We start from the raw sequence: 63,217 nt of genomic DNA on the forward strand, positions 1-63,217 counted from the left end.
GAAACATGTCATAGTATAGTAAGGAACAGAAATGTCAGAAAACGTCATAGTATAGTAAGCCATAAAATTTCAAAACATGTCATAGTATAGTATGGAATAGTAGTAAGGAATAATGTCAAAAAACATCATAGTATAATAAGGCATAAAAATTTCATAGATCTATTAAGCTAATGTCCTTTTCTTTGCATTGCAGGAGTATCCCTAGAAAACCCATGGGGGGAACATGTAAACTCCACACAGAAAGGCCCCATACCCCAGATTTGAACCCACAATCTTCTCATTTTGAGGTATCAGTTCTAACCACTGTACCACTGTGCTACCCCACAACAAAACCCTAGTAGAGTAAAGTATGAAAACATCATGGTATAGTATGACATACAGAGTGTCATAGTATAGTGAGGCATAAAAATGTCAAAAAACGTCATGCTATGATATGGCATAAAAAAGTAAAATATCTATTATCCTAATGTCCATATTTTTAGATTAAAAGAGTTAGCCGGAGTAACCAGAGAAAACCCATGCAGGCATAGGGATAACATGTAACCTCCATACAGAAAAAAAATGTCATAGTATAGTATGGCATGAAAATGTAAAAAAAATGTCATAGTATCGCAAGACATAAAAATATCATAGCATAGTAAAGTATAAAATGTCAAAACATGTCATAGGATAGCAAGGCATAAAAATGACAAAACATTCATATATGTATAATAATGGGAGAACATGTAAACCCCACACAGAAAGGCCCCTTACCCAGGATTTGAACCCACAACCTTCTCAGTGTGTGGGATCAATTCTATCCACTGCTCCACTGTGAGGCATAAAACCTTCATAGTGTAGTGAGTCATAAAAAAGTCATAGTATAGTGAGGCATAAAAACATGTCATAGTATAGTAAGGTATAAAGTCATAGTACAGTGTAGCCATAAAAAGTAATAGTATAGTAAGATGACAGAATCCAAGGTGGACAAACTCCACCATTGATAAACCTTTCTCATCTTTTTATTTATTGATTTTGTATATTATTATATCATGACTTAATCTGCAAAGATGATAAGCCTATACATGGAAGAATGTGTTGCAAATAAAGCATGGAACTGGAGACTTGCCACAGTGAAGGAAAAGTTTACTTTCATAATTAACTTACAGGGATGAACATTACTTTTTATTACAAAGAAAAATGTACAGTGCTTCTCCAACTCTGAGCTGAAGTGTCACAGAAGCTGGTATACTGCCCCCTGTTGTGTGAGTCTGGTAGTTAGGCTACACAGTAGACAGGAGGTGTGGTCAGGCTTTCACTGAGGTCAGTGAGGTCATTTCACTGATGGTTGGTTCCCTGCTTCAATATCCACTTACAACAGAACAAAAACTTGTATCCATGTTGAGAACTTGTAACTTGTGCACTGGGGTGAGGAGGTCTGCTCAACTTACTGACATGTTATTAAATGAAACAGATCATATTTCTCAGGCAGTTCATCCTCATTCTCCTTTTCTGTCTTCCCTTATAAACTATCCAACATCATTGGAAACTATTAAAACCAACAACAACTTTGCTTCCTGGCTCCACATTGTAATCCATTTTTCTTTTTCTTTTTTCTTTTTGTTATATGCTATTTGGTGTTTTTCTGATTTAGTTGGTTCATGTTTTTGAACAAACTCCATCAAGTTCCTTCAGTGGCTGTATTCCTCCTCCACAAATCACTCCCACCCAATCCTTTAGTTGCCTAAACTTTGTTCTGGAGATGTGCGTAAGCAGTGGCTTGCTATTTTCAGCTGAATGAAAAGAGTGTTGGCACTTGGACTTGCAATGAAATTGGTTTTGTTCTGGTGAATTTGACTTTCACCACATGCACAGCATCTACATGAAACAGAGTCATAGTATTCAGTTTCATGGTGTCCTGCAGTAAAACCACAACCACTTGACTGAGAAACATTTGACTGTTAAATGATCTGTTTGCTGTCTGTCATGCCTAAAGAACCTGTTTTCCTTAGCAACATAAATACAAAACATGTACTATGTTTTGGCCGATAGAAATTGTTTGTAAGATTTTTCTGTGTAGGAGAAATAGTAATAGTAGTCATTTTGATGTAACAGGTTGATTGAGTGACTGTTGATATACTCCCCCACACCAAGCAGCCACTGCCTCAACTATGAATCATACAGCAGTCTTAAATGTTTTATTGGGAAGACCTTTAGACATTTAATCCAAGGACTCTGTTCAAGGTCACTTTGAACTTTCAGCTGCACTCAACAATTCCTGTTTTGTAATTAAGTCTGGAATTCAGTGACAACGTCTTTGAGATTTTAACCCTAAACTGTACAGACATTTGCTGATGAAAATAGTGATATTGAGTATAGATGCATAATATTCACACCACTCTCACAAGTGCATGCACCCAGGGAGAGGTGAGGTCAGTATCACCTGCCTGGTGGATTTGCTGTCCCTTTGCTCTTTTCATTAACTGCTGAATTCACTGGCTTTCAATAGGCTCTTTCAGCGTGTCATGCTACACCGCCACTGAGCTACAGCCACGTTGCCACCCATCTTTCTTAATGGGGACTGGAGACTGTGGAGCTGCCTTGTTGCCATGGCAGCAAGCGCTTTCACATTCCCCCCACATAGCGTGGAGTGTGCATGTTGTTCCCTCCAAACTGGAGCGCGCCACAGCAGAGGCAGGTCTGCTCTCTCAGACAGGACCAAGCCAGGGTTATTTACCTCCCGCTCTGATGCCAGATGCCCTCTTAATCCCACCACCCACACTCCACTTTCCATTCTCTTTATTACTAATGCATAGTGTTTCCCAGTGGCTGCTCCCACATACTGAACTTTGCTCTCACACCTACTTTTTTTTAAATATTTCTTCAATCTTTGTTGGGGCAGCTGTGGTGCAGGAGGTAGACTTGGTTGTCCACCAATCACAGAGTTGGTGGTTCAATATCCACCTGCACCTGTCAAAATATCCTTGGACAAGACTCTGAACCCCATATTACTGCCAGTGGTCTGGTAGCTTGATGCCATTGGTGTGTGTGTGTGTGTGTGTGTGTGTGTGTGGATGGGTAAATAAGAGTCAGATTGGACACATGAAGACATAGCTCAGTTTTGGTTGATTGTGTATCATCAATGAATGACAATGTTTAGTATGCAAATGTTTGGGTACACCAGGCAAATTACATATTTCGTTGATTTTTGAAATGATAATAAGTAAATACAACCTCTGCAGTAAACATTAGACAATTAGGGTTTAGTTCAAATGTTGTTTCTTTTTATTTCATGAACGTAAAAATTAGGAAAGAAAGAAAAAAGTCAGTGTGGCCTGTACATAAGTATGGACACCTTTCTACTTGTTGAGCACTCAGAGCTTCATTAACTCATTAGACCTTAACTGACTGTTTAGAACTTGTAAGGCAGGTCAGGTATTGTCAGCTGATGACATTTCCAGAGCTGATAAAGTCTCTGACTCTTCAAACCTTGTGGTAACACTAAATAGCTACTGGCTCCTCTAAACTAACTGGCTGTGGTTCTGAAAATGAAGCTAATTGATGCCTACAAAGCAGGAGAAGCTATAACTGGTACCAAATGTCCGAAATGTCATTCAGAAAAGTCAGTTAAGTGGAAATGTACAAGACAAAATCTGGAAAACCAAGAATACTTTCAGAAAATAAAACTGCATCTGCTGGGCAGAAAGTAAAAAAAACCCACATAACCTGCAGAAAGGTTTAGTTGACACAGGAGTAGCTTGTGCACTCTTCCTCTGTGCAGCGCTGATGCACAAACAGGGTCTAGATGGAAGAGTCATCAGAGAGGAACCTTACCTCTGAACTCATCACAAAAGTCAGCATCTGAAGTAAAAGCAACATCTGGATAAACCCAAGTCGTTTTGGGAATGAGTGCTGTGTAGAGATGAAGTTAAAATGGCCACAATCACCAGAGGTGAGTCTGGAGAAATAAAGTAGCAGCACTTGATGAAAAGAACACCTTGCCAGATAAGGATGTGGAAATATTCTGCTTTGAGATTGTGTGGTAGCCAGTGACACAGGAAACATTGCACAGATAGAGGGAAGAATAAATATCAGCAAATTCTGGATGAAAATGTCCTGTAGTCAGTCAAGAAACTGAAACTGGGAAAATGAAGCAGAGTCTGAGAATTCCTGAATGAAGAATTTAAAGTGTTTGCAAGCCAAGGGGTGGGGGCCGGGGGACCGGAAGGTGTTCAAAAGCAACACTGCATTTGAACAAAGACTATTAATGTGTATTTGCTGTTACAGGGCTTGTATTTACATTTTTCACTTCAAAAATCAACAAAATATGTATTTGGCCCAGGGGTGTTGGCAGGGTTTTCTCTCTCTTGAAGGTACCATAAGTAGTGTCTTGTAAATCCATGGGAGCTGGGCACCTTTAAGCATATGACAATTGAGTAAAATCATTAATTCACTCAGTCACCTATTATTGTTGAGTACAGAGTTGGATGGACTTTTTAAAAAATTCTTAGAACCACATTGGAGCCTCTGTAGGGGCTAGCGTCCCCCCTCTGAAAGGGGCAAATGGTTTAGTCCACTTGGGATAAAAATAGTTAGTCGTCGATCACTTATGCTGATGCTGAGGACTTCAGGTAACTTTAGTAACATGTATGTCATTTAAATTATGTCATTTAAAAAGAAAAGTACAGTAAAGACAAGAAAGGCAGAGTGAGACAGTAAACAATCAAAGAGAAAGTGTTCAACACCACTTGTTTCAGAGTGGTTTAATATTGGTATTGCTAACAAGCTAATATTATAACTGCTTACAAGTTAAGCAGCATTGCTTTCTAGCTCAGAGTAAGCCACTGAGAGTGGATCAGCTTTGGGGGATCAGTTTTCTGTTATTATTGGGCTGCTATCAACAACATTTATTAATAATCTGCTGATTATTTTATTGAATTGATTAATGGTTTGGTGTTTGAAATGTCAAAAAATATGTAGTGAGAAGCTATAGTTACTCACCACTTTAATTTTACTTACAAAACAAGTGATAAACTTGTTATGATACATTATTATAGATGAAAGAACCAGCACACAGATGTGTGCGATTATGTAATGAATACTTTCACTTTTTATAGTTTAATTACATGATACTACTTTTGTGCTTTTAATCAAGCACTATTTGAAGTATTAGACTTTTACTAAACACGGTACTTTTACATTGTGGTATTGCCACTTCAGAGAAGGATCTGACTGCATCTTACACCCCTGTCGTAGTATATGGAAGTAGTATGTGTAGAAAACTCTTTGAACCGGTGTTCCAGGAAATGTTTGAAGAAATGATGAATTAGCTCATTAACACAGTGGTAAAGAGCTTACTATTTCCTATTTGTGACTGTTTGCATCATACATGCTTCCCTCTTCTGTGTGTGTGAGGATCAGTGCTACATGTCTGGACATGTCTGCTGCATTAGAGGAGGCTCACTTAGCCACAGTGTGAGTGTATGGTGAGGATACAGAACAGAATGCGGATAATGATGCTTGGATAATTTGTTTGCCGGACACAGAACAGTTTCAAGGTAATATGATTCATCTCTACAGAATTGAGCTCTGTGAGGTCATTGTTGAAAAAGTTCCCGCAAGAACTTAAATTGGAACTTGTGTTTCCCTGCGCAGAAAAGGTCATACAGTGTTACAACCTGCAGCAACTGGTGCCCACTTGAGTTTTTGTGGTGTTTTCTGCTGAAGGCTACTGTCTGTGAGTGTATGAGTAAGAGAGAGCACTGAGAGACAGTGTGCACAGACATCTGTGTGTTTAAAAATGGAGGAATGTGGGCATAATGCATTGTTGATTTGTTGAGACGGTGAAGTAGAGAGCTACTGCTGCACGTCCTCTTACCATTACTATTGGTATTTCCCTACTAGTATTCACACTTCCACCACCAGGCTACTACTGCACTGCTGTTAGTCAGACACTCATCTGCTTCCGGTAGTTAATGTTTGTAAGACGACATATGTTGTTAGGGTTTGGAGCCCTCCCTCTCATTATGTGTGCAACACACTGAGGAATGTTACACTTGTAGCACAGCCCACAGTTGTGTGTGTGCTCAGAATAAAAGGACACATGCAACTAGGCCAGCAAAACCCCCGTTGTCAAGTTGGAACACAATAATCAGCATCCAGTCGTATTCTGTATAACTGTCAACAAAGATTAAATATTCCTGATCGGTGTTGAAAACTCTTCCTGCAGAGAGATGCAGGGGAAGTCTTTGATTGAAGCACAAACAGCAAGACAGATTTGACAGATCTGTCTTCATGCTGTCTCATTCTTGATCTACTCAGAGCAGTGAGCATTTATTTTTTTCTCCATGCAACTCGAGCTGGATTTGTGAATTCTCACAGGAAAGCTTATTTCAGCTCACTTGGCTGACATTAATTCTGACCTTCAATTTACAGTGAACCATTTCAAGGCAAGGAAACCGCAATCACTTGTAGATGCCCTTATGTTTCACAATGGGATTCTGTCATGTTGCTATCCATTCCCTTGCCTGCGGGATTGTGTTGTGCCTGAGGTTTACATTGGCTTGGTATAGCCTCTTTGAAGAAATATGAGTCACAGTAGTAAGATGAGGCTGTAGCCCCTTGGCAGGAAAGACACACAGCACATGTGTTCTCAGGTTCAACAGCTGGGGAAACACATCTTAGCACTTGTGTGGTTCAGTGTGTGTGTGTGTGTGTGTGTGTGTGTGTGTGTGTGTGTGTGTGTGTGTGTGTGTGTGTGTGTGTGTTATCTACTGTAGATCACATGTGCACTAGATCTATGTCTTCCAGCTTGCTGCAGTTAACAGCAAACAGCGGCTATACAGAAGCTCAAGAAATATATACCTACCGTACAAAACATGTTCCCTGGGTTTGACAGCACGGTTTTCATACTGTAACAGATTGGTTGGGCTCAAAAGAGATCCAGTTGGATTGAGGAATGAAGAAAATATTCTCTAAATAATACTTTTATTGTTTATAATTTCAGGAATAATTAAGTAATCCCAACTTTTTTCTGTCTGATTTATTCACAACTGCACAAGATTCCCTTTAGGTATGCACATGAAAACTCTTCTAGGATGCAGCAGTGAGAATGTATAATCCCCACCCAAGAGGCTTTGCAGGTGTGATACTCTTCACTAAAGGCTTGTCGTAGCGTGTGATTTGATGTATTCTCTGTGTTTCCACCCAGTCTGCAGTCTATAGGGTGGAGGGGACACCCAGCTTGTCTCGCCTGCATGGGGACAGATAGCTGGCTGGCCTGGTGATGAGGTGCCTGCCTGCAGCCTGGCTCTCTCTGCCGCGTGCCGTCCAGGATAAGGAGGAGGCTTTCGGGTGAGGAGGGCCCCAGTGCCAGGAAGGGGGGGGGGGGTAGAGGGGAGGTGGGAGGGGGGTTATCAGCACTGCCGGACTGCACTGAGGGGGAGGCCTGGAGAAACCTTGGGGGGGTGGTGGCAGGTTACTCCGTGTCACTTTGCAGCTGAATAGAGGCTGAGACTCTGTAATTGTAGGGCAGCTCACAGGGCAGATTAGGAGGAGATTTGTCTCTGCAGGGAAAATGCATATGAAAATGAACAAGAACAAGGCAGTGCATTAAAACAGCTTTGACGTGCTAACACACTGAACAATTTAATCCTCTGTCAGTTTGTGTGCGTGCATATGTGTTAGTATCTACACATGGTTGTGCCAATGTGAGTATCCCACAGTTATTCACATTCATGCAGTATGTCTGTCTGAGCAAACCCTCTCTGAATCTCCAGCTCTCTCTTTCTCTCTCTCTCTCTCTCTCTCTCTCTCTCTCTCTCTCTCCCTCTCTCCCTCCCTCACCCTCAGTCTGTTGCTCCCTCCCCCTCCTTCCCTCTCTGTGTGAGCGTAGTCTGGGCGCTGAGCCAAGTAGAGTGTGTTTTTTTGAATGAATACCTGATGCGGCTGATGAGGCTGGCTGGGGGAGGAGCTGTGTCAGTGGAGTACTGAGAGAGAGAAAGAAAGAGGAGGGAGGGAGGGAGGTAGAGAGGGAAAGAGAGAGAGGCAGAAATACAGAGAGCAAGAGAGAGAGAGAGAGTGAGAGAGAGAGACAGAGAGAGAGAGAGAGAGAAGCAGCCAGGCGGAGAGGGAGCTGGCGGTCTGGTGGCCTTGCATAACACACGTTGAAGCAGCCTTGCACGCAGGACTTGCTGTGAGCTTCAGCAGTGGGGAACTTCCTTTACCGTCAACCCGCAGGGGCAGCGTAGCTTCCAAACCGGAGAGTCCAGAGAGGAAGGCAGAGCTGGAGCAGCTACAGCACAGGCTCCAGGAGAGGAGAGCGGCACAAAGGAGAGATTCAGGAAGAGGAGTCCTAGGAAACACGTCTTCAGCACATATACACACAAACACACACACACACGCACACACATACACACTCTGAGAGGCAGGAAGAATCCTTGGACATGCTCTGCAAGCAGTGGCTGTGGAGAGACTGGTGAGCTATTCTTAGTACTCTAACCAGAGGAGGGGAGGAGGGTGGGTTGTCTCTTTTCTTCTTGATTTGTGGCATAGTAGTATTTTCTGCCCTGATACTACACTCATGCGCTCTCACTGTCATTCTAAAGCCCCCAGAGGCTACAGTCGCAGCATCTGTCCAGAGTCACAGTTGTAGGACTCTGCAGCATTGATCCTGTTTGGTTGTAGTGGCGCTCGCTATGAGGTACGCTTGCATACATGCTTGTATACTGTGTGTATCGGGCAGTGATGCAGAACTCTGAAGTCATTGTGAAGACAAACAGCCTTGAACCCCTCTGCCTGTTCTTACTGTCTGCTTTAGTCTGCCACACGGTCGGTCCGCCTCTTAAAGGCACAGGCACCACTGTTGTGCAGAGAAGGGGGCAGTAAAATGGCTCTTTTGGGTATTAGAAAAAGCAGTACACTGTATTGATCTGCCGTGTGGTTAAATCAACTGTGTTTTTAAGTGGGTTGAGGTGAGGTCTTCTTTATATGCACCGAATCACTCATACATGCATGTACATATTGTCCTCAACAGTACCTCCCCCTCTGTTTGATGCTAGAGCTCAGATTGATAATGATGTTTTTGTTTTCTATATATAGCCATTTGCTTTACAGGGTATTCACTGTGTATCAATGACTGGTCCAGCAGGTGAAACATGATGTATGGCAGCATTGACAACAGGTTTAAAACCCAAGGGACACTGCATTTGCTTTTTGTGTGAATTTTTTACAAAGAAGCTCCATCTCAGGACACTGTTGCCTTTCTCTTGCCTCCCCGCATCATTGTGCTGCAGAGAAATGTTATTGCTATGAAGCCGTGGATCAATGCGAGGAGTAAATAGTGGGTCTGCGAGCATGAGAGAAGACTCAGGGCTCAGGTTGAGGGGGTGGAGGTGGGGGGCCGGAGGAGCTGGTAGCTGCTGCGTAAGAGAGGCGATGTAACTCCGCTGGGGGGCCTCTCACCTGGAGACAACAGAGAGGAGGCTGAATGAAAACATCATCTCATCTAGCACTCCTGCGTGCGCAATGATGGCAGACACACACCGCCACACCAACCTATTTCTGTGGTTTGTGCAGCTTTTTGTGTGGGAGTGTGAAAGAGGATCACATGCGAGGCTGGCTCTACCACTCTGTCTGAGCTGAAAAGCATCAGTGTGATGAACGGAACAGAGAGCGTCCTGTCCCCCCTCGCTCTCTGTTGTCACCCCTCCATACATGTCTCAGAGGTGACAGTCCTGGGCCAGGGGACTGACACGGGGATCCCATGCTGTCTGGCTTGCTGTGACAGTCATGTCTTGAAAGCTCGCCTTTGTTCTCCACAGGCCGTATATTTGTTGGTGTCAGTGTTCTAATAATAGGCTGACGCTGGAAAATCTAGAGAGGCTTTTGGCTGCTGTGCTGTGTGTGTGTGTGTGTGTGAGTGATCATGTGCAGAGAGTGCTGTGTACAGGTCAAATGAGGAAAGGAGTGACACTTTCTTCAAGAGCATCTTGTTTTATATTTAGTCTGTTGACTCCAGAGCTGTGTGTGTGGTTTTTTTTTTGTGGCATTCAGAAATCAGAGCAGGCTGGCTTTGTCTTCCAATGCAGCTGTAATCATAGGAGGTACTTGTGCTTCAGATGTGATGTCATTACAGTGTTGACACGGTGTTGCTGAGGTGGGGTTGTTGCCGCTGAGCGATGCATCGCTCAGCGGCAACAACAGTGGCTGTGTTGCTGATCGGGGATCTCTCAGCGAGGCGGGGGCTATGGTGCTCTGATGCTGTAGGCGCTGTTCAATGTGGGTCAGGAGAAGCAGCACTCTGTCTTCTCCCTGTTCCCTATTCTATCTCCCTCTTCTCCATTCCTAATCTTCTTTTTTCTCACCCCCCCTTACTCCTTCTCCTCCTTCTACACAGTTCTGTCATCTTACATTGCCTTTCTCCCACTCCTCCCCCTCACTCTCCTCTCTCTGTTTCTGTTTCTCTCCAGCCCTGCTGCTGCTTTCCTCCTTTGTTACATCTGGTGGATCTACCAGGCTCTATGGTTAGATGAACTGCACGGTTTGAGGTACGCGCTGCATTTGGATGCAGTGACCTTGTCAAAGCCAGCGTTAGAGGTAGATGCATCTAAATACAAACTGACCAAGGTCGCCTTCTGTGTTTTTTTCCCCTCGTTCTTTATGTAACATGTCTGTGTGTCTCTCCGCTGTAGTGAACCTCCTCTGTTATATGAAAATACAATTTAGCACTGTCAAATAGCCTGGCTCCTCTGAATGGAATGTAGGGGGGAGAAAAATGAATGGATGGATGTATGAGTGTGTGTCATACACTCCATCTCTGTTGTGCCTCTGGCTAATGAACAACTCAGAGTCCTGTGCATTGACCCACAGATAAGCCTGCTGGAAAGAACAGTAAATCTGAAAAAGAAACTGTGAAAAAAAAAATGAGCTCACGGGAAGCAAAAGGTTGTATGTTAATGTTGGTTAAATAATCGATGCATGGCATATTGTTTGTGTTTACTAGAGATACAGTATGTTAGTATGCATACACATGACTCTGTAGTATCTGAAACGATATGTTGGAGTAGCCCTGCAGTCAAACACTACCGTAGCTGCTGTTGTGGCTTGTTGACATGTTTAGGTACCTTTTACCAACCCACCTTCTATACATCATCATTTCCAGTAACCTCACAGTTTCTAACTGGGAATAAAGAGTTTGTTTCAGTGTTTTGACCTAGCCTTCACTCTGCCTCTCGCTATACCAAACTCTTAGGAGGGCCTACTTAGTCATTGTTTGTTGTCCACTTTGAAACACCACTCAAACGGGGTAGAGCGGAAACCCATTGTTAAAATATTTTCAAGCACTTTAGTGATCGCAACAAAGGCCCAGTTACGACTCTTGCAGAATGTTCCATAATGAAGTTTCAAGCCATATTGTTTTCACTTCATTTTTCTGATGTGCCCACTGACCCAGAGTTCCTGTCTGGAGGTGGATGTTATATTTACAGTAGCCCCACTGACTCAACACAAGGCCTGGGAGTGTTAAAACAAAGACAAAAGCACAGGCTCCTCTGAGGCTGTTACTCTGTGCTGTTATCCTTTCACTCTGCACTGCTTTCTTACCCTAGAGCCTGGAGCAAGATAACAGCCAACAGCAATGCACATACACTCACCTTGTACACATGAGTACTCACACACACACACACACACACACACACACACACACACACACACACACATACACACACACACACACACACTCAGACACACAAACAGGGCAACTCAGGAAACTCCTGCCTGGCGTTGAAAACATGAAAGAGCCTCTTCCACATTATGTAAATGATGACACACAACACTGTACTCTACTTTCCTGTGTGTCATACGTCATTACTAATGGGAAGGCTGCTTGAGCTTTGACAGATAAGAGCGTGTAGATCCTCCGGAGTCATCTTTAGTAGTTGGTCTTGGAGAGACATGTACAGCGAATGGCCTGCATGTTGTGTTCAAGTGTATTAGAAAAACACAGATCAGATGCAGTGGTTACACCAGGTACCACCTTGTGGCAAAGCAAAGTATAGCATGAAAGCAGATACATTTTAAAGAGTGAAGTGTTTAGGTGTTTGCTGTTTTGCATTTGTAACCCTGCAGGAAAATGTTGTGAACATGGTTCATGAACACAGGCTGTGCTTTCTGAGCTAGTTCTGCAGCGCAATTAGACTAATGAGATTGAATTGAATTTTAAGCCAAGTCAAGTTAAGTCAATTTCATTTATATAGCACAAATGCAGAAGAGGGCTTTAAAATCTGTAAGCATATCATTAGGACCTTTTAATTTAATTGCACATTACCTGGGTGTCTGATTTGAGCTTCTCTCTGCCACCAGATTACTGCCGACATCGTGGAAGAGGTGGATCGGTCAGAGATGATTCCTCATGAAGTCTATGGAGCTCATTTTCTGAGCTGGAGTGACTCCGTCTTCTCTGGTCTGAGACCTGGAGCTGTGTACCAGTGAAAACCAAGAGAGTCAGAGCCACACAGTGCACAGAGAGGCCAGCCTCTGCACATAACCACTGAGTGGAGGTGAGAGAGCGAGAAAGCGACCTCAGAGGAGCTTAGACGTTGTACTGGGAAATATTAAAACCACGCTGGCACAATGAAATCCAACCAGGAGCGGAGTAATGGATGCCTGCCTCCTAAGAAGCGTGAGATCCTCGCTCTGGAGCAGAGGCCAGTGGTAGTAGCCGCTGCTACGCCACCAGCCGCAGTGGTAAATGATAGTCCCCACACAGAGAACTTAGCGTGGCTGGCAAGTGTAGCCAGTGAGCGCTGCAAATCTAGGGATGCAGAGAGCCCAAGATGTCCCATCTCCTCTACTTCCTCCTCCTCTCCTTCCACCTCTGTTCCTTCCTCAACCACTCCTCTGTCTGCAGTGCCCCTGGCCTCTCTACCTGCAGTTTACCCCACAGCCCTTCCCCAGCAGGCCGGGACTATCCAGTTTGCTCAGCTGGGACCCAACGTTCAGTTCATCAGTTCTGGGCCCTATGCCGGCTACATCTCCTCTCACATCATCTCAACAAACGCTAGCTCTGTGCCTAATAGCACTAACATAGTAGGACAGCGTCCGCAGCTGGATGGTTACACCACTGCCCTGATCTCCCCCAACACCAAAGGGGAGCAGCAGTTTCAAATAGGCCTCTCCCCGACAGAACTGGCACCTGTGTCGCTACCAAGCTCTCCCCAAGTCACCAGCCAGTACATCCACCTGGACAGCAGAACACCTCTGACTGTCAGCGGAAACTCTGTCACCTCACCCACGGCGCACCTCCAGCTCCACCCACACACAGCCGTCCTCCCTCAAACACTTACCCTTGCTCCCTCCCAGCTGGTGGTTCAGTATGCGGATGGTTCAGTTGGAAAGAAACCAGAGGGGCATGCTAAGAGTGTACTTAACGGGGAATTGGAGGTTGTCAAACAGGCAAAAGCCCACAGTCAGGCAGCAAACCATCAGCAGGTCCAGAGCTATGAGGCCAGACATATACTCCTGCCTGCAGACTATGGCCAAAATCCTGCAGGACTCCAGACCTCCTTGGTGCTGGTGGCCCATCCTAACCATGGAGCTGAACATGAAGCTGGCTCAAATAAGATCTCCTTAGTCCAGACTGAGAAAGGAGGCATCTGCTTGGGGAAACCAGTGTCCAGATCTTCTTCTTTCACCTCCCTCTCCTCCTCAGAGGTGGTGAAGTCTGTTGCTCCTCATACAGTCATCCAGACCACTCTACCCCCTGAGGAGCTGCCACCCAGTCTCTATTCCTCCACACAGCCGCCTATCATTGGTTACATAACCAGTGCGAATCAGCATGCTGTCAGCTACCACGCTGCACTGCCCCAGCATCTGGTCATCCCAAGTGGCCAGTCCCTCCTCATCCCAGTCAGCAGTGCCAATAACGGCACAGAAATAGAGGTTAGTCGTACTGTCAGCGCCCTGACTGCTACCACTACCCCTCAAATATCCACCGCCATGCCACATGCCTATCTGGCCACAGCCCTGTCCAAGTGTGAGGCGCTCGGGCCAGATGGAAATCAACCACCCCCTGCTGTCGCACAGGCTCCAGTGCTGCCGGTCCTGCCCCCAAACCCGGCTCCTGCAGTGGTGGCAGCTCCCTCCCCAACTCCTGCTCCTGTCCCAGCCCCAGCCCCTGTTTCCATCCAAGCCTCCCCCTCCATTTCCTCCTCCTCTTCCCCTGTGGCACTCCCTCCGTTCTTCATGCGAGGCTCTATCATCCAGCTGGCTGATGGGGAGCTGAAGCGCGTGGAGGACCTCAAGACAGAGGACTTCATCCAGAGCGCTGAGATTAGCAGTGAGCTGAAGATTGACTCCAGCACTGTTGAGCGTATTGACAGTGGGCAAACTCCCAATGCTGTGGTCATACAGTTTTCTGTGGGAGAGCTCAAAGCACAGGTGAGATATTCCAGATTCATCTCTGTTGTATGATTAATCATGAGTTTAACTTTTTAAGGTCATTCTGTGTAGAATTTGAAATCTCAAGTATTTGGCGCCCCCTAGTGGTAGTAGTGGAAGAAAAACCTCTGTGGCAGACAGCAGTGCTCATAGAGTAAATAAATAGGCAGCAGAATTATATAATTTTTCCAAACGATGGTGAAATTGATGAAAAAATTTACTCTAAAATTGACCAGTTACAAACCGAGGTGAACATCCCTCACTCACAAAATGCCTTTAGCAATAAAAACATTTTCAAACTCCATCACTAATGCAGAAGTAGGACAAACGAAAACCTTCTTACTTCAAATGATTTTTTTTCAACCTACTGCTAATGTCCACTGCGAGAGCCTGACTGATACTGGATTATTGAGTATTCAGTTATATTAATGATTTAACATAAATACATAATCTCTTCAATTTGGTTATTTAAGAATTTTGACCAAGATATGTACTAAGTGTGACATTCTGCAGTTTACAGAAATGTGAACTTGTCAGTGCTGCTCTGATCTGTGATGAGCTAAAAATTTAAAAAGCTTTAAAATATAACAGTGTCCGCTCTAGACTTCACCGGATTTCAACATAGTAGTCTCTTCTATTCAAGTGTCCCACTAAATCATGACAGTCTGACAGTGAGGCAGCATGCACAAGACCAGGATCCTGAAACTTGAGTAGCTAAATAGAATTGAGGCACCATTATTTTATTATTTACACCCAGGCTTTTCTTACTGTGACATGTTCAAATTTCCTCTGCAAAAAGGGACAAAATCAAATTATTCTACATTCTAAAACAGAATAATTTGCAAGACGCTATAATCCCTTTCAAATCCTTCACATAGTAGATTTGAAAAGTTCTGTTCTTTTTGTACGTCCTGTGTTTTACAGTGAGCTAACTCTGTTTGTTGTGCACGTGCTCCTATGCAGGTGTGTGTAGAGGTGCTGGTGGAGTACCCCTTCTTTGTATTTGGTCAGGGCTGGTCGTCCTGCTGCCCAGACCGGACCACCCAGCTGTTTGAGCTGTCCTGCGCTAAGCTGTGTGTGGGCGATGTGTGTGTGTCGCTGACCCTCCGCGGCTTGAGGAGTAGTTCGGTAACAGACAGCCAGGCTTTGGGGACTAAGCTGAAGTCGAGTCACCTCTCTGACTCCTGTCACAATGTGGATGCCGCTGTAAGAAACAGTATGAGTCCAAACGCTGCAGGCAGTAACAGTGGCCTCCTAATGAAGGCTTCCAGTGCAGACAGGCTGGAGAGGGAGCAGGTAACTGGACCAGGACCAGGACTAGAGCTACCACCAGGACTGGGACTACTTCCAGGACCAGCGGAGGGGATCTATGGAGCTGGACCAATGTTGACAGTCTCGGGAACTGGAGAAGTAAGACAGGAATCAGTGAAAACAGACATGCCTGCGCTTAACAAAATACAATGTGGTGATCCAGAGAGACCCTCAGTCCGGAAGAGACGCTGGTCAGCTCCGGAGAGAGACCAGACTGAGAGAGCTGAGGAGGAACCTCCTCTGACTCTGCCCAAACCCTCTTTTGTCCCTCAGGAGGTTAAAATCAGCATAGAGGGCCACTCCAGTACCGGGAGTGAAAGGTGCTTGAACAAAAGAGTAGACTGTTGAGAGAACTTTAAGGAATTTTAAATACCAGTGGTTTGCTTTGTGTTTATCCCCTCTCTTTTCTTTCTATCCAGACTACTGTAATATAGACTGAGTTTACACAGTATTTACATGTTTTCTTTTCTTTCACTTAAGTCTGATATCTACGATGAAGTACAGTAGAGCACCTTCATAAGTGGTATCACACATGAGATCAGTGCAATCAATGCTGAAAGCAAAAATGAATGCAGCGTGAATGTTGAGTATGAATGGCAGTCAGTCACCTGAGAGACGTTTTACTTTGACATTTGATCTCTTTTGTCATGTGGCTTGAACCTGTTGAATGCAGAGCAGTCAACCATTCCTCTTATCACATGAACAAGCACAGACCCCGATGTCAGCATGTGGAAAGTGGGTGCCCATATTTTGACCCTTTCTTTGTTTCGCTGTTAAATTGCTTTGTTGTTAATTTCAATAACAATGCTCAATCATCACGGCTGTGATTTACCCTGCCTTGTGTGTCCGATGAGGATTTTGAGTTTTCTGTTATTAATTTAGTTTTCATTTTCATACCATAACAGATGTGTGCTACCACTGTTGGGTTGTGCCACTTTGTCTCCACATGTATGTGCCTGTGTGTTGGTTTTGTGTGTGTCAGGTGTGTGTGTGGCTGGTAGCTGTGAGCTCAGTTGTCTGTGCAGCCTGCAAATATAAAAAAGTGAAAAGGCCTGAATGTAAACCACTGAATTTGTCCTCAGTACTGACTCATGACGTCATGTGTGTGTCGTTTCCTGCACCAGTGATGAGTATATGCTGAGAATTTCATACCAATGCTTTTGCAATATGTGGGTGACAGCAGTTGCACATGGGTGCATTCCTCTGATGAAGTTCCTCAGTCAACTTTACATTGATAGCTTGTTAGCAAAGTCTGGTAATTCCTTTCAAGGATAGCATGTGTTTTGTCTTTTACCCTGGCTGCTATCTGCAGCATTTCAAATATGTACAAAAAGGGAAAAAATATTTTGGTCTAATACCTCTGGATGGGTTTTTAGCTAATCTTTGTATGGACTCAGCCCGCATACTGCAATATAGCTACTGTAATTAATAGTTTTTTTGGCCACTTGGGGGCAGCACAGCAAATGGTAAACATAACATTGAGATATATATACATATATATATATACCTTTTAAATTTGATATGGCAAATTTGTTAGCCAACAATTGCGTAATGACACATCCAGCAGACACAGAGCAACATTTGCATTCATCTGGAGTCATGTTTCAGGCAGCCTGATGAATCAAAGTCCAGCTCATCCTACTTTTAGCTCTGTTTCTGCTCTGAGGGAAACATCTGGCTCTGAAGTCACACAATTCTCCATTACTTTTAGAGCTTCTTTACTGAAAACAACTTCCTGCTGCAGCTAGAAATTTGGTTGATGAGTGTGAGCCAAAAGAGTAAAAGTTGTGGGCCATAAAACCAAAACAATGAAAAGATGAAAGATGATAAGAAAAGAGGAACTGTTGAGTTCGCTAATAATTTTCTATGGATTCATCACCACGAGCGTCCCCTTTCACGTTACACAGTGCCATCTGACCCACTGTCAATATAGAAGAGCAACTTTAAATGCAAACACACCATAATATAAAAAGAAAAAAAAATCAAAAACATGACATAATAATTACTTATTGATGGAAAAATGTTAACTTCCCATTCTACTGATGTATCCTGTCGCTTTCTTTACAGAAACTATGGCCTTAGATATATACATACCTGGTTCACAGCAGCACATGGTTTTTAGGGTTTTACCGTTAAAACCTATTTTCCTCAATGATGGTATGCCTTTGTTAAGTCCATACCTGGTATATCAGAGTACTGCTGTTTTGATTAAAACAGCTTTCTTTCTGTTAGTAGATTTGTTTCTTAGAGTAGAGCCAAAATAAAAACCCTACAGTTCATACTCAGGAACAGTATGTGTCTGTATGTATGTGTGGTGTGTATGTGTGTATGTGTGTAGGTCTGTGCATGTCCACAGTCACATGTGTATGTTCTGAGCAGCAGCACTTTGATGAAGCATCCAGCAGGATTGTGGTGTTGGTGGCGGTGGTGGTGGTGCCCCTGTTCCTCAACTATTAGATATAACGGGAATAATAAACTGACTGTTTCTCATCATATTATGTCCTACAGGTTTATCCATGAGAAAAAAACAATATATACCGGGACAGGGAATGTAAACACACATCGGGCAAACTATCTCAACTTTATTTTTGATGAATGATAGAGCTACTATTCAGAAAAAGAAAGAGAGAGTTGTAGAGTTAACTAGCCAGCTAGTGTCGATCATGTACAGCAAATTGTATCCCAGAAAGTGTACAGTTGTGTGTATAGATATTCTAACCCTTATGTAGCCTATGTACTGTATGTGCCACAGCGCCTCCTTCTTCAATCATTCCATTAACTCACCAATATCAAGTGATTCTGCTATTGTTCATTGTCAGTTCAGGTATTGATCTAATGTTCATGAATGTGCTACAGTTCTTTGGGAACATCTGCATAATTTGGCCTCCTCAGAATTGAATTTGATTTGCACACTGTAACATACAGTATGTGTGAATATGAACTGCAGTTTATCATAATAGCCATTAACCTTTTAGAGCTCCTGAAAGGTGTTTTGTTGTAAACCCAGTAACCAGACTGTTCTCTGTCTATGTGTGTTTGACTGCTCAGGCTAAACACTGCCCAGTGACTGTTCTCCTCCAAAAAGATGTGGTCTTATATTCCTCACTTTTACAAAGTAGAGCTACTGTTTCATCAATTTGTCTTTGTAGCCATTCTTCTCTGTGTGAGCCTGGCCCGTGTTTGTACTTTCCTTAAAGGAATTGTTATTTTTCAAATACAGACCTGAAATGACACCATGACACGGACAAATCTATAAAATGTTGGATTGATGCTTAAAGGAAACGGCTGGTGTTACTCTGCATTTTTCTTGTTGTCAATAAATCCCGCGAAAAGACCAAAACCAACGATGCATTAGTCAAACTACTGACTTCCTTACCCTCTCTGTGGCGCCCAGCTCCAAGCCCATTCATCCCTACTGAAAACACAAATATTTAAAAGCTGCAAATATGTGATAGCACTATAGTTTTTAGCAAACATTATTCAAACAGGAACAAATAATGCATTAGTTGGGGACTATTTTAGCTGTGGAGTGATACATTACAGCATGAAAATAAACTACATAACCCATGTTCATGTTTTTCGGATAACAGCGAAGATCGAGGCAAAGAAGTTTGGTGGATCAGACTTCTACCTGTTAATACATGTTAGCTTAATCAGTTCATTGTTGGTTTTAGTCTTTTGTTGCGATTTATTGACAATGACAAATATATTGAATATTGCCTGTCGTATCATTTACAGTCCTTGCACACCCTCACAGTTATTCTTGCCAGTAAGATCTCTGCTCAGGTTGATGCTGGCAGGAGTTATGCTGTAAATTAAACAACAACTCAATAAGTATAATAAAGCTGGACATTGTTCTGCCCTGAAAAGGAGCAGCAGCAGTCGAGCACAGTCAGCGTATGCCCCATACATTGCTGAGCGGAGATCTAACCAGGCAACATCGGTGAAAACATCTGTGTGGGTGGACCACAGACGTCTAGGGGTTTCAAGTTAGACCCTCATATCAGCCTGTTGGAGAGGCTTAATAACATTATACCCCTTTTCTGAACTAGACCCATTCAAATATGTAATTTTCAGAGCGTTTCTAAATAATGTTGAATATGGTGTATAAGCACCACCTTGTGGTGATCTGTGATTTGCACTTTGACATATGGGGGTGGGGTGTTTTAGTTTGACTAATACACATCAGTAATGTACAGCATGTCTGAGAGGAATTGTACACTAACAGTACATCTCAGTGATTTGTAAATAGCCAAAGTCTTCCATTATAATGTTGGTATGATCTTGTCGCCAGTTGAGAGGATAAACACTGATCCCCATATACAGACCTTTGAAGTGAAGTTTCAAGACTACATCATCATTTATTTGACAGAAATACAGGACATTGCTTCACAATATATTTTATTTTGCACTAGCTCAAAAATCCAGGAAATTATGGGAGAAATAAGACTTAAAAAAGAAAAAAAAATGTTTTTGTAATTCGGGTCTGTTTGTTGGATAAATCTCAGCTAAGATACAGTATGTCCTACGTACAGTATGTAGTAAGTATCAATAATGTTCCCTTATTTTGATGGTGTTGAGATTTGCTAGTCAGAAACTGTTAAATCTTTACTTCAAATGTTTGATTTTACATTTGATCAAATATATTCAAAGAAATAAAGAGTCTAAAGAAAAAAACGCAGTATGTCTCTTTTTTATGTTTTCCTTCCTACAAGATTCAGGATTAAGTGCGTGTGTGTATGAGAGAGACAGAAAGAGTGACAGGGACAGAAAAAAGAGGGGGAGAGGGAGCTTTGGCAATACTTTGAAAATGTGGTTTTCCAGCTGTGTGACTGTGATACAGTGAATGCCTCCACTGGAGATGTGCCTGATAATAGCTTCCCTTCCACTCTCCTGATTTGATATTTCCAACAATAAACATCAGCCTTGACAAGATTGAACCGGGGACTATTTGGAGAGAGTCTACGCAGAATTTCTAATTTCTGCAAAAATAATCAATGATGTTTTTCCTTGTGTAGTTTTGTCGATTACAGCCTAGAGGTAGGTCTGAAAGATCAAGTGCTTCCCTGCTGATGGTAAGAGGCTCAGTGATCAGAAATCATCAAAACAATATGAGCAACATCATTTTTAGATATTGTTGAGCTGCTTCAATGATTCACAATATTTTTTCACGTGAAGTGTGCCCTACAGGCGTTTAGTGAGGCTGCCCATTGTGCCTCAGATTGTGTTGGCAACATGCACACGGGCTTTCACTTAAAGAGAGGAAAAGATTACATGTAATTCATTTGCTTTGTGTTTCAAAATGATCAGGTTTTCTACCTGTACGGCTAATAGAGAATGAAAATACCTCATAGATGACAAACCATGTTTTCATTCGGGCAAATAATGGAAATATCAAAGACTAATCTAATCTCAGCCAGCAGCAGTCTGATTTACATTTCTATGGTTTGCACTGCTCCAATTTGACCTCCACTGACTGTTTGTACACCTTTATAAACCAAATATTAATGCACAAGCTGACTATAAATTTGAGCTACCTCCATGGATCTGATACACTGTGCACATATTATGTTTGAAAGTGTACATTCTTGCTTTAGTGGTGGATGGAGGGCATGCATTATACTGCATTGTACTGTTATGTAAGCTGATGCGAACACTGTGTATGTGTCCTCCCGTATTAGTTTTGTAATGGTCTGTTTCCTTTTTTAAATGGTTAATGCTGAGAACACTAGATATGAACATATTTTGTATAAGGAACATTTAAGTTAGATGTACAGTATGAGTATGAGAAACATAAGAATCTAAAATCGTCCAAAAGCAAAGAACTTGTGATGCTGTAAGGTCATGTGGTGTAACGTCTGGGGCTGCTACACAGACAGTGAAATGGAGAGACGACTGGATAAACCAGTGAAATTTTATGTCTCAGAACAGAAAACACACACTTCATAAAACTTGATATTAAATATTTTGTGGCTTCACAAAATGCCCCATCGATATCCCATCATGTCTCATCAATCTCCCGTCATGCCTTATAGATTAAGAGAGCATATATTACCACAGCTCTAACTCTCGGTTGACTTGTGTTTTCTTGTATAGGGCAGGTGACTTGTAATGTTACAAACCTGCAGCTGCACTAATGACGTTTGAGAGAAATAAACTACAGCTACATAGCGCCTGGTATAGATGGCCCTGTTAATTTCTACGGTGTTGTAAAGAACGGGAAATTAAATATCAAGTATCAGGCTGAACAAATTGCTGCCAAAAGGAAACTTGGTTTTGGCTATAAATACAGAAATCATTCTTCAGATCAGAAAAAAATTTAACAATGCTGTTATTTTAACACCACACAAATATACTTAATTGAATTTGTCGTCATCATCAACGGTTTGAAACTAACCCCCAACTCACTGCTCAGCAACATTCACAATTGTGTGTATCAGCTGTGTTTTAACTTATTTTGACGCATTCTGAAATGACTTTGACCACCACAGAGGTTTGTTTAAGTCATTGCCTCGAGAGGCTGCTGTTCTGCACAGGGTTTTACAGTGTTGCTCCTCCAAACACATTCATTTGTTTCTACACTGCACCACCTGGGGGAGCAAGAGTCCTTCCGCAGAGGAGGACACATCAGCCTGGGAAACTATTACGTTATTGGACAGGACTGACCAGAAAAGAATTTGGAAAGAGGTGGCTTTAGATACTATTAGAGATATATGACATCTAACTCTATAATCTATATTTGTCTTGTGTTGTACTTTCATTCATATTAAACTACAAAAGAACATGAATAGTACATGTATGTACATGTATGTGTATATGTAACCTGCACTATATAAAAGAGCGATGTGCTATTAGTATTAATAAAACATAGGAAAATTAACTGCTTGGTTTGGGCACAGAACTGCTGTTCTGTATCTGTATCTGTAGCACAGATGAAAATGTGATCATTAAATCTTTTCATGTGTCTTTGCTCTTTTAGGGGCTCATGTTGCAGAGCGCAATGTAAGGTTCAGTTACCTAATAAACTGAAAATGAGAATGAGTAATCAAACAACACTTTATTCCGATAAAACTTCACACTTGATACAAATAACAAAGATGACTCAAAGATGGCACATTAAAGGTACGTTTTAAATTCAGGGTACTGTTGATGCCCCGACCCCTTTGTTCTGCCTGCCAACATTAAATGTACTGTTAAATGCCAGTCCGTGCAGTAATGTACACAGTCTCAGACTGTCTGCAATGTAGTTTTGATATGGACGGGTTATCTTTTCAAGTCTGCTTCTCCTTTTAAGTCTTATCAACTGTCAGAAAAAAAATCCAAAATAACAGGCAAGACAGTAATAAGTTATTTATCTGTTATTTGTCTCCTCACTTTATTCTTTTTTTAAAATGTCATGTGGTGATTTAAATCAGTCTAAACAATTGCTCTGTTGCTTTTGCAATACTAATATCTAATATACCAATTAATCACTTATATACATAAACAATTGAAACATTAAGCTCTAATAAAATAATGCCAGTGTAAACAAGCTTCAGTATCACGCAACACCCAAATATTGCACATACATTCATAAATATACACATTAACGTTGTGCCTTTGTGTTTATGCATGTGTCTGCATCCTATGTGTGTGTGTGTGTGTATGTATAATAAATCTGTATACAGAACCAGGATAAATTAAATCAGGTGGGGAAAGAATTCAATAACTGAACGATAGGATGACATAAGAGGCACCTAATAAACGCGCGCATATGTACAATACCTCCACATATACACCTTCACACGCACTCTCACAAACAAACGCTCTCATTCTCACATAAGCACTTGTGCATAAATGTCAAGTCTCTTTGTGCCTCACTTACACAGACACATGAAAACGTTCAGTTGCAGAAACATTTAAAGCATTGTCTTCACAACAAAGTCCAGTCTGTCTTCAGCTCTGGTGCTTCATCACAATGGATAAACAATGTACATGTGTGTGTGATTGAGCCTGTTTAGTGTGTTTTGGTCCCACTCCTTCTGGTATGAACCTCGTTCTTTGGTCCCAGTCTGATTGGCGCTGCAGTCTTCAGTCTGTACTTTCAGTCAGTGTCGTTAACAGAGAGGCAGAAGATCTCCAGCCAAGGAATGTAAGGTCCAACTATAACAGATCTCAGATCTGATTTAAGTTACTCAGAAGGTGCACATGCCTCCCAAACCACAGTCCTCCAATCAGGAGCTGTCATGTCATCGTCTTATGCGTCCCCAGTTTGTTCAGATGTCAGCTGCTCCTGGTCGGAGATGTCATCGTCAGCTGGTGGCCGTGCCCGGTCAAAGAAACCACACTATGGGAATCATATTAACCCATTAGTGTAGGATTGGATAATTAAACTACCACAAGAAATGCTTTAGGAAGGAAGATGATGTGTGTATGTGTGTGTGTATGTGTGCGTGAGTGTGTGTGTGTGTACCTTCCACATGGCGAGTGTTAGCATGGCCAGCACCAGCAGCCCCAGCAGAATGGCCAGGATGATGACCCAGAGTGGAACAGCAAACGATACATCAGGAGTCCCCCACAACACCAGGGTCCCCATCTGCAGAATGCAGACAGATGGAGAAAAGTATTTATAAGAGCTAATGCATTTCCTTTCTCGCCTTTAATGCCTGAAAAACTCACACACTTCAGTTACTGTGTCCATTCTCCATCTTACCGAGGTGGTGTGTTGAGGCAGGGTGGGGGGTTGGATTCGGTACGGCATGGCTGTGACCATGAAGGACACGGTAGAGTTGAGAACGTACGGGTCATTACGCCGCTGTAAGACACATATTACATTATTCTTTAAAAGGTGACATTTAACCCATCTCATATTCTAATTATTATGTTGGTTTGTCAGGTACAACTCAGTGTAGTTCAGTTTGAACTGGACCGATGATTGGCAGTAACATGCCCAGACAAAATGGTAAATTGAACATGATCAAGAGTTCCAGAACTTAATGGGCCTTATTGTGAAATAGTTTTCTCCACTGCTGTTTCAAGGGAATAGAAATCAACTTTAAACCTTTGTTCGTCTATTTTCGTTGCACAACGGTAAATCACAGAAAAACAAGGACAAACCCTAAAAATAGAGTGATAAACCTAGGAAGGAAGTAAAGCAAAAAAAAAAAAAATCAAAAGCAAAATGATAGCTCAAGATATTGACCTGCAGGAAAGTATGTGCCCAGAGTCTTGAACGGATCTTGACCACTGCGCTTTGCCCACGATCCAACCGGCCAACCACACACGTGATCCTCAGACAGGAGATATTAGTGCAGTTCTGCATGAGGGGAAAGTCAGAAGAGAGAGAAGGAAAACATCAAACATCTGTGAATCACTAATGAACATTCGGTTGAGTTTGTTTTCTTAGGAGGATATACACATATGTGTGGCTCACCAAGGTTTTACCGCTATAATTCTGAGCTTTGCTGACGGCTCGTTTGTGGCGGTGAGGAGGAGCGCTGGTGTTCCTCAAGAAACCCAATAATTCAGGTGTGTCCTGGAGAGCAGAGATCTGACACAGACAAGGAGAGAGAGAGAGTTATGAACACTATGAAAATGACGAATCTACACTTCAAAGATGAATTTATTATATTTATTATTATGAATTATATTAGAGTATTAGTAGTAGTCTAAAAAGAACTGTTTCTTGTATTTTAGCCAGTTAGGCTTTTACATTGATATCAGATCTGAGCTTTTAGGAGTTTATCAGCTTTTTAGAGATTTGACCAATAAGATATTGTAAACGGGAAAAATACTAAGTTGTTCCAATGCTCACATTCCTTGGTGTTATTTCAATCATTCCCTCAACAGCATGTGTTTAGGCCTTGTGAGGACACTTATTTGTCAGAACATCCTGGTGAATACATACTGATGTTTTTATAGTGTCGTCTGTATTGCACATGGGCTCTGATGCAGCCCAGACTGCAAATGAGGAGATAGTGGACGTGGAGACAGCGAAGGCTTGTAAAGTAAGATTTTAAAGATGTTGTAAGGGATGTAGTAAAATAACACAAAATCAGAAGCTGTGGAAACAAATGACAGCTAGTGATCTGATCAAAAAGTGTTTTGATGAAAGATGGATTTGAAGACCTAAATTTCCTCATGTTACCGCTCACTCACAACAGAGAGAGAGAGGACTCACTGCGATAAAAGATAGATATTTTAAGCTTGATGGACATTAAACAGTAATAAAACATTTCAAATCAAAAGAGATGTGTTGGACATGACTTGCTTTTTCCTCTCTACTAATTTTGGAAGCAGAGCATAGCAACTACAGTTGTCTGCTTTTCCTCCTGCAGCTCAGTGGGCAGCAGCTCTGTCACTTCGGCCGGTGAGTCTCAAGTGACTGAGCTGCATAAACAGGCCACAGATAACAATAATGGTGCTTTGGACAGTGGTTTGAAGTTTGTAAATTTATTACTGTAAAAATAATGTTTAATTCAGTGTAACCTTGGGGCACAGAGGCTAAAAAAAAATGGCGTGCCACCTTAGGGGAGAGATGGGATCAATTCCCAGTAGCAGTGTCTCCATTTTTAACAACACAACTGGCTGGTGGGAAGCTGGTGAGGGATCATGCTCGTTTTTCTGCAATAGTCACTCATAAAGATTTGTCAGTCATGTTGCAGCTATTGGTTATTCTTAGTATCAATTTTTTTTTTCTGCATAATCATTTAGCCTGTGAGGTGTAAAAAATAACAGCTATCACAAGTTGCCAAAACCCACAGGGACATCTCAAAATTGCTTTATTATGTCTGGCCAACAATTTATTTTACACTTATATTGGCAATGAGCAAATCAAGAAGAAAATTAAGAAAAAAAAAATCTGACCTCTTACCATGTGTTGTATATCTGACTCACTTTGTTTTCATAGATGGTTGTAGCTTGCAGCATTTTACATTCAGACATGATTGCTCACTTTTTGAAATAACTGCATGTTTTCTTTTTGAATTACTATACAGATGAAATCATAGATATTGGAAACTTTTCCAAGTTTAATTTCTACTAATAAACATAATACTCCTCAGCCTCCTTGTTTCGAGCCAACCAGCCAAAGAACATGGAGAACAGCCAGAACAATGGGTACAATTATGTTTTAAATGAGCGGGTATAAATGATGGACCAATGGATAAATAAGCCGCTAGCAATGTAATAACTAAAAGTCTGATATTGCAGGAGGGCTTGTGGTTTAATAACATGCAAGTTTTTGTGAGTGAGAAAGACAATTTAGTGATTAGAAACACTATGAAACATATTCACTTCCTCTACAGGAAATATATTCATGATTATTTATTTGGTTTTGTATGTGTATACGTGTTTTCATGTTACCTGGAGGCCAAGTGGGTTGAGACTGGTGTTCGTCCGGCAGCTAATTGGTCCGTCAGTTTGAATCTCCATGGCATACAACAGGTTCTCGTCACGGAAACGGGAAGGCCAGCCGACCTGAAGCTCAGCCTCTCGAATACTGCTTGGACCAGAGTTATGAAGCTGGAGACAGAGGGAGGGAGAAGAAAGTTGTCAGTATTGTGGTCTCTTCTGTCTTATTAGTAGGTCTCAAGTGACTGAGGCTATAATCAGGTTATCCTAACTGTGGAATGAAGACACAGGCCACCTGTGTTTTAGTGAAGATAATACTAATGCAGCCTTCAGTCACTGGGGATTGAAACGCAAGACAAGCTAAACCTACAGCATCACCTGGCTCATCATTCCACATCTAAATGAGGATAAATGAATTATGAGCCTAAATGAACCATCAATTCAATAAATCCTCTTTTTTTACCCTGTATTTTCTCTCTCACACACACATACACACACATGGTCATTAACACTGAAGCAAGTCATCCAAACAGGACATGATCCTGGTGCTGCGGGGCAGGAATTCTATGAGAGCAAAAAAAAAAAAAAAAAACTCTGTTCTCTCTAACTAGAAGCAGCTGCCAACTGGAAAAAGTACCACAAATGAAAATCATTATCAGCTGCAGGACAGGCCAGACACTGCTGCACTCCAGTTCAATGAAGCAGCCATCCCTTTAAAACAAAAATGTACAACACACACACACGCACAAATACTCACCCCTATTGTAAACTGTTGCCAGTCTGTCTGCCATCCTCCTTCCATCTAACCGTTTGTCTGTACCTCTGTTTGACCTTGTTTTTCCCCTCAATGATTATCACTCATTACTCATTATACTGTGTCCAGTCTTAAGAACAACCCCACTCCCCTTTCCTCCTCCTCCTCTCGCCTCGCCTTGCTCCTTATTCCATTCTCTCTTTTCCCTCCTCATGTCTCTTTTTCCTGCCTTCACAGCAGTAATTACTCCTGAGCTGGAGACCTTTGATCAGCCAGGGGCCAATTATTTATAGAGCTACTGGTTTTACTTTGTATGTGTGTGTGTTTCTCTTTGCTTCACCTCACAGAGCCCCCTTCTTGCTGTGGTCTAATTTACAACTTCCCACACCTATTTTTCTGCTCTTTTCATCTTAACAGTCCACGCAGAGACCTGTACTTTCTTGACCAACAACGACAAAAACATCCCAAGATATTCAGACACTTAGCTGTGCGTCGATGCAAAGGCGTCCATTTACCTCATATATGTGTGTTACTTGTGGTCCCACGTCGTCCTCTTTGACAGGCTTCTCTTTGGGTTCCCAGCGTGGGAATGGCAGCACCACCTGAGAGGGATGAGACACCCTGGAGGGAGGAGAAACAACTCAGTGACACTGATGCATGTGCACATTAATAGGTTATGAGTCCATCCAAATATAATACTCACTGTCCATATGAATGTTGACAGCTGTTATTGGTCATTTCCCTCTGGCTGTGACAGAGGGATACTCTCTAGTTGACAGAGGTCGGCCTTATCGCCTGTGTTACAAACCTACACCTGACTACCAGGCTGTATCCCTCCACCATGGCTCAGCAATCAAACACAGAGTACGTTTGCGTCAAAAGGCCAATAGCTTTGCAAAAACACCTTTTAACCTTTTCAAAATCTCAAATGACTAAAGCCTCATATTAGTTTTTTTGGAGTTACACTAGGAAGGTAACACGTCATGGTCAGCACAGAAAAACTCTTTAAACACATTGTCTGTACATATGTTCTGTGAATATAATTGTGAGATTGACTTAAACAATCTGACCCTATCCTTTAACAGCCCTGTTGTCATATTGGAAGGTCAAATATTCCATGTCTGACGTATAAGTACCTTTTTAAAGAAAAAATTAAACACAAAAACATTTTGAACTGTTAAAAAGTTCATATAAACTCTGTCAGAATTAATATTATTCTATCAATAATAGTGAGAGATGCAAGTGAAGCTTTAAATGCCAGTTTGAAGATTTTCCTGCCTCGTTTGAGGACACCATACTGCCCCAAATGGTTGGTGTAATGTTTGAAAGCCAAATATGAATACAATTGACATGCAGTGCATGCAGATCTTACTACTGGTGGGCACAGTCTAATCAGAGTTGAATAAATCCCACTGCTGTGTATTTTAAAAACTGTGGTTTAGAATATAAAATGCAGAATTTCTAACTCTAGATGGAAACAGCTGAGGCAGTACAAACACAGGAACTTGTATATTCTCGTTTCTGTCATCCCAGGACCCCCTCTGCTTGTGTGTACCAGTGACCACACCCAAACAACGCCATGCAAGGCTCCAAGCTTTGAAGTGTCAGTGTGTTTATGTGTGTTCGTGTCTCAGTGGGCATATGGGCATCTATGTACATGTCAATGGCTCATAAGAATCCCATGTGCACATGATTACTTCAAATTTATTTCTAGCAATGTGTTTTCATGCTGTTTTCCATCTGTATATAAACATGCTTCACAAATTCAAACATTACAAAAGGGGCAGTAATATCCTTCAAACACCAACAAGTTTAGACTGAAACCAGATCAGTTGTATCTTCAGGGAACAGACACGGCAACAAAGAATTTTTGTCACTGTTTCTTGGTGAAGACGCCGCGCTCTCACACGCAAAGATGCTTCACTTACCCACGTAAATCGAGCTGGGCCTTGGCAACGATGGACAGATTCAAAGCGACAGGGTTGCTGTTGGAGTTATCTTTGTTGGAGCTGTGGAAACATTCACAGGGAGTTTATTTAAAATCTAAGGTGTGAAAATGAAAACAAACACCTCACTGGCTATGCTCTACATCCACTGTCTATTTGGAAACATTGCACCGGAGGCCGTGATACAATATGAGTGAAACCAAAGGCTCAGAAAAGCTCTTGATAAAGCTGTATTTTTATGTTCAGCTGACTCCAAGAGGGATTCCTCTAGCTTGGCCTACATTTAACTGTCTGCTTCTGTGTCTAGTGATGTGCAGTATCGAAATCAATACAATGAAGCAAAACAGTGGACGGGTTGTGTCAAGCTTGTCTTCTCTCTGGAGTTCCTCACGGCCATCTGTCTTCTTCTGTCGCTGCGGTTAGTTTCATCAAACCACAGACGTTGACATGATCAGGACAGACACAGAACTTATTTACATGGCTCAGGGAAAAGACAAACAGCTCTTTGTACGTGTGTGTGTGTGTGTGTGTGTGTGTGTGTGTGAGTGTGGGACGTTAGGCAGTATGCGTGACCGTTGGTGGGTGTGTCACCTGTGGATCTGTAGCTCAAAGCTGATTTTTGGTCCGGCATCATCCAACCTTTGGACAGAAAACCTCAAACCCACAGACAGCTGGGCAGGAGTGTGGAGAGGACGCAAGAGAGGGAGACAGAGAGAGAGACAGAGAGAGAGAGAGTGTATTAAAAAAAACATGTGACAGGAGGAAGAGGAGGACAGATAAAGAGTGAAAGAGGGAAGAAAGGCAGAATTAAGGTGCATCCGTACATCAAAGGTCACATCGTGTCTTTAAGTGTCTAGTAATATACAGTAAAACCCCTGTTAACTAGATCCTCTTCTTCCTCTTCTGTTATTACATAGGCAGAAGATCATGTTGGTGTGCGTGTGTGTGTGTGTGTGTGTGTGTGTGTGTGTGTGTGTGTGTGTGTAAGCTCTACTGAACAACAGGTCAGACACACATGGTCCAGAGAGGGAAATGACAGCATTCAGACACACACTAACACTTCAAGAGGCGTGCCTGCGGCTGCAGGACTACAAAGCCAGGGAGGAAAGATCTAAAGAGACAGACACCAAAGGAGCAGACGTCACTATCAGCTATGATACTCCGTGTGGCAGAGAGGGGTGGAGGAGGAAAACAGCCGTCAAAGTAGAAGTCTGTAGAGGCGGTGGAAGGGAGAGGTTAACTGTGTCTCTTTGGTTTCCCCTCTGGTTTAAAAGTTTGGCTGTTAGAAAGTTTAGTTTCGTCCTTTAGAGAGACCAGAAGCTGCGTGTCTCGAATGTATCCGGGTTACAATGGATTCTGCATTTTCACGGTGGACAAAAATCATCAAGTCATTCACAGAAACTTTCTCACAGTACCCATGCACTGTCTATCTGTACGCTCAGTTTATTCCAAATAATTATCATTGTGCCACAATACATGGCTTCTGTGTTTGACTATTACCCTCCGTGAAGCTACAGAGCTTTGCCACAAGCAGCGTATTTAGCCACGTTTTGGCATAACAATGGTTCTTTGAAACAATACAGAGAGATGTGGTTTATGCTATAAAGCAGTGGTTTGAGAAGTTTCTAAGGGCATTGTAATAGTTTTTGTCCGCCGTACAAAGTATCCACTGGAACGAGCAAGAATTCAACTAACCATTGTGGCTGTGTTTCAAGAAGGATGGCAGCCATGTTTCGAGGCTACAAGGGTGTTTGATACTCAAAACATTTTAGAATGAGGATGCTCAAAGCAAGAATATGTGACTTTAAAAAAAAACAAAAAAAAAACCAGCAAATCCTTTCTGTGGTTTAGCTGCTACAGCTTTAATTGGTCTCTTATTTACCATTACTCTATAATTGTCAGTTGTGGCAAATGTTCAGCGAAAGACGCGGCTTCACTTTAAATGTAGATATGACAGGGATTAATATCAAGTATCATGAACTGATGTTACATGTAGAGTTGGATAATAACAAAATTCTAATGGCAGTCATATTCAATCTGAGCCATGCCATACAACTACGACAACAATCACATCGCATCCTTACAGCGTTAGCACTATACAGGTGATGAATTTTTTTTTAATGCAATGGTATTGGATATGTACTCGGTATGGGCCGATACACACGTTAAAGTATCGGAATCGGGAAGGAAAAAGTGGTATCAGAACATCTGTAGTGAAATGTAATGAACTATGTTCCACTAATTAAATCATATATCACATCATTTTGTATAGGAAAATATAATATAATCATATTCTCAAAATTGGATTCCACTGAAATAGATAGATGATGATATTAAATTATCGCCCAGCTCATGTTAACATTATCATTATAGGAAGAGAAGAATTAACACAGGTAGGTGCAAGGACACCATTAAATAGCATCTCTAAGAAGAGTTATGCTTCACACTGACTCTAAACCACAAATGATTTTAAATGTCAGTGTTTCGATACCAGTCGGTGCTTTGTCTTTCACCTGACAAGGATCGCAGTGGGGTCAAAACCTCGTCCATTTTAAAACATCTGTGGTTTTGTAGTCAGTGTCTTTTCATCCATTGTTGATTGCTATCAAAACTTTAAAATAAATTTACTGATCGCTCTCACACTACTGAAATGAAAACAAGGAAAGAAAGAAAAGCAAGAAAAGATGCAGGCGGGTAGACAATACTGGAGCCAAATACTGAAGCCAAAAACAGCTTTCCCTCAGGCATGTACCTCCTACACTGACAGAGGCACTACATCTGTGTCATGTGGCACAAGGAATGAACTCTGGTGATTAAAATTATTTTGTTGCACAATATGACCAGAGTCTGTATGGGGTACATGGAGGTATGTTCTGCATAAGCTCATGGATTCCTCAACATCCAGCGGGGCAAGGGGAGAGTTAAATATGGGAAACATCTGGATGGCTGGGTAGCGCGCGCACACACACACACACACGTGCACATGAGTTGTCCCTTTTACATGCCTTGTTTTGCTCTCCTCCCCCAGCAGTGAAACATGACCACATAATTGATTTATCAGAATGCCGTGAGTCACCTCCAGAGCTCAAGCGCACCTCTCTGCTGGCCTTGACACCTTTAGAAAAACCCTCCATCAAGAGTAACACGCACGCACTTGCTCACATGCACACACTAAAGCACATGTGACACGCTTTGTGGAACACATACGTTCGCCGGCGCGGTGGAATTTCATGTAGGAAGAGACCACTCTTTACTTTACAAAGCCTTGTCTTCCTGCATGTGTCAGCCATCCAAGAGCTAAATGGATTATTATTGCACACCGCACACACACACACATGCATGAACGTACACACAAGTTGAGTGTGAAGCATAGTCATGGGAGTCAGAGTGTGTGGAATGAGGGTCAAGGTGATGATCAGCAATCATTTGAAACCATCAATCAATGTGAATTAAACCTGATGAGTAACAGTCTCAGCTCCTTAGCATTGGTGTTTAAAGGGGTGGGATTAGGGCTTTGTGACAAGCATATGTGTGCGTTTGTGCTTTTGGGTGTAAAAAAACTCACCTCTGTCCCAGCGACCATTGGGTTCCCGAGGTCACACACCACCATCCTGGACTCGTTGACCATTTTGTACTCGCAATTCAGCTGAGACAGCGACTAGAGAGGAGTGGAAAGGAGAGCAAAACGAAAAGGAAGAGGCCAGTGAGTGAGATGATAAGAAAAAAGGGAATGAAAGTGACAAACAGGGAGCAGCGAGAGTCAAGTGGGGGTGAGAAAAGAACAAGGGAGGGAAGTACAACACCATCAAAGGTGGAAGAGAGTGAGGGATTGAAAAAGAGAAGGAGGGAGAGGAGGGAGGGCAAAGGGTGGGAGAGGAAGAGTGATGAATGCTCTGACAGTAACAACCTCATCAATCAACCAGCCCCATTACACACTCATTAGCGCACACACGCGTGCAAACACACACACACAGACATAAATTGACACACACACACACACACACACATACACACACACAAAAACACACACACACACAAACACACACACATACACACACAGCAGTTGACCCTATCCATTTCCGTGGTCACTAATGCAGCTTGTAAATCATAATAGGGACCTTTGGGCAGTTGCCAGTAAAGCATGCCCTGCTGATAGCCTCGCCTTAATCACGCCAAACAAACACACACCACGACACAACAGGATGTGATGCCGTACTGTAGCCACTGCCTCAAATAGTTCACTTCCTTTACTTTTTATTTTTTTTGTGGTCACTTGGCACATGCATCAATCATGATGAGATAAGTGCCTCAATCCTATATGTCTATTTTCAGTATCCACCCTGCTGGACCTGAACATCAAACTAGAATAACGGATTTCAGAAAAATTTGTGTGTGTGTGTGTGTGTGTGTGTGTGTGTGTGTGTATTTACCTCTACCCTGCGCTCCACTCCAATGTAGTCAGCTTCTGGTGGTATCAGTGTGTGTAGCTCTGTCTCGTAGGCTCCCTCTCCTCGGTTCACCGCAGTGATGGTCAACATGACCAGATTGTCATCTCCAATCACCAGCTCTGAGCGGTCCCTGTGTGTGTGTGTGTGTGTGTGTGCGTGTTATATTTAAAAGAGAGAACAGTGTACAGAGAAAATACAGTTTTTCAGTTACATAGAGGACACAGACATTTACGCACTTTTCTTCAGTTTCTTTTTTTAAAGTATATTTTTTGGGGCTTTTATGCCTTTAATGGACAGCACAGTGGAGAGTGACAGGAAACAGGGAGGCAGAGAGAGGGGGAATGACATGCAGCGAAAGATGCGGGATTCGAACCGGGGCCAACTGCAGCGAGGACTGTAGCCTCTACACATGGGGCGCCTGCTTAAACCACTACGCTACACGACACCCCGACTTTTCTTCAGTTTCATAAAAAATAAAATTGCCCGTCTTGTGTTTTTTGTCAAATTAAGTTTCTAATTTTTAGGATTGGACTTTGTGTGTAATCCACTCATCTGCAAAGAATGCAATACCCCTGACCCCATCAATAACCCCAAGAATGTATGTGTGTGTGCGTGTGTGTGTGTGTGTGTGAGAGAGAGAGAGAGAGAGAGAGAGAGTGTGTCTCAGTCAGTAGAGGGTGACAGGATGTTTGTGTAACGCTGCCATGGAGATATCGTACAGCTGGAAACACTATAGAGAGGAGGCTAATTCACATATACATGTGCACACAAACACCATCACACACACACACATACACACACACACATACACACAGACTTACACTCACACACACACACAGACACACACACACACACACACAGACACACATACTTAAACACACACACACACACATACTTAAACACACACACACACAAAAACACACACTTACACTTACACACATACTTAAACACACACACACTTAAACACACACACACACACACTTAAACACACACACACACATACTTAAACACACACACACACACACTTACACACACACACACATGCACACGCACGCGCGCACACACCACATAGTATATAGAACTACAATATGAGCAACTTCAGTGTAAACTTTGGTCATTGTGTGAGGAATAACAGACATACTTTCCTTGGTTTAGCTGTGTGTGCATGTGTGTCTGTGTTTGGCCGTGTCAAGTGCTGAGTGTTTACAGGTTGAGGTCAGAGGGCATGGCCGTGTCAGTCTTACATGCTAGCGGAGAGCCGGAGGTCAGGGATACAAATATTGTCATCTCCGCAGTCCAGGAGAATGTAGGCCTGAGAGGAAGAGGGGGGACATGAGAGGGGGATTGTCATGAGGAAATGTTTAAGGTACCCTGGGCATCATCATGAAACCAAAAATAGAAGAAAAAGTAACTTGGACACACCAGGATGCAGGTGGCGTACGTGCACAGAGACACGCACGCTAGAGCTCTGCTATGTTGTGCCCAGCTTCAGACTGAGGTTGGGTTTGGTTGTTTTTAAGTCTAATCTTGCAATAAACATTGTAGTGGTATGTAATGAAAAATATAAAGCAAATACAAAAACTTCAAATAATGTGGATAAAGCTACTTCAGTGAGGTCACATTGCCTGTGTGGTCCATGAGTGTGCAAGTACATACTTGAGAATTAAAATAGAAGAAAATGCTTTGCTGCCCATCAAAGCCTCAGCTCTGGAAAAAACCTCTTGGTATTTATTTTTTATCTTTGTGCAAGTGGAAGAGCATTAGAGTGCATATTTTTCATCAGGCTTGCTTATTTGACAAACAAATACAAAGTCTGAAATTGGTACAGAGCTGAGTTTTTGATTTTTTGATAGTGAATTCTGGATTATAACTGTTTGATCTACTGGGAAAAAAGAGTGAGTTTATCAACCATATTCATCTTATTTTTAGTGGGAAAATTTGCACTTGAAATGAACTTAACAGGTAAGGCAGATCATTTTTTTTATTTGTGATAAAGCCTCTCTGTGTCCAAGGCCAGCGTTTTCATCAAACAATATAATATCAAGTTAGTTTTAGGCCACAAAGTCACTCAGTCAATTCAAGTCAATCATATTTCAAGAGACCAATATCACAAGTCACAAGTTTGCTGAGCATACGACGCCATTTATCCTTTGACCCTTGAAGAAAAAACTCGGACGAAAGCTCAGGAAGAGCAATACAAGAGGGATTCCTCTTCTAGGATGGACAAACATGAAGGAGATGCCGTGTGTACAGAACTAACTAAAGCAGCAAAATCACATAGTATTATACTGTATATATGAAATATTATGCTCATACTAGTGTACATGTACTCACTTGCTCTTGGAGGAAGGTGCTGCTGTAGCGGTTAAGGACGGGTGGGAGGTGTTGGCCATGCGGGGGAGGAGCCAAGCTGTAGTTCAGAGCCAGCGAGATAGGGGTCAATTTGTCCCTGAACTCATCCTCCTCCTGTGGAGAAGTAACAGACAGAGGTGAGAAATGTGCAGCTGTTCAGCCTTGTTTTGGTTTAAATGGTAAACCAAGCGGCTGTACAGCTGATTCCTCTGCAAAATACACAACACAATTCAAAGCTCATTGGATATCTGTGCGTTTTTTTTCTCACTTTCAGATAAATGGTGTAGCTCAGGCATGTGCGTGGGCGGTTGTGACCCAGCGATAGGAGTCCCGTGCGCTGAGGCTGCTGGGTGTCCAGGAAGAGAACTCGTTTAACTCCGCCCCTGGTGCCCTTCAACCAGTCCAGCTGCAGCTCCGCTCTCAGGTCTGGACAGGAGGGAATGATGGAGAGGTGGAGACGGATGGAGAAATGACAGTAACAATAAGAACATCCATCCGAGCAGACACTCCTCAACTCTGTGTGTGTGTGTGCATGTGTGTATGTGACTTTCCATCGGTTATGTAGTAGGGAGCCATTTGTAGGTGTTCTACTCTACAGAGCATAATTAGACAGTGGAAACAATGTGCTTCACACCTCCACTGTCTGTGCCTGCATCCAATTCTTGTTCCCACCCTCCCTCCTTCCTTTGTTCTCAGCTCTGATCGGTGCGGCAGAGCGGTGGTTTCTCAGCAGGAAACTCTAATGAGATGCGCAACATGGATGGCTCTAACTACTGTCCCACCCACTGAGCTTTTCCCTTTTGCATCCCTCTCTCTCTCGTTCTCTATTCACCATATTGTGCACAGCTGCTTACCTACAGAGCTGGGGATCCCCACACCGCTCACTGCTGCACACACATCCACCTTCAGACTGGAGGATGAGGTTATTGGGAGGGAGGAGAGATAGAAAAGAGAGAGAGAGAGAAGATTGTGACTGTTAGCCCCTGGTCCCAGGAAGGCAAGGAGTATGTTATTCATCTTAACTGTGATTTCTCAAATATGTTACATTTTTCCAATTACATAACAATAACCTTTTTTATAAAGTTTCATTTGAAAATATACTCGACTATAAACTGAATAAATAAATAAATGAACTGTTCATAAGCAAGGCATTTCTTCCTCCCTGTACTCCAGGGGGCAGTGGGAAATACCGCTTAGGGCCCAATGAGTCCCTCCTGTAGATAGACATAGGAGACTGGGAAACTTTTGTGCATTTCCTCTATTTATGTGTGTATGAATGTGTGTGTGTGTGTGTGTGTGTGTGTGTGTGTTATCACCTCTTTAATCAAGAACAGGAAAGTGACTCCCACACAGGGAGCCCCGCACTGTTAATAACCGCTAATCTGAGGAAGCTACAGATGTAATGTTCCTGCATCTACACTGAAGACTCAGCAATACAGCATGAGGCAGGAGGTAAATGACTTCATGTGATTATCGTTTGTTTGGTTTCGGTTCGCAAACCCTAACAACTAGATCGCAGATGTTTGTGGATGCCTGTGTGTTTGTTAATAATTAGGATCCCCATTAGATGACACAATAATGATGAGCTAGTTTTCCTGCGTGCAGAATGTGCTACAGATGGGAGCTTATGCGTGTGATAAAATACAGGTTTCTATTTCAAAATGTGTTCCCCTAAGCCATTTTGACCTTTCCAGGTGGTTTCATGTGTGTTTAATAAGTGTTGCATGTAAGCATGCCTCTGCGTTTTCTGTATTTGGGGCGGGTGTGACTCTAATAAGCACTGTGTGTCAAACTTAAGTGTATGCAGCACGGAAATTACCCCCATTCTACTGACAACAGCTCTGGCTCTTGGTTGGTCATTACTCTATGTAATTTTCCCCAAAATGCATATGTGCTCCACCACCCTACACACTGCTCACCGGCCCTCCCTGCAAAAATGTACACATAAATCCCTTCCCCCACAACCAAGGGTCTGCTTAATGAGTGAGAACTTTCAATTTAAGACCGGTCATTAAGTAGCTGTCCTTCTTTTTTCCACCACTCCTTCAATCCATTCAAAGAGCTATGCATCTGATTTTCTTTTTACCCAGTGGTTAAAAAACCAAGAGGGTCGTTTAAACCTGCAACAATTAAAAAAAAAAAAAAATCCGCTTGGTGGCAGTAGGAACAGGCTGGAAAACGTGATTAACATGTTAACCACCGAATGAATGAAAGTCTGATGTTTACTCTCCTGAGGGAAATATCTGGCTGTATCGCTGCTAAATGCTCCGCTGTGTCCACCAACTAGTTGCAACGTTTCTCTGTTTGCCAGTGCTGGGCAGCACCAAAGCAGTAAAGACGCGAATCCAAAAACAAAAGCAATTAGCTGAGAGAAAAGCTCTCTATAGAGCTGAGAAGATCCATTGTAAGTATAAAAATATTGTTATTTATCGCCACTTTAACAACACTTACTGCTGTTCTGAAGGGATTTCCAGAATTCTCAAAAACAGAATAAAAACATTCTGTCCACGGCACAACGAGAAAGATTATTAACCCAGTTCTCAAGTTGCGACTGTATTTCCTAATTCGTGTAGGCAGAAATGTCAAATGTCCTTTCTCCTTCTGTAAAACAGAGGGAAAATATTAACACTTTGTATCTGAAAATAAAAGATTGAAGAGAAACAAAAATATATACCAATATAGCTAAATAAAAGGTACGAATTGACCAAGGAGAGATGTTATTTCTGGCTACCATCTTTGTCTGGATCTAGAAAAAGAAGCGCACTCCACCATCCGTAATAAAGGCTTAAAATACCCCAAAAATACTTAACATGAAAAAAAAAGTGCATTGGAAAAAATTTTTTTTCAACCACATGGTTAGAAGGGTTTTTGGGGATTCTGGAAATACCTGGGTGCTTGTGGTAGATACCGAATTATCATTATTTTTCAGCAGTAGTTGATGCTGAACTCTGAGACTGAAGTGTAATGGTAATAACACCTGGGAGGCACAAACTGGGGCTACCTCCCATCATGCATCTCTCCCGCTCTCACTGCAGGGAAACAACTGAAATGTCAAAAATCCTTACCGCTCTGAAACACAAGAGCCTCAGACATCCCTCAATTCTCCGCGCTGCTGTTTGACTCTCTGCATGTGTGTGTGTCTGTCTGTAAATGTGTGTGTGTGTGTGTGTGTGTCCTGTGTCCTATCTGATTCCATACCTCCAGCCGAAACTTTACGGCGGTTTATTTAAATAAGCTGAGTTTTGTTTTGACAGAATTCCACAGTTTAGTGCTCTCTGTCAGTTCGACCCAAACCCTGTTCCCTTTTCACCCACTGCCAACACTCACACACTTCTGCGCACACACAGACACCATGATGGCAACTAGCCGAGCACACTTCTCCCGTCCAAACAGGCCTACAGCGGTTCCAGCCCCAAGAAGTTAGAACCAACAATAGACTGCGGCGAACCAGCGGGAGCCTTTAGACCCATTCCCCTCAACTAAACTCACCCCCAGACTGTTCAAAGCCAGCCTGCTACCCACAGGAACAATAATATAATCGAAATAGAATTATGCAGTTTCAAATTAATTGCAGTCCTATAAATGTGAAGTACCAGTTATATGAGTGTGCTTTTTCAGTGTGCTTCTAAATTATTGCATTAGACTCACAGACAAATAGAGCTTGGCTGATGGCAGACGTCTAGAGCACGGGGGTGAAATATTTGTCACATCTGTCAGTGTGTGTGATTCGTGAAAGTCTATACTTTATACTGCATACTGATTTATGATACAGTATAAGCAGTAAGATTCCTGTTACAGATCTGGGTTTCAGTGCAGCAGTGGGGCTCATTAGTCTCATGTTTGTTTAAGACTTTGATCCATTTAGGTTTAATTCACCTGCACACACACGCACACACACGCACACACACACACACGCACACACATACGTACGCACGCACGCACACACACACACGCACACACACACACACACACACACACACACACACAGTCTGTTTCCAAATTCCGAAGTAGAAATAAATTATACTTGAGTGTCTGGAGTGTTAACACTGGAGAAGTGACTAAATTAAGTATATGCGTGAGTATACGCTTGATTTTGAGCGTGGAATTGATGGATGCTATTGTCCCACAATGCAATGCAAATGGAAGTGGCGGTGCTACACACAGCTGCAAAAAATTACAACAAATTGTGGACTGTGGTGAAGATCTTGAGAAAACATTTTAGTATAAAGTTATTGTGAAAACATTTTGCTCATTTAATTGAGAGTGTTGTTCGAAAATCAGCATTCATCATCTTGTATTATGAAGAACATTCATTACTTGTGCACTAACTAGAAAAACATGATACTGTAAAGTTGAATATATATATTTATAACTTGATGAAAGGACCAGGCTAAGAGGGCAGCATTAAACGTTGTATAAAACAATAAATGCAAACAATATGAACAAGCTAAGATAATGACATGCTACCGAAGAGTATAGACAATATCCAGTTAAGAGACATAAAGAGGACGTTTCCAAACCTCAAATTTAAAATAAGAAACAACATTGTCAAAACAATAAATTTAGAAGCATTTACCAAAGCATACTTTAAAACGGACTTAAATTCGCTGACAGTAATCAGTTCTGTACGTTGTTTAAAGCGCCAGACCGGGTTCGTTTTCTTTGCACACATACGGATAAGGAGGAACCAGTCGAAAGAGAGGTTTACATATAAAAGTTATCCAATGGAAATGTCTGGTACATACATATTATCAATATGTAGTACGGATTTGGGGTAAGAGACGGTCTCAGGTTGCTCTTCTTACCAGGTAACCATGATGTCTGTCTGAGGCAGGTGACACTGTCGGTCATCAGGGTTCAGGATTCTGGGAGTCAGGGTCATTGCAGCTTCCACAGACACTACAGCTCGAGACCTACACACATACACACACACACACACACACACACACACACACACACACACACACACACACACACACACACAAATGCACAGACATAAGACAGATCTACAAAGTCTCTTTGAATTTCAGGAAAACATGTCTCTACTTTGAGAAGCATTTCAAAAAGAGACAGAACACCTTGTTCATTCTTACCTGTAGACCGAGACCTCGCCTGCACCAAACGCCCCCACAATCAGATCTGTGAAGAGAGAGGGAGGGAGGGAGAGAGAGAGAGGGGGAGAGGAGAGAGAGTGAGGGGAGAGACGGGAAACGGAGAGCTTCAAAGAATGCCACAGATGGGACTGATTTCAAGGTCTCCAGCAATCTTCATCAAACACAGACTTCTCACATTTAATACACTCACACACACACACACACACACACACACACACACACACGTGCACATACACGCACGCAGGCACGTTAACACACGTGCACACACACGCACGCAGGCACGTCAACACACGTAGAGCGTTGACATTCTGATATCACCGTGCTTTTCCTTTCTTTCCCTTTCACACATGACCTGGTTCAGACTAAATTCATAAACAGATAATGCGTTAATGTGTATGCGTATATGTGGGTTCATAAGTGTGTGTGCTGCGAGACAGGAACCCCATGCTGCATTCCAGTGCCATTAGAAATTTCACATTGCTCCAATCACATTTCGCTAAACAACAATTCCCAAGAGCCTGCGTAGCAACAGCCGCCTCCTAATTGTAAGCAGCAACAGATCTCCTCTATATGTGATTTTTATTTGTTTTCATGGCTTTTGTGATGAACACACACTTTTAATTGGCTCTCGGCTCTTAAAATAGAGCCGGCATTTAATGGCTGTGGTCAGGGGACACATACCAATGAAATCCACACACACACACACTGTCACAGAGACATCCATGCACACATACAAGTGCTGATTAAAACAATGTGAAACTGAAGAGAGGGACTTAATGGATAAAAGCCGCCACTGCCAAATGCAGGCAAAACTAAGCTGGGCAAACCTGAGAAAGACAGAATAACCTCAGGCTGCTCACTGAGAGGCAACTGAGGCTGCAGCTAATGATTATTTTCATTATCAATTATTCTGTTGCACACATGATTAATCGTTTGACCTTTGACATGATAGAACATAGTGAAAATTGCCATTACAATGCCCCAGAATCCAAAATGTATTTTGTTCACAATCACATAAAACTGAAAAACAGCGAATACTCATCTACGAGAAGCAGAAGCCAGGGAATTCATTGTTTAATCAACTGATTATTTTAGCACTAGAATCAACTATAAGAGGGAGGTGCTGTGGTAACCTGCTATGGGCTAAGCTGGTTTAAGTGGACTCTTTTGGACTTTGCTTGTCATTTGCTGTGACTTCCCTCTCCTGCGTATTTAAGAGGAAAGGGACTAATTGAATCTGAGAGGGGCACATCTGTTTCTGCCTTTGGCCGCAGTCACTGAGTCCCCCCTGAAACCACAACATTAAACATTTAGACCCTGGTCCCTCTTCCCCAGGGGTGTGCTATGTCGCTGTGTGAGTGTGTGTGGCTCTGTGTGTACGTACTGTATCGAAAAGCCCGTGACGAGAAAGGACCCCAAGATGTGGGTTTTGTGGGGCAGCTGGAGAGGTACGGTAAAGGGGGGAAAAGAGCGCAAGAGGAGGAGGAGATTGGGAAATGATAGGAAGAAAAAGGAGGGCAGAGGATCATGCACTTGGCCTTTAAACCGCAATCTGTGAAAGCCATCAGAGGCAAGGTGTATTTTCAGCAGAGGGAGAGAGAGACAGAGCGGGACCACCTCACTCCCAGGCCAAATTCCTCTGTTCATCACGTTGTTGGAGTTGTGTAACCTGGAAATCTAAATCCACTCCTGCCACATGTATGTATATGTGTGTGCGATACAGTGGCTGTCTGTGCTCCTTATCCTGACTCTCGTGCTTGTTCTCAAAACCACCGCATGACACGAGACTGATTTGAGGATAGGGCACCTTTGGGGTTAAACGTGTGTGAGAGTGCGAGTGTGTGCATGGCTGCACCGAGGGCTAAATCAAATAACGGCCCACTTTCCTTTCCATGTCAATCCCATTTCCTTACACACAGGAAAGCTTGCCTGCCACTGTTGATTTGAGGTTAGAGTGTGTGTGCACAGAGACACACTCAACCTTACCCACACACAAATGGGCTGAGAAACCAGCGCGTGCACTCTACTCACTCACTGGTCTAGGTGCCGGTATAGTCTCGGTAACTAAGCTGCTTTAGCTGATGGTGTCTGTCCTGGGCTGTGAAAACACAACCTCCATCCAGAGTTTAGACAGACTGTCAAGCTGTCACTGGCTGCCTGCCCTGACTGCCTGTTTGGCTGCAGGGAACAGGTTTTAATGATGAAATGCCAAAGGTCAATGGCACTCAGTGGAAAAGGAGGTGATTTCGGGGGAGAAAATTTCTTAATTCTTGGATGCGGGATGTGTGGGATTTTGAGGATATTCAATAACTTGCCAGCCATTATACATATTTTCAATACCTCACCCAAACTCCATTTTTGTAATGAAAAGTATATTTCTCCCACTGCAGAGACAGAGACAGGGGGATAGGAGGATTTACTTAGGATTGCTTAATATGGAAGGTTTTGTTTAAGGGTGCACTTGGGGTGTATAAATCTAGTGATGAGGGAACAATACACTTTGTTCCTCTTTTTCTTTTTTGATTTTAAGACAAAGTACATCCAGAATGAGCTGAAAATAAAGAGAGTCCCATATAGATATGGAGCCCAGCAATACATTTACACCTACTTACCGACCAAATGAGCAAACTAATGACCCCTCACACAACACGTATCCAAATCACTGACCCTGACACGTCTCTGTGTCTGTAACTCTTGCGGCAAGCTGGTTTGATTGACAGGTAAAACATTGTTAGTTCTTGACCTCTGACCCCTTGGCTGAACCTAAAATGCACCCAAAGGCAATCTGAGCCCCTTCCACTGCATCAGTAAAAGCACTGAACGCTTCTGTGTCATGCTCGCAACAAAAGATGCTTGTTTAATTCAACTTAATTCAGCTGAATTCTTAGTGTGGGCGTCATTTTTGTTCCGGTCCTGCCTCGCTTCTCATCTTTTGTGACCTCTGACTTTAATTTAGCTTCAGAGTCTAAGCTGCTGAATAACAGGACAAATGTATGATATAATCTTTGGAGAAAAAGTGCATAAAAGCTAAAAGCGGAGCCTAATGATCATCCTTCCCTATCTCAGTGTTCCAGCAGTGGACTAATGACATTTAACGTTGATGGGAGCATAAAGCGGCTCTAGCAGGCCTCCCAGACGCCTGTGCAGTCCTCTCATAATGCTGATCAAACATCGCTGGCTCCTTTGAACAGTGTGACTTTACTACCTTGCTAACGACACACCATGTGTGTGTGTGTGTGTGTGTGTGTGTGTCTCACTTCCGTCAGCCGGCTCTCTAATGACAGACGACACAAGCACTGCACATTTGTGTGAGTGTGTTTATACTGTGTGTGTGTGTGTGTGTGTGTGTGTGTGTGTGTGTGTATGTGTGTGTGTGTGTTGGCTGAAAGCTTTGCCACCCATGAGTTTCTACTTTACTTCTTCCTCCCAAAGGGCCTCCACCAGCCTAAGTTTCAACCTGTAACCCCTGTGTGTATTTACTGTACAGCGTTTTTAATTCAGGATCTCTGATTTGCAGCGGGCCTGCACAGGGTCTAGCTCTGACCTGGAGCCTGGCACACGCTCAACACACACTCTCTGGCTGCCAGTGAAACTGATCACAAGCCGCACATGTGAACTTGTGTGTGCTCATGTGTGTGTATTTCGCCTGATATCCTGTTTGTGCAATGAAGAAATCTGTTATTATAGTGAAATGAAAAGGAAAAGGAGTAAAGGGAGTGGAGGCAAAAAAAAGAAAAAGAAAAAAGGTAAAACTAAACAAATCCTCCTTTTCAGCCTAATCCATGGAAGCACAAACCCAGAGTAATGTTGAGAACAGAGTGGCTCCAAATTAGGGAGAAAATAAGGTAGTAAAACAGTGGTTTTACAGATCTGCTTTGTTTCAAATGACCATTTTTTTTCAGAACTAAAAACTCATGTATATAAACAGCTTCCCACTCATTTAAAAAAAAAAAACTCACTCCTTTTCAGGTCTCTTATGATTGTAGTGAGGTTTCTAATAGGTTTTGTAAAGTCAGAAGGTGGAGGTGTCTGGTAAAGTAAGTAGGTGGCACATAAAGTCGGCAGTTTTTGCATGCAATTTGATTGAATGATGCTTTGTCTACTTCCAGTTTTAAGGATACGGGCCGCGGCTTGACCGTCTGACAGACTGAACATGCGGATAATGTATTATTATACTTTTTTTCTCTCAATCTCATGTTTTCTCTCATTCTTGAGTATTGAAAATCCCCCAAAGAATGGATGCGGCAGCAGCTCATTGGCACTCATCCCTATACCCCCTTCTGCTTACTGATGACTTTTCCAGACAAGAGGAGGAAAGCAATACGGGAGAACATGGGGATGGTGGCGGAGGAGTGCATGTGGGGAACGATGAAATGCGGAGGTCAAGAATGAATAGGAGGGAGGCTGTAATGAGAGGAGCTGGAAAGAAAGTGGAGAAGTGAAGGAATGCAACTCTGAGAAAGAATTTTGATTATAACACAGGGAGTCGAGTAGAGAGGGACTAACTTGTTAAGTGTGGGTATTTACCAGGATACTGATTGTTGTCCATGTCTTGGCCTCCTCTTACAGTGAACCCAAATCCAGGCAAGCCGCCGCCGGGGGAGCGGGCTGCTCTCAGCTCTTGGCTCAGCATCAGGCCTTGCGTGGATACGTCTCTGTTACCGTTAAAGATCAATACTCTGCCCCCACGCTCCTCGCCTCCGAACGGACAGCCCACTGCCACGTCTAAGGGATGACACACACACACACACGCATGTTTTAGACATCAGCAGGGTTAAGGTCCCTCTGAGACAGAAGCAAGAGGAACACATACAGGTAGAAGGAAAAGAGCTTGACCTTCCTTTACCTGCACTGTGGGACCATATCAGCGGGCCATTAACCTCTTTTCTTTCATTTCCATTTATTATACTCGTCTTTTTTATCTTTCCTCTCCTCTTTCTTTTTTATTCTGTCTGGGCACTGTTTAGGTCATTGCTCTAATTCTTGGTTAGTTTGTGTTGGGCAAGTTTTGTTAAATCTCAGTCTATAATGGCACAATGTTAGAAAGTGGGCTAAGAGATTATCACATTTGGGGCTGAAATAGTTCCAAATCCACATTGGATGGAGCAGCTCTCATAACTACAAATGCAGATTTGAGTATTCATTCATTAACTTCTTATGGTCCACGCATTGTATTGTCCTGCGTTAAAGCATCCCTCACTACTGTAACTGTACAAACACCTCTAGACATCCTGTTTGTCTCCGGACCCCCTCTCTCTCAGTCTAAACAACTAGTTCCACATGAAGTAGATTGTGGGGTAGAGAGGATAAATGCAACCATGTGTGTATGCAAGTGTATATATGAGCCTGTGTGTGCGCATCTGTGTCTGCGAGTCTGTATGTCTGTGCGTGGGTATGTATACATGACTGAAGAGCTGTGTAGAAAAAAAACAACAACAAAAAAAAACATCTTACTTAAAAAATATAAAAGCCTTCACTTTGAATAATGTGAAAGTCACTCATAAGCAATGAACAGAAAGCAGACATCCACAACAAAACAGTCTGTCGAACACCCACTGTAATCACCGCGACCAAAGCTATAGGAGATTGTTATTCACAGACAGAAACAGGCCGACACTCTGCAAGCGATGCTGACACAAAAACAGTGTTGCTTGATAAAAATTAAAAACAAAGAGAGCCACACGCCAAATGAGGTTAGCTAAATTGTAAAAGTTTCAACAGCTGAGGCTCAAGAAGAGCCGTGAAAATGAGAGGAAATGGGTATAGTTCTGCTTTTTACGAAGAATTTTGGAACCTGAGTGATGATGTCTCTGCTCTGGGAGGATGAAAAGGCTCCATATCGTCACAGAGAGGAAAAGGGATCTGTCAGTGATTATGCATAGACACACATGAGGGCACAGGTATACTTGAAGACATAAGTTTGACATTAGCAGGAAGAAGCTGCTGAAAACCATGTTCCCAATGTTTCCGTGGTGCCTCTACAACGTAATGCAGATTAAAGAAATCATGCACAGACGTGGACGTGGACTCATTAGATTAACTCTCAACAAGTCTTCTCTCTGCACGTCACGGCAGCTGGCAGAGAGGCTCCATCTCCTCTCAGGCCCCATCACCCCCCCTCAGAGACTGTCACATCCTGACTGATTTATGTTTCTGGCCAGAGAAAGCTTCAGTATTGATCCAATGGTTATTGATCTGATGGTTAAAGGGTTTAAAGGGGTGGGACACACATTAACACATGCTGTCCATGAATAAATAAAACATAAATCAGTGGACCAGATGTGCATCAATTCATTCATTTTTAAGGATGCAGTCCACAGGCCTGAGCTTCATGGAGCATTTGGGCTGCAGGCTGCACGGTTTGTGTGTGTGTGTGTGTCTTTGTCCAATCAATTTGAGGATAAAACCAACACATCGAAGAGGAATGAACTCCGGGCAGCAGGACAGAAACTCCCAGATGATTTTATCTCGGGGCACATCTGGCGAGTTAAAAATAACCCCAACACACACACTTACACACACATGGCCTTAACCCCCGATCATCACAGGAGGAAACAAGTTCACTCAGACAACTTTTCATCGCCACACTTCCTGATTGGCTGAAGAGCTTTAAGGTTTCTTAAGCAGCTGTATATGATAGGATTTCCTCAGTCGGAGACAAAACAGTCCAAGAGGCGCAGGAAACCCCGAAAAAGATTTGTCTGCCACCGTGTTTACCTGAAAACATCAGCCCTGTGAGGGCAGACAAGTACAAGGGAAAAGACACATCTCCATATCTTTCTCATCTCTCTCATCTTACATACTTTTTGTTTCTCAGATTAATTTCATCAGGCTCAATTTCCTTTATATCTTTTCTTTTCTTTCTTCTCCCATTCATCCTCAGCATACCATTGTATCCATCCTGGTTGACGTCTCCCATGGGTGCTATAGCCGTGCCGAAGCGTCCGAAGGTGTATGTGCCGGTGAGGGCGACGGGTTTGGAGAACGTGAGCGGGGCCATCTGCAGGTACAAGTAAACCCTCCCCACCTCCCTGGGTTTGCTCTCCATCTCTCTCTCCATGTAGAGGGGAGCTCCGACCAGCACATCATCCATCCTGGGGAAAACGAGGTGTAGTTTTGACGCTCGGAGACAGGAAGAGCAGGAGTATATGTGTCGAGAGAGACGAGCTGGTTTTTTTTTTACTTACCCATCGCCATTCAGGTCATTGACAGCCACCGAGTAGCCATAATAGGAGGCCATCTGACCAACAGACCAGGAAGCAAGATGAGAATTTACAACCATAAACCCAATGCTGTCATCCATCCCCATTCAAATTGAATAGTTAAAAATATAAGAAAATCCATATCAGTTAGTGCCCGTGGTACAGTTATTTATACGAAGCCCCTTTATTATGACTGTGACTGTGATGTGTTGCACGTAGATGCTCCCACCTGTTCCCCTGTGAAGTTCTGGATGAAGGTCAGATTGGTGGAGTTGATCATTGCCACCTAAATCGAGGAGACACACTGTAAGACACAAGAAGGACACAAGCACCCGGCTTTGTCCTTGTAGCCCACATGGAGTAGACATGGCCGAGCAGTCTGACAAACAGGCGCATGAAGAATGCAGGGAAAAGTAACCGCATTAAAAAAAAAAGAAAAAAAAAAGAAGCTTTTATTCTACTGAAACCCCTTTCTTTTCCTCCCCCTCCCCCACCACCGTCCTTTTTGTGCCTTTACCATTTCCCCCTCATCTTTCTCTCCTTCCCCCCATCCTAACCCCGGTCGTGGGGAAAGGGGGAAGGCTGAGAATTCCTTCATAAGACCTAAAATAACAACCACATGGAGACAGCCGGGGGGCGACACGTACGCACGCACACATGCACACACGCACACACACATGCGGAAGGATACACATTGACCCAATCACAGATATCTCAAAGACATACTAAACGGGGATAGACTTACGAACACAGACAGATGAGGATGTGTAAACACAAATATTGAATCACAGGCTTGGATGTCAACTTCCCTGCGCTCTGTGTTGTCAGATTGGTCACAGAGGAAACCTGATCAGCTGCTTCAGTGCCAGGCCCTATAACACGGCCTACCTGCAATCCTCATAACACCCCTCCTACTGTGAGCTCTCTATGACATTAACAGTGCACTGTATGTACAGGAAGGAGCGTTCTTGCACCACCTACAATGTCCAGACACAAAACACACACTGTTGCAATATGTGTGTGTGCGCAGTGCGGCGAGTCCTGCGGTTGCACTGCAGGTCAGGGTTAGAGGTCGTGAGTGTGTGGAGAAGGGTTAGTGGGGTTAGGTGGGGTCACCCCCCTCCACATGCAGCGGAAGCTGTGTGTCATTAGGGAGGACTGACACAGTCAGCCCTGGGGACATATTCCCATAAGCACACTGCAGTATATGCATAGAAGCACATACAGTATTTGTTGAAGCTATGTAGATACATATATTTATGTGTTCTGAACCGCACAGGCTGTCATCGTGGGAAAGATTGACAACAGATGAATCTAAGAAGCTTTATTGTGTACATGTGTGTCTGCACATAAAGGCCTCCCCAATACCTCCCGCCTCCTGCCGCGCCGTATGTAGACATTTACACCTTGACAAGACACCAGGTTCACGTCTATACAACAGACAGCATACAGAAAGACCAACATAAAGTGTCCTAACAAGATGTTCAGCCATCCTCAGCCTCTAGAACAGCTTCAGTGTTTCTTGCCATAGATTCTCAGAGTCTTTGCAACTCTATTGGAGGCATGAACAGTATCCTTTCAAAAGAAATTCCCTCTTTCTGTGTTTTGACGACAATCTTATTGGTCCAAACTTTCCCACAGGTTTGAGATCTGCTGATTGTGCATTGTAAGGGTTCATGTGCATTTGTTATGTTTTGATTTGTAGCAATGCTGTTGTTGCTGAATGACCCACCAAAGTTTTCTGGCACAAAAATCTGTCCTGTGTGCCTTTTGACAAATCCATCAAATACTCACATATCCAAAGTTCTGTGCTCCTCTCGGGACTCCGGCTATTAGCTCTGGGAAACATAAAAACAGTGTGTGAGAATGACTTACAGAAAAAGAAAGGGGCGCAACAGAGGTTTGACAAAGGCCTAAACGCTTAAACCCCCCACCCAGCCCACCCTGTCAGAACAGCTGAGTGTTGCCTAGAACACACTGAGTCATTGAGTACTCAGGCTCTGCTTGTGTATTGATTGATGAGTGCGGTGCTGCAGACTTATAGGGACGATCTGAGGGTCCCACCCAGAGAGAGAAGACAGACCCCCCTTCCTGCCCTCCAGCTCGAGCCAACAGGCTCAACCACGAGCCTATAAACCAGTAATTCCCAGCTCCATCTTCACTCAGAGGTCCCAGTTACGACCAGTTCTCCAGTCTGAAGAGGGATTGGGGAACAAGACCGCAACAAGTTCCGTACCACAACACAACACAACACATCAACAGGCATGTGTAACCTCTTAAGGCTCACTTTAAGACTCCTTGACATGTGTTGTGCCGGAGGGGGTTCAGGGCCTTTCGCGAGGTTGGTATGGGGGTATGTAAACGCAACATTGTCCCGTAAAGATCCCACTAAATGGTGATTAGCAAAGAGGCTCTGATAGACAGGAAATTATGAATGGGAAGCTGAAGTGGCACGAGGGGAAGGAGGGTGTCGTGCTTATGACAGAGCAGCAGAAATAAGTGCACGATGACACTGGGTGTGAAGAAGAAGCAAAATAGATGCGGCAGGACTGTGGTTGATTTTGTTTTCTGTGCTTTTCCTTGAAAATACTTGTGTTTCATTTGGCGCTCTGACAAACTGATGGCGTGGGAATGAACTTCAGCAGCACCTGAAGTTTGCTGCACGAGTGTGTATCTCAGTAGAACAGAGAAAAATGATTTTCTACTAATCTTAACTTTTAGGAATTTCTTTTGATCCTAAGAGCACATGCCTGAAAAAGTGTCAACAAAGATGAACTCAAAGGCTTTTTTTTCCCATCTGCACATCTTTAATAAAACGATGCTGTGCGCCGCGTCTCTCTTTCCACCTAATATTTAAAGTCCAGAAGAAATTCTGGACCCGCTCAAGACCTGAAGAGGTTTGTGGACTCTGCCACTAATCATTCTAATCAGTTAAAATGGAGATCAGGAAATCCCTTTATCAGTGGTTTCTGAAGTCCTGTCCCCTCGGGGTCGTGACCCAGACACACAGAGACAGTTCTCATTACTACTTCTGAGTCCAGACCCAGACATTGTCACCCAGCTGTCCACGCCCTATCGCTCACCCTATCACACCCTTCACAGTGTTCCCAGCACCCGGCCTTGGAGCCAAGAGAGAGCGGCGGCGATGCAGGGTGGCTGCTGATGTTGTTAGTGAGGGATTCCTTTGGTGCTGCATGTGGTTAGTTGTAATGAATTGTTGGTTTTCTCACCTTGTTCAGAGTCTCCTGTAAACTCTCCCACTGCCACAGAGTAACCTAGAGAGGAATCAGTTGCACATGACGACATATGGGTGAAATTAACTCAGTCTGTGTTCACTGTACGTATTACATCATCTTTAATATTTAGTTATGGTCATTATTTAAATTACGGTGCATGAGTTTATGTGTGTGTGTGTGTGCATGTGTGTTTGTAAATGCATGTTACCAAGGTAACTGTCATCATGTGTGTCTTCAGCCGCTCTAGTTTGTTTCTCTCCTGGAACCTTTCTCAGGATTGCCTTCAAAGAGTAGCCATTCAGTATCTCTGCTATCCCTGCCGTCACCACTTGACCTGCACGCACACACATAAACACACAAACACACACACACACACACACACACACGGACAGATAGAGAAAAACAAACACCCAGGGTGAGAGAGTCACATCTGCTCGTGGACAACGGTTTCAGCTTGGACCCCATGAAGGGAGCATCGCTGCCCTCCTGCTGGAGCTGGACCGCCCGCTCCACATGAAAGATGCGCTCGGCTAATGACACACCCCCCCGGAGGAAAACTAAAACACATCATTGGCAGAGGAATAGCTGGAAAAATACTCCAATGTTCCTTTAAAAACCCTCGAGAAAGAGCCTGTCCTCTCTCTCACAGCGTGGATTCTGAATTATAGGTGTCCGCACACAAACAACAACCTTCCTCTGCTGTTGAACAAGAGGTCAAACAAACAAATGATTTTATCTACAGCCGCTCTCAGCCTTCCATAAATCCTCCTTAATGGGTGTGTGCGTGTGTGCACTGACGATGGGAAAATGTGCCCTCTTAACCCTCCCTTCAGCTCCTCTTCCACCTCCTTCTCTTTCTCCATCGGGCTGAGCTATGAGTTTATCTCCAAGCGTAACAAATCACTACATCAACTCATTATTAAAACCCAATCTGATTAATGAGACACCATGTTACAAACTGTTAACACAGAGGTATAAGTCACTGCTGCTAATTTGAAGTGTCCTTTACACCCAGAGATAACAAGATTGTATGAAACAGGGTTTTTTTTTTTTTATCATAACTCAGGCTGAAGGCTGAAGATAATCGTTGTATATTAGAAGCCATAAAATCCAGGCTGAGTGCTTTTATAAACACTCGGAGGAAGTGTTTTAACTGAAGGCAGCCAGCCTTGCCACGCTGAGGGCACAGGGAGGGAGCAGTCCATTAGGCTGTCTGTGATGCCTGTCTAGTGCGGTCTTGTATGCTGGAACATTTGTTATTTAACCATATGTGGCTACAACACTAATGCCAAACAATAAAAAAAAAAAAAGAAAAAAAAAGAGATTTGAAATCACCATCAATGAGCCACTTTCTTCTTTTGTCTTTCTCTTGTTTCTTTTTGAGCTGTATGTAAAAAACATTAAATTGTCCATCTCTCCATTTTTCCATTGTGAAGAAATGAAGTGCTGCAGAGTGACGGATCGGGGGTCACCGAGAAAGAAAAGAGGGGGAGCGAGGGCGTGCAACTGATCAGTAATTGCTCCATAACAAAAGCAGCAGAACTAAGCTCGGAGGAAAGGAAGGGAATAGAGAAGGACACATACACTCTCTCACACACCTGGAGTTGGGGGAGTAGCGCTACACTCCAACAGCTGAACTCTGACACACTCTGGCTGTGTCTACACCTATTAAGACACTTCATCCCTCTGCTTAGACTAGCTGACCTCAGCACTGCTTTTATCAAGCAGGAGATCCATCTTTCTTCTTCACCTTCTCTCTAACATAACCCCCTCACTTCTCAGCTTTCTCCCTCCCTGCTGCAACATGTTTCTATCAACTCCTTAACAATCCTCTATCACTCCTGCACTCCCCCCTGCTCTCTTTCTTTATCAGTCTTTAAACCCCCCCCCCCAACTTTTCTCTGTCCCTCTCAATCCTGTTGCCTGCCCTTGAGCTTCTTCCTCTCTCCTTGAGGCTTTTCCAAGCCCCTCTGTGCTTTTTCTTGGGGCAGAGGGGCAGTTCCTCCACACTCCATTACCCCTCGATCAGCTCATTACAGAGACCAAACACCCACTTCCTGTTACACTGTTACAGACAGAGAGAAGCATGAAGTCAAGGAGCAAGGGAGGTAAAGAGGGAGAAGAAGAGAAAGAGACACACTTCTTTCCACCTTCGCCTGTGTAAAGACTACAATGAAACTACAGATCTGGCAAGCTTTTCACTGTGCATGTGTGTGTGTGTGTGTGTGTATGTGGGCTGTCCTGACTGTTAAACTCATCTCCATTCTTTTCTTTCACTTGAACACCTTCCCATCTATGAAATCATTGCAAAAAGAGAGACTAAACACAGGTTTACGCACTGCTGCTGCAGTTACCTTGCCAGTAAAAGCTTCCAGGTCCTCCTACCACCAGCCGTCCTTCCTGGAATAAACACAATTAGTTAGGGTTAGTCATATGACAAAAATGGTCAGTGATTTTGTGCACATGAGTGCGTGTGTGCTTGTGGGAGACAAGAGGGGTGTATAGCACATGTAGCTGTGTGTGTGTGTGTGTGTGTGTGTGTGTGTGTGTGTGTGTGTGTGAGGACATAAGATTCCTGCTGCCATGGCTGTTGACATGCTGTGGAGAACGACAGCTTCCTGTACAGGAGGGTAGAGTTGGACCATGAGACAGAGGTGAGGGTTCACATTGAATATACAATGAAAGAATGCGTAAACGCGTGTGTTTGGTCTATTGTGTTCAGAGGCGGTGGATCACATCAGGAGTGGAGACCCCTCTAGGGACGAACGTGCTCTCATCTTCCACATGTCCATAAATCTCTGAGGGGGAGTCTTGTGTTTTCAAGAAAAACCTCTGTGCTTGCACTCGTGAGCGGGGACAAAATGCGTGGAGGGGATGTCATGATGATAATGTATGATTGTTGCTCCAATATTTACCTTGGTGAAATCCACACTGAAGCCAGCCTGGCAGAACCCCTGTCCCTCTGGGTCTGGATCACCTGTAAACCACATAGCGAAAGAGCATCTCAACTGTTGTGGCACCAGCTTCCTTGAGCAAAGCTAACGGCTCAGAAAGAATAACTTCTATCAGACGACCAAAAAAAAAAAAAAAAAAAAAGAGAAAATCTTACAGTTAACATAAAATGTACTGAGGTGTGTTTCTGTTTAAATAACTGCATCTAACTGTGCATGAACACACAAAACCTATGTGCACATAGTGAATTGTTCTCCATGTCAGAGGCACCCTGAGGTGATGTTTAATGATGCGTGAACTACACATGCATGTGTATAAACAAAGTGTAAGTTATAGTTGTAGTCTGAGTGGCCGTAGATTCAGTATAAGATGAAGCAAAAAAAGCTGCTGGAGACAAAGAAATCAGACTCAGACACATGATAAAGAAATAATCCCCTCACGCATTATTTCCCCCCTTGAGAACAATTGAGTTTACAATGTGATTATTTTAGCCTTGATTAGTCAGCACTGACATAAACAACAAAACACAGATCTTTACCAGCCTTTAACCAATTACTGCGGGGAGCGTAAGTATGAATGTGTGTGTATGTGAGTGTGAACGGTGAGGGATTTTTATGGAAAGCGGATGATGGAGTGGACGATAAGGGCTACGTTTGATCTGCTGTTTATGATGTGCCACCTGATAGCCTCCATTTCTCCTTATCATACTGTGCTGGTGCCTCATATCACCGAAGAGTGTGAGAGAGGTCGAAGAAAGAAAGTGGGAGAGAAAGAAAAAAAAAAATGAGATGGGGGGGTGGGGGTGGGGGGTGAAGGCAAGGTGGGAAAATCCCACAAATCCTGTTTACAGAACTGATGACAGAAAGAAGAGGACCGGAGAGAGAAAGAGGAGAACTGTCAACTTTCAGGTTGCTGTGGCAACTAATAAAACATCAGGGAAGGTAATCCGTTGTTGCCGAGGCCAGCAAAAATCTGTCTGCTAACACTTTTTTTTTTTTTTTTACAAAAATACACATTTTCTCACCATCAAACATTTTTGGGTTTTTTTGTCCAGGTTTTGAGATTTCTGCAACCGTGCAAATACAACTCAAGTGGATGCAATTTTGCTTGTAAAAACATGCTACGAAAATGTATTTTTTAAATTATTTATTTTACTTTTTTTATCTCTTTTCTTTCTTTTTTTTTTTTTGCTGAATTGTGAACCCACCCTTTGAACTTGAGGCACAGACATTACTTTTTATGGGCTCACATAAAAATCGGTGTACTGTATTTAAGCTTGACTGATGGATGATACAGTACATTAGGACAGGGTCTGTTAAGGCCATATCTTAAAAAAAAAACATGGTTAATTTGTGTTTGTACTGACAGCAGAGAGAGGAAGACAAAACAAAGCAGGAGGGAGGATGGAAAGCAGTAAAAGGGAGATGTAGGCAGTTGGAGACGGGGCTGCAGAGTGACTCACTGGTCCTGCAGGGTGAGTACTCTGCGTAGGCGCTGAAGTTCTGGACGGCCACATAGCATGTCCCCACAGGTTCCTTCTCCCCACTCAGCTTCACCGTCCGCCAGTGGTAGAGAGGAGCACACGCCTAAACAACAAATAATACTCTGAGTCCCATTGAAAGAAATACTCATCAAAATGGCAACTAAAAACACAGTCTTTACGGTCAAGCGTGTATGATGGTACGGGTGATGATACATGATTAACTGATATCCTGTCCACTCACCACCACTTTTCCTTTGTGTGTCCTGACTGATGCTCCAAACCACTGGTGCGACTTAAACTCCACAGGCTCTCTGGTGCCATTTACCTTCATCATTCTGTTATCTGGAGACAGGGACAGAGACAGAGAGGGAGGAAGTGGAAAAGACATAAAAGATGAGAATAAAAGAGACATTTTATAATGGTGACAGTAAAAGCTGGTATTGACTGTGGTCATGTGGATCCTGGCCTGTAGCTGTAGGTCCTGTGAGGATGGAAAACATTTGTCCTCGATGAGCAAGAACAAACCATCTTACACACGCTTGTAACAAACATCAAAACACCATTTGCCCCCCAGAAACAGACATTTGTCAGGATGCTGGTAGGATTTTTTTTTCAGTCAAAGCCTTTCCCATAAAATGTAGCAACACTCAAGAGACTGGTGCTTGGGCCTGCACACACGCACACACGCGCACACACACACACACACACACACACACACACACACACACACACACACACGCACATTATGAGCATTTCCTACCCGACTCACAATGAAGTGTCAGATTTGGTGTGTGTGTGTGTGTGTGTGTGTCTTTGCTCTGTTCTTGATATTTTCCAGTGTTATTAAAGACCAGCTGGGTCTCTTTATGGCTGTGCAGACCCTTCCTCATTAAACACCTTTTAGCACGTGCACACAAACACAGACTAACACATAAACATACAGGATCATAGTGCATGCATAGAGGCAGGTGTACAGTACATGTTCAGCCTAATAATGTCATTAGTTTTTGTATTTATTAGTTATTTGCTTTAATGTTATTACATCACTTAAATTCAGATTCATTTCAGTTTGTAATTATCTGTATTTTTTTACAAATAATTCAGATATCTAATGAAAACTCGCTGATAAAATCCATCGTTATCATTACCAGAATGATGGAGCTGGAGGTTGAGAAAAGCGGGCTTGTGACTGAAAGGAAGTTTCTTTTAATCTAAGCATCGGTTGGGAAATTGTGGGTGAAGTTAATGAATGAGGAATACTGCAATACACACAGCAAAATCCAGTTTAGATGCTGGGAGGCCATTAGCAGAGCACTGACTGTACTGCGAGGCTTCCAGATGTGGATGTGTGGTGCATGGTGATAGTGAACATTACTTGGAATCATACAGTGACACATGCTAAATCAACTTTTCTTCTGCAAAATAAAATAATTTTTTATCACATTTTTTGACTTCTAATCTATAAGCTGTACATGAATCATATTCCAAGCAGAATAGAGACTCTATAGAGCAGTAGAGTATTCAGCTTCTCCAGGTTTCTTCACTCTAACATGCAATCCATCACTAATCTGTCGCACTCTCACCATATCAGCCTCCATCCCAGCCCCCACACCGCACTGGCATGACTTGAAACATCTGCCTAACGTCACTGAAGCCATGCGCGCACACACGCGCACACACACACACACACACACACACACACACAGGTACACACACATAATCAGGCACATGTGAAGCTGACGTATAGATATTAACCAGTACAGTACACACAGATGTTCACCACTTGTACAGTGTGCATGTGTGTGCGCATGTGTGTGCGCATGTGTGTGTCTCTTAGTCTGTTTATACCTGTAATAAAGGGTCTGCTGTAACTCTAGAAATATCCATCATGGCCATTGTCATCAATAACCTTGTGCGTACCCACCCACTCTAAGGAATAGAAAAACACATGAACACATTTACTCCTGTGTTTATTCTTCTTTCCTTAAAAAACCTGAAATTTCTCCCAAAACACTTCACACTGAAACTAACCCCTTTGTCAAAAGAAATAACCTATAATTAGCTTTAGGGAGAACCAACAAAACTGTCCTCACTTTGGAAGCTTGCCCTCATCTTCATGGAGCCTTGCTTTAGTTCTGGCAGAGCACTGAAGTCTGCTTGCATCAGCTGATCAGCTGTTTCATTCACAGTTTCATCTCAGCTCATTGATACATCAGTTGATCAGCAAGCAGCTGACAAGCAGCATCCAATCATATTCATAGATGTGCACACGGCGGTGTTTACAGCATGACAGTCCTCTGTTGATATCCTCATAGTCAGTGGCACTTGCTGCTAAAGCTCCATCCTCAGCTGAAGCGTTCTCCTTAAATGCTGAAGCTCTTGATACAGTTAACTTCCAGAAAAAAGAAAATCTGATGTTGATGTTACAACCTTCTCAGTCATGAGTCTCCCCTCAAAGGTCAGAGCAACACCCACCAAACCTTGGTCTCTACCTCTTTTTTGTGGTCCTCACAAAGATGATACAAGGACCTCACAAAAAGAGAGAGAGGGATAGACTGATGGAGGACTATGGGGGGAGGGGGGGGGAAATTTTCAAGATCTAATAAAAAGCAGACCTCACCCAATCCCCCTTTCTTCTGAAGGGAAACTAAATTCCCATGTGCATACAGTTTACCCCCTCCTCTCTCTCTCTTTTGCTTTCTCACTTGTTCTCTCTCCCTCTACCTCTTCCGCACACACACTCAGATGGAAAAAGTGTGCATGAGAGACATCAGACGCACAAACAAAGGCTGATTGGACAGTTAGCATTGATGATGATATATTGAAAACTATAATCAAGATGTAGGCTTGCACCAGCAAGGCCGCCAGCCACCTTTTTTTGTTAGATGAGGCTGATGAGACCCATATGTCTTATCTCTCTTTTTCATTCAACAGCACATGTGCCAGCTCATATACACACACATACCAGACACACAGGTTACGAAAATCCCCTGGTTCCGCATACTCACATCTGAGGCCACCTATGGCTTTAAAAGGATCGGCTTGGACCGCAAAGAAATGAAAACTTGTTATTTTCATTTCTGTTGTTCACTAAAATACTCATGTGAGAACTCATAAAACAATGACAGCGGCGAGCATGTGTCTCACTATACAATTAAGTTATTCCTTTCCATGTTCTGTAACAAGACAAATCCTTTAAAACATGGGCCTTGGGAACGTAATTACACCCAGTGGGGCCCCCAAGAGGTCTAACTTTAATTTATTTAGGTCTGTGACATGAGAAAAAAAAAAAAGTTAAAAGCTTTCAGGTAACTCACTGGAATTGTCAAAAGGTATCTGTCTGCAGCTGTCAGGCAGTCCAGGCCAGGGGCAGTAGTAGACAGCTCCAGCCTCCACAATGCCGGGCTGGGAGGTGTTCGCCTTAGGAGCCCCCACCAACACATTGATCCTGGTGGGGGGGAAAGAAAAACCAAGGTACATACATGCAGGACATGCAGGATACATGCATATACAATATGCAACCATTTGTGCACTATATGACTCATTCATAAAGTTTCCTTTCTGCTCCATCATTGTTCTGTGTCCTACAGCAGTAATCGTATACAGCACAGCTTCATTTATTTGAATTCAGATTTAGGTAAATGAAATTTTATTGAGTTGTTATAATTTGCATGCTGTTCTATGCTACAGAGTAGCCAAATACATAAACAGATACATTGGGATAATTTCAGGACCCTGATGAGACAGCTTCAGTCCTGATGTTGCCACTCACGTGTTGCTGTCGGTGGTTGCTTGGTAGAAGTCCACAGAGTAACCGAAATAACTTCCATCGGGTCCCTTGTAAACCGAAGGATGCTCTGCGTAAAGGTTAAAACTCCAAACTCCAGTCAGCGCCGGCCAAAGCACCGACATCACCCCGAGAATAAACATCCCAGCGGAGGAAACGCAGTCCCGTACACGCTCCATCCAAAAAGAACAGCCAGTTGTGCACTAGTCCCCAAAATGAGAGGGAACAGGGAAAGAGAGGGAGAGGGACAGCGAGAGAGAGAGAGGGAGGGAGAGAGGGAGGGAGGGATAGTTTCCTCTGTGCAGGTGAGGTAGCTTTGTCCCGGGTAAGTCCGCCAACTGTATCACTGGATCACTGCGCTCTGCTGCGCTCCCTGCCTCCTGACACCCTGAAACCACAAGGTCTGTCCAGACAGAGCCTCAGCTACAAGACTACACAGCCGCGCCCCCGCCCTGTGCACAAAACTTTACCCCCCCCAACACACACACACACACACACACACACACACAAACACACACACACACACACACACATTACAAGGCACAGACCACATCTGAGCGCGCTGAGGGGCACTGCGCGTCACCGCTCCTTTTATGGCATAGACAAATTTTCTGTGGCGAATTGGAGGCTTCGTCCAGGAACAATAAATTATATTAAAGTGAGATTTATAATCACCGTCTCAAACCTGTCCAGTAATGTAGCACGCGCACGCAGGCACACATACAAAGATTAGCAATCTGTGCATTAAACCACTTTATACTTCTTTACCGGCCAGTTGGTTAAAATAGGGCTGCGTTTCCTTCCGTTGAGAAGAATTACTTGTAATTATGTCAGTAATTATTATGTCGGTTTACAGCAGAAGTCTCCAGAGCTGCATGTGCAAGTTTGGACAGTTTGGCTCGCGCTCACTGTTTCACTCAACACCAGGCGATTTCCCTCCTAAACCTCCGAGGTAACACGCTTCGCTCTTGCTGAAAATAATATCCTGTGATGAGAAACAGTTCTGAAGAGGTGACACGCCAGGACCAGGCTGGTTTCTGTGCATTCAGCTCTGCACATTTATGAACGTTTTCCGTATCCAAAACTCTTCCTCTGTGCATGTGTGGGGGGAGAGAGAGAGGGAGAGAGATCACCATTGCACACACTTCCAGCCAAACTAATCTGCAGTTTATCAGTTTGTGGGGTTTGTTTTAATTAAAATAAGCTTTATAGGCACATCGGTGGTGAATTAAACTCCACAGCCAGCCTCACAGTGTAGTAAAACTGCAGTGGAGCAGCACTACAGTCGGTGTGGCACTGGAGTGTGTTTTCTGTCAGAGGAGAGTTGATAAGAACCAGGTGAGAAGGTGAGGTAAAGAGTGGATGAGAAGAATCCCAACCTTGACCTGCCAGATGGAGAAGTTTTCTCTCCTTCACATCCTTCACCTGCCCTGTTCCCCTCCTTCAACACATTTCCATCCATCCACCCATCCTGCAACTCTGCCCCCTTCCTTTTTTGTTTCATTTCATGAGTGCAGACTTGTGCAGTGTTGTGTCAGAGAGAGAGAGATGAGAGTAAAGGACAGGGTCTGTTCTTTCTCAGTTATTGCTATGTAAATCTAAGACGAAGAGAGGAAAAAAAAAAAAAACCTACAAAACTTGAAGCACGTACAGTAGGAGAGAGATGTGTCCTGTTTCTTTCTTCTCACACAAGAAAGATGGTGGTGATGATGGAGTGAGGGGGCAGCAGCCAGACGTATTACTGTTCTTTTGCCCCATTTGGCTTTAGTGCGGCTGCGTTATGATGTTGTCCGCCAGGTAAACTTGCGTTTTAATGCAGCTCAGTTTCAGTGTCTGCTCACTTCCATCTGTGATAATCTTCAATCCAATAAAATTCTCACAGATATTCAATTTCCAGGAATACACACATTTACTCACATACTGTTCAGGTTACGTCCTGTCAGTCCGCCAATGTGTTCTGATCACAGATTTACTGCAGGTCGGTCAGGATTGATTACCGCACACACACAGTAGTACTTTGTATTTTACACACTGTGCTCACATTCCCCTTCCTTTTCCTTTCCTTTTACAAACTCATAATGTGATCATTAAGCAGGCTTTTATGTCAGATTAGGCCCACATCCTTTCTCCATTAGACAAATCCATTAGACACATACACGGCCAGTATTACAACACTCCTATTCACAGATACAGATTGGAACAAGCATTATCTGTGTACACACACACACACACACACACACACACACACACACACACACACACACACACACACACACACACACACAATTAAGAGCTGTCTTGTCCTAAGCCAGGACTAAATACTTAAATAGCATAAAGTGCTACTCCTCTAACTCTTAACATTTGTCTTGAGTTAAAGACTCAATAACACACAACATGGTGGTGACGTGCCAAAAATGCCACAGTTTGGGATGCCTTATAAAAAGCCAGAGTTTCATTTGTCTTCTTCAGGGGAATTTTGATGATGAGCTAAGAAACGACAAAGTTTTTTGTCCTAGGGGAAATATTTAGTTTACAGAGTCACCATCAGTGTCTTGGAGATTTAGTGAATAACTGATTTAGAGTCTCTCGGGTCATGAAACACACGTTTGGTGTGTGATTTAGAGAAGTGCAGATAGACCTTGGACATCCTGAAATCTGAGGCTGCAATGATGTCAGGGTCAGGACATGATATTTATTAGAAAAAGACACACAGAGGAGGACGTCTATGATTTCAAAGCAACTAAACCACACCATGTTTGAACAAAAAAAAAAGTGTTTATTCCAGAACCTTTGAGTGCGATAATAAATACATGAGCACTTGGCCAACATACTAGTGTGGCGCATGAAGCATCCACACAGAGCACCTAAACCAGCTTCATCTTGGTG

General features: G+C 43.1%; 3 protein-coding genes across 4 annotated transcripts in view; 1 reads left to right on the forward strand and 2 right to left on the reverse strand.

The window, feature by feature from the left end:
* Positions 1-5,432: 5,432 nt before the first annotated feature.
* LOC111652778 (ataxin-1-like) lies at positions 5,433-18,221 on the forward strand. Of its 2 annotated transcripts, XM_087173174.1 has the most exons (4): positions 5,433-5,537; positions 7,190-7,332; positions 12,340-14,415; positions 15,379-18,221. In XM_087173174.1, the coding sequence occupies exons 3-4, from the start codon at positions 12,610-12,612 to the stop codon at positions 16,072-16,074; spliced, it is 2,502 nt and encodes an 833-aa protein (XP_087029300.1). In that variant the 5' UTR covers positions 5,433-5,537; positions 7,190-7,332; positions 12,340-12,609; the 3' UTR covers positions 16,075-18,221. The 2 variants fall into 2 exon arrangements, with proteins under 2 accessions (XP_087029300.1, XP_023258911.1); XM_023403143.2 differs by lacking the exons at positions 5,433-5,537; positions 7,190-7,332 and adding an exon at positions 8,320-8,455.
* A 4,547-nt stretch (positions 18,222-22,768) lies between these two features.
* On the reverse strand, positions 22,769-60,726 carry itga8 (integrin, alpha 8). The gene is made up of 30 exons (XM_023403145.2): positions 60,317-60,726; positions 59,862-59,992; positions 56,786-56,886; positions 56,524-56,647; positions 55,025-55,086; positions 54,464-54,509; positions 52,318-52,443; positions 52,104-52,148; positions 50,668-50,711; positions 49,103-49,159; positions 48,859-48,911; positions 48,560-48,765; positions 46,199-46,396; positions 41,651-41,696; positions 41,363-41,470; positions 37,412-37,467; positions 36,826-36,983; positions 36,540-36,671; positions 35,450-35,517; positions 34,188-34,335; positions 33,323-33,415; positions 30,349-30,428; positions 29,740-29,820; positions 28,327-28,432; positions 27,070-27,228; positions 25,139-25,255; positions 24,908-25,021; positions 24,419-24,520; positions 24,179-24,301; positions 22,769-24,052 (listed from the first exon to the last, which is right to left on the reverse strand). Exons 1-30 carry the CDS (start codon positions 60,508-60,510, stop codon positions 23,963-23,965), a joined length of 3,168 nt encoding a protein of 1,055 aa, XP_023258913.1. The 5' UTR covers positions 60,511-60,726; the 3' UTR covers positions 22,769-23,962.
* A 2,360-nt stretch (positions 60,727-63,086) lies between these two features.
* mindy3 (MINDY lysine 48 deubiquitinase 3) overlaps positions 63,087-63,217 on the reverse strand; it is a 20,318-nt gene continuing 20,187 nt past the window's right edge. The window contains 1 exon segment of the mRNA XM_023403147.2: positions 63,087-63,217. This exon segment is cut by the window's right edge and continues 888 nt beyond it. The gene's annotated coding sequence lies outside the window, so the exon portion shown is untranslated.

The sequence above is a fragment of the Seriola lalandi genome, unplaced genomic scaffold (assembly GCF_002814215.2).
Source record: "Seriola lalandi dorsalis isolate HSWRI2012SDOR001 ecotype SW California unplaced genomic scaffold, Sedor1 jcf7180002054062, whole genome shotgun sequence".
In the NCBI taxonomy this organism is placed as follows: Eukaryota; Metazoa; Chordata; class Actinopteri; order Carangiformes; family Carangidae; genus Seriola; species Seriola lalandi.

What these genes read in the sequence shown, in the direction of transcription:
- LOC111652778 (XM_087173174.1), top strand. Translation starts at nt 12,610, where the DNA reads ATGAAATCCAACCAGGAGCGGAGTAATGGATGCCTGCCTCCTAAGAAG. An exon ending in TGGGAGAGCTCAAAGCACAG is followed by an intron (nt 14,416 to 15,378) that starts GTGAGATATTCC and finishes GCTCCTATGCAG; the next exon opens with GTGTGTGTAGAGGTGCTGGT.
- itga8 (XM_023403145.2), bottom strand. Translation starts at nt 60,510, where the DNA reads ATGGAGCGTGTACGGGACTGCGTTTCCTCCGCTGGGATGTTTATTCTC. An exon ending in GCAACCACCGACAGCAACAC is followed by an intron (nt 59,993 to 60,316) that starts GTGAGTGGCAAC and finishes CCCCCCCACCAG; the next exon opens with GATCAATGTGTTGGTGGGGG. An exon ending in CACACAAAGGAAAAGTGGTG is followed by an intron (nt 56,648 to 56,785) that starts GTGAGTGGACAG and finishes TTTGTTGTTTAG; the next exon opens with GCGTGTGCTCCTCTCTACCA.